Source organism: Argiope bruennichi, chromosome 2 (genome assembly GCF_947563725.1).
Source record: "Argiope bruennichi chromosome 2, qqArgBrue1.1, whole genome shotgun sequence".
Classification (NCBI taxonomy): domain Eukaryota; kingdom Metazoa; phylum Arthropoda; class Arachnida; order Araneae; family Araneidae; genus Argiope; species Argiope bruennichi.
This window is the reverse complement of record NC_079152.1, coordinates 138,454,348-138,526,436: the sequence shown is the minus strand read 5'-3', so window position 1 is coordinate 138,526,436 and position 72,089 is coordinate 138,454,348. Positions and strand designations below refer to the sequence as shown.

At 31.2% G+C, this 72,089-nt stretch overlaps 1 protein-coding gene across 1 annotated transcript; it reads left to right on the top strand.

The window, feature by feature from the left end:
- Positions 1 to 15,020: 15,020 nt before the first annotated feature.
- On the top strand, positions 15,021 to 66,229 carry LOC129960983 (retinal homeobox protein Rx3-like). Its single transcript, XM_056074769.1, has 3 exons — positions 15,021 to 16,179; positions 43,241 to 43,596; positions 65,101 to 66,229. Exons 1-3 carry the CDS (start codon positions 15,996 to 15,998, stop codon positions 65,737 to 65,739), a joined length of 1,179 nt encoding a protein of 392 aa, XP_055930744.1. The 5' UTR covers positions 15,021 to 15,995; the 3' UTR covers positions 65,740 to 66,229.
- The last annotated feature ends 5,860 nt before the right edge of the window (positions 66,230 to 72,089 follow it).

Genomic DNA, 72,089 nt, shown 5'->3' with positions numbered 1-72,089 from the left:
TCTACAATTTCACCCCGTCCCCCGCTCCACAAAAAACGCGCCCCTTCTGCAAGTGACATGTCAGACGCAAGTTACGCTAATTGCCCCCGTTTTCCTTCTTGCCGCTGTCTGCCGCACGAGTTGTCGTCAACCGATAAATCTCGACCCCCCCCCTCCTCCTCCGTCTCCGAAAATAATAGCAGTTGTTACCTCAGTCGGCAGGCAGCGATCGAAAACATTAATAAACTTCCGGATTTTTCTCCCGGATAAATTGAATCCGATTTTGCTTCCTTCTCTCTTCGTTTTGTTGCTTCGTTAGTAATTTGCACTTCATTTGCATCGCTCCCCTTCAAGAGCCAATTATTTTCCACTGGGTTTGCGGTTCTTTATGCGAGGTAATTAAGTTTCTTGAAAGCTAGGGGTTGTTTTTGTGCGAATTAAATTTTTTTCTTGTTCAGGTAATTTTATTTTTCAAAAACGACACACGCAGAGAAATGGAAGGGCTTTTGTTTTGAAAATACTCGATTCGCTAGAGGAGTTTTTGATTGAATCAAAAAATTGAGCCAAGTTTATTAACACTTTTTGTTTTGTGTGTTCGTTCATTCATTTTGGAAATGGAGCGGAGGAAAATAATGGGCGATAGATTATGACATTATTAATGAAAGTAATGGAAAATTATAGTCTGTATTTTCAATAGGCGGTTCAAGGTCACATTTTCTACCTCGTTATTGGTTGTCTGGTACCAGGGACGCGGTAGAAAATGTGACCTTGAACCGCTTACAGAAAATACACGGGCTATAGGTGAAGAAAACATTCAGATTCACTTGGAAAAGGTAGTATCTTTTAAAATTAGGTAAATAGATTGTGGTCAATAAATAATTTCTAAAGGTGACAGAATTTAAAACGTTGATGCTTATAAGCGAAAACGTTATCTTTATCTTTCATTTCCCAATTTCCTTTTTTATATCAGTTTATTTAAAGAAAGATCAAAGAGGGAGAACGAAATTCCTTTGTTAAGAAAACTTTATTCATTCATAGAACTTCATTACGGGCGGAAATAAATGAATAAACGATGTAACAAAACATATCAGCTGTCATTGAATCACGTTAGAATTTGAATAATCTTATGAGAGTAAGAAAAAGAAATAAAATTCAATTATATTAAAGTCCCTTTTTTTTAAATTTCACTTAGTGAAATTTATTTGTTCTAAAGTATAACGATAAATTAATTATATTTTTCAGAGCTAAGAAAGAAAGAAAGCTTGCCTCTCGCCTATTTATTAAATTCTATCGATATTTGAAAGATGTTACTTATTATCTCTTTCAAATATCGATATTAATTAGTAATAAAAAAGTATATATATATATATATATATATATATATATATATATATATATATATATATATATATAAATCCAACTCAATTTCTAATTAATTACCTATTTTTTTAATCTTAAATTACCACATATTACTTTGCTTTAGAATTTCTCTCATTTCTTGATGCAAATGCTACTTTTTTATTCAGTTATTTTTAACACACGCTCTAAGAAACTGCTCGAGCTTTATTTCTCACCCTCCGAGTGAAGGAATAAAAATCTCTAACGCCTTCAGCATTCCTTTCAGAGATCTCCTTTCTTAAATCGACACGTGCCAAAGAAATTCTTATAAAAATCTCTTAGTAAAAGCACTGTGGGAAGAATTTTCATATACTTTTCACTTGCATCCTGTTTTAAACATGCGCTTTTACTCAGTCCCGTGTACAAGCCATATGCCCTGAGGTGGAAAAATAAATTGAAGTTAGTTCCAAATTTTTCTTCTATACACACACATATGCACTCATTCGTGTATTAAGTTAATGTTATATGGAAATAAATATTTTTAAACTCAAAAAATTCCTAGATATTAAGCTTAAGTAAAAGTTTGGCAATGATCTTTATTTCCGAATCAGTGAAAGTTTATATCATTAAAATGCGTTTTTTAGTTTGGTTTGGGCTAGGGATTGCAATACCGGGATACCGAATACAGGTACTTTGAGCCATTTGTACACTTTTGTATTACCGGTATTCACAAGTTTAAATACCGTTTTTTCGGTATTTACCAGAAATTTTTTAAATTGTTTCTACTATAAGTTCAGGGATCTTCAACGTAGCAAAATAATATACGTTTTTGTTATTATGTCTCCCTAACGGGCGAAATGAGTTAGACCGTGAATACAAGTTGCATCATACAATCAAGAGAAGTGATAAAATATGTGAATCATCCAAGGAAGCGAGTCAGAACTATCTTATTACAGCTCCGAGCGATACTGCACACGCGCAGGATTCGTAGTCTGATATTCGCATCTGTGAGAACACGGTTGTAGTGGTGAAGAAAGGGCGTAATATTTCGATATTTTTTAAATTGGTGAGTTTGGTATTCACATTGTATTTACATACTTTAGGGTTCAAAATATTTTTCAGATTTATTAATATACATACTCATAAAAAATAACCCATAATAATTAATAATGAATAACTTTAAAGAGCATAAAAAATCAGGTGATAATACTTTGGTTTGGTTTCATTATTTATATGATGCAACGAATAGGATGGCACAATGTAAAAAATGTACAGGTGGACTCCATACACATTTAAAAACGAAACATGATACTAATTTGCCAAATAGAAAAGAATCTAATTGTGATGAAGATACAAATTTAAGCACAGTTTCTTAGCCCAAACCATCAGGAATTTTAGATTATTTTGAAAAAAAAAGAAAAAAAAAAGATGATTTGGATGAAATTATAAGTAAAATGACAGCATTAGATGGTTTGCCATTACGAGTGTTTTGCACTTCTACTGAATTAAGAAAATCACTATCCGCCAGAGGTTTTAAAATTCAACCAACATCAATAAACACTATAAAAAGAACTATTATGAACTACAGTAACGGTGTTCGTAATTCTTTGAAGCACGAGTTAATACAATTAAAAGTAAATGGTGAAAAATATAGTCTTACATTTGATGAATGGACAAGTGTAAGAAATAGTCGCTGTTTAAATATAAATATTCAGAAAAAAAAATTGGAATATAGGACTTGCACATGTCTCGGGAAGTATGCCAGCGGAAAAATTGTGGAAATGCTTAAATCTAAATTAGCGAAACATGGATTATCCCTGAAAGAAAATAATGTATCCATAACGAGTAGGGATTGCAATACCGGACCAAAATTTCATTACAGGTATTCGGTATTTTTTAAATCTTAATACCGGGATACCGGTTTTAATACCAGTATCACAAAAAATAATTTGTAACTTATAAATTATAACAGTATATAATCACAAAAAAGTAAAGAAACATCTTATTTATTTAAATTACAAAAAAAGTGTAAATATCACTATTCAGTCTGTGGTACTATTACAAATTTTTGAAATGTGATCTTAAAAAATATAGTGCATCAATTGTACTGCCATTAAGCTTGGAACGTAATTTTGTTTTGAAAATTAACAGCTGTCGAAAACGTTCTTTCGTCATTTGCGCTAGTTGGGGGTACTGTTAGTAATGCGCGATATACTTTTCCCAAGTATTTACCTCTAAATCCCTCATCTTCAAATAAATCAATTTCTCGTCGGATGGTTTTGGATATAGCTGATTTCTGTATTGTATTTTGGTTCGTTGAAATTTTTTTATTTATCGCTAATTCTAATTTTTGTTCAAAAGACAATTCCTTTTCACTATCGGCAGTAGTGACATCATAATCTTCGATAATTGAACAGAATTCTTCTGAATGTGGATAGGTTTGTGGGTAAAAATTTTAAGAAAATTTACTCTAAACTCAATCAGATTTGAGTTGGTTCTTTCTTTTCTTCTTTTTCATTTTCATTTTTAAAATTACTATAATTATGTAAATACCATAAGACATTTTCTATTTCGGTATGCCTTTCGGTTTTTCAAAGTAATATATAATTCTTCAGATAGTGATGTGTGCTGTTCTTTCAGTGACTGCAACATGAAATTTATTGTTGCATTAGCTGTTAATAAATTAGAATATCTCCGATATTATGCCTCAATAGTCAGTTTTATTGGAAGTAGAGCTGATATAGTTCTGGATATTCACTATCTGAAAAATTAATTTACAGGTTTAAGTCGATTATTGCTTTTGGGATTGGATTTCCCAGTTCCAAAAATCGTTCCATCATTAGGAGCAAACTGTTCCACCGTGTTTTAGAATCTAATATTAACATATATTCTGTTTTATTTTCAGTTAGTATATATTTAAGTAATATATCCTTTTTATAGGGGAACGTTTAAATATCTTAACAATTTTTCGAACAATAAATTATAGGAAGGAATTCTTGGAAGGTTAATATTTCATCCTCTTTAGCAATATCTTCTTCAACAATTACATTGTCAATATCACTCTCACTCTTACTCTTTTCAAAGTTGGAATCCGAAGTTTCTATATCCACAGTATTTGGATTCTTCTGTTCTTTATTTTTTTGGTATAATACATCTATTACTCCTAATTGAATTCCATGAGTATAGCACAATTGCTGATTTGCACCAATCAACTTTCCAACTTTTTTCATAATTGTTGCTCCATCAGTCGTTATGGATACAATATTTTCTTTTAGGTATAATTCATGTTTCGCTAATTTAGATTTAAGCAACTAATTAAGCCATTAATTAGTTAATTAATTTCGCCCGTTAGGGAGACATAAAAACAAAAACGTATACTATTTTGCTATGTTGGCGATCCCTGAACATAGAGTGGAGACAATTTTAAAAATTTCTAGTAAATACCGAAAAACCGGTATTTAAACTTGTGAATACCGGTATTACAAAATTGTACAAATGGCTCAAAATACCGGTATTCGGTATCCCGGTATACCGGTATTGTAATCCCTAATAACGACTGACGGCGCAAAAGTTATGAAAAAAGTTGGAAAGTTGATTAGTGCTAATCAGCAGTTGTGCTATGCTCATGGAATTCAATTAGGAGTAATAGATGTATTATACCAAAAAATAAAGAACAGAAGAATCCAATACTGTGGATAAGGAAACTTCGGATTCCAACTTTGGAGAGGGTGAGAATGATATTGACAATGAAGATAATGACAATGTAATTGTTGAAGAAGATATTGCTAATGAGGATGAAATATTAACCTTCCAAGAATTCCTTCCTATAATTTATTGTTCGAAAAATTGTTAAGATATTTAAACGTTCCCCTATAAAAAGGATATATTACTTAAATATATACTAATTGAAAATAAAACAGAATATATGCTAATATTAGATTCTAAAACACGTTGAAACAGTTTACTCCTAGTGATGGAACGATTTTTGAAACTGAGAAATCCAATCCAAGCAGCAATAATCGACTTAAACCTGCAATGAATGAATTTTTCGGATAGTGAATTTGGCTTAATATCAAGAACTGTATCAGCTGTACTTCCAATAAAAGTTGAGGCATTATGTCGGAGAGAATCTAATTTATTAACAGCTAATGCAACAATAAATTTCATGACGCAGTGTCTGAATGCCTTGGTCACTTATCCCCTTTTGTTATTCTAGTCTTCATTATGTATCTTGTTAACAAGCACACGGATGCAGATGTCTTTGCATTGTGTATCATACACATTTTGTTATAGATCTATAGATGTAAATATCGCGCATACAATTTAGTTCATCTAGTTCCTTCCATTTTGGAATCATGGAAGAATCACCGATGAAGTTGCAAAAAATTTTGTATCGTTTTCAGAGAGAGAGAGCTAAGTCGTGTAGATCCACCAAAATGTCCTGGTCGATTTGTTCTAAAAATCATTACTAAACATTCACTTTGTTTAGTTAACATACAGGCAAGCAAAAAAGATGAAGCAAGATATAGCATTTCCACAAATTCTTAGCCGTTGCTACCATATCATAAGAAAATAAGCATGCATTCTATTGAATGTAAAAAGAAGGGGACTGCAATAGCTTTCACAATAAACAACAGTGATATTAATCTTAATATAACTTTGCTATTTGTATTTCAATACAACATCGAAATCATCACTGAATACAAATAATTTCCTTCCTATGTTCATCATTATTAGTTTTAATCATAACTCATTATCAAACACCTGTTTGTAAAATACAGTACCAGAATTTACGATATTTCCAGAGCATATTTATGGAAGCCACAACGTGACATTGACTTTGAACTTCCGAGATGTCAAGCAAATTTTCTTGATTCTCTCTCTTGCTTAAATATCACCACCCAATGCAAATTCATTCCAACTTTTACTGATATTTTCAAATATTCACAGAATATTTTCTAAAAGCTGAAGTGCATTAATAGAAATTGAATAAGTGATATTCAAAAACAGTTTTCAGGACTAATGTCTTTCAAACGGTTTCCAATTAATTTCGAAGGTCAAATATTAAGTTATCAGAGATTTGAATTATTTATTCAGATAATAACAGAAATAAAGATTTGTTTAGTTGCATTTTTTGTTGCATTTGCCGATTTGCCGATTGCATTTTCTGTTTAAAATCTTGAAATGCTCACACTGGGGAGAAGCATTCATTAATAAAGAGTTCAAAAGAAAACTGATAGTTATAAACAATGCGAATAAAAATCGTTTAGAAGTTTTGTGTCATCTTTACGGATGAATTCGTTTTATGCTGTTCATATTTAAGTTATCAATTTAACTACACCCCTAATAAGTGTAAACATATGTGATAAATTATTTTGAAAAAACATTCAGTAGTTGAATTATTACATTTTATCCAATCAAAATAAATAGTTTTAATCCTTTCCTCCAACCGATAAATCCGTTTTCAAACTAAATTTATTCAAAAAAAAAAAAAAAACTTTCACCATTTTGGTAGCTTATAAATTTACCATAGCACTACCAAATGGAAATATCACTCAACTACTTTATCCTCCTTCAATACGAATTTTGACAAGAGAAAAAGAATGTTTATAGAGTTAGCTGTGAATTGGGACTTTAATTTGAAAAGATAGCATGCAATAGTCTTCAATAAAAGGATAATAAACTTACTGAGTTCTCTGGTTTACCTCCCGTGGAGAGAGTTCACCTTAACGATACAGAACAGATTGTTATCAAACAGACGCAGTTTCCTTTTCCATTTTTGAAAAAGTTTCTTCCAATCAGAAATAATAGCCGACGCTTTATTTTGTTCTTGCTTCAAAGATGACGAAAGTATATGATCAGATCAGCGAAATTCTCATCATGATGTCCTTCACTTTCTCTTCAAACATTTAAAAATGCGTCAATGGCAAGAGAAAGTGATCCGTTTTCTATTTCTTGTCTTAATCAAATGTTTCTTAACAAATAAATTGTTTTATTTATGTGAGTGAATTGTTTTATTTATGTGAGTGAATTGTTTTATTTATGTGAATTTTGCTTTACACAAATAGTTATTTATATGTGTGTAATAGGTTTCAAATTTGAAAAGAGAAATTTTATTTCAATTATTGGTGAATCTAATTTAAAGTGATCTCTCTAAAAATGTTATACTATATTTATTATTTTTAATAATAATAATAGTGATCAAATCAATATACATAAATAATGAAATGATTCTTTGGAAGTATATCCTTAATCGCGTACTCGGATTGAGTTCCATTACATCATCTTCTCGTCGTTCAGAAAAAAATAGTGATGAAGGAAACATATGTCTCCCTAATATCCTAATGCTTCAAAAAGTCATACGAAAAATACATTAATATCAACTTAATATAATATACGTTAATATCTACGTATATATAGAGATAGATAGATATAGATATAGATATACAAGAAAGCAAAGTTGTGGTCTTCCACTTCGATGCTGAAACCTCCGTGTTTCCTGTGATACTGAGACACCTGCACAGCAGCAGTCCAAGCGCCCATGTGTTCCCGCGTTCTCACCTTTGCGAGGGGGGAGGGGACGTCGCAGGTTGAATTTCCCCCGTCGACGTTTTCACGGTGTTTAAAATAACATCATTTGGGCCTGTCAGCTGTCGCCCTCCCGCCGCCAGCAAAATAGACAGAGATTATCTCTAAATAAATAGCTGAGTGGTTATCATGGGTCCAAGAAGAGCCGCTTTTGTTGAGTTAAAGGAAACGTGGTGTTTAGGAGGGGAGGGAAGAGGTGTCCCGCTCCTTCACATCTGTTGCGGCGGATCAGGGGACGTGCGCATGACATCGCCGCTGGAAGTCCCAGGTCTATTTTGGGGCTGCGAAAAAAAAAAAAAAAAAGAGGCACTGGGGATTTCTGGATGAAGTTCTGTTGTCAGAGACTAATTAGGCTTCAAATGTAGCTTATTTTGATACGGCGTGACGAGATGATCAGACGATGGCACTTGGCCATAAATGATTCATTGCTTTGCTGGAAATCTGCAAAATAATTTGAGTTGAGTTGGCTATAACCCAATGAACTGTGGGCTGACTGGGATAATTAGCTCCGTTTGGATCTTTGTGACATAAAGCCACAAATAATTTTTAAAAAAATCATTCGCATATAATATTTGAAGAGAATTTGCCTTTTGCAAGTAATATAGAGATAATATACCTATTGGACAAATTAAATATAAAATATAATTCATTAATTATTTTCTGTTTTTTTTTTTTTTTGGTCGACCATCCAACTACTATTGTGATTTTAAAAAAATATTAGGACTAATGTCCAGACAAAATTTTTAATAATATTTGATTGGACAGGTGTATAAGCTATGTTTATAATTTAAAGAACGAATGCATTTAAAAAAAAACCAGGAAAAATTATTAAAATTTCTTTTTTATGTTTTAAACTTTTCTGAAAGGAAATTACGTTTTACTTTAATCCATTTTGTCCAGAGAAAAAAAAGAAAACCAAAGCGGATCGAAGAAATTCAGATTATTTCATGCGATAGTCACGACAGTAAAAATAAAAAGTTTGAAATTGAAAGCAAACAAATATTGAGTTTCAACTTTTTTTTTATATATAAATTGGAAAATGATTCAAATTCTTCGGATTTGTCCCAATTTTAAACTTCACAAATTAATTAAAAGTTCATATAATCTTTTTTTTTATTTCAATGTATATTCCTTACTCTCGGGAGAAAACTGGGAATGAAAAAATTTTCTTTCCAAAACTTCGATATCTGACCACTTAGCATTTTCTGCGATTTATGACGCATTTTGGCTCTTCTAATTATGTTTCTTATTTTCTGAAATTTAAAATAAGCAGTTTTTCATAATATCATTTTAGTTGTGTTAACGACAAAACTAATGTATGTCCTAAAAGTTCTAAGCGATTAAAATATGTAGACAGAATTTTTCAAAGAATGAATGTTTTTCGTCCCTTAATTACACAGTTTAAATAAAATAAGTTCTTTCATAAAGATCATATTCTTTTTTATTTTTTTTCAATTTCGCCTCTAAATTTGAAAACAAGAAGAAAATATTTAGACTAGATCCATATTAATTACATGAAGTTCAAATTGTTTAAAATATGATAAGATAATAAAACTTCGCAGACTTAAATCCTTCTTACGTTTAATGAAATGAATGTTTACACAAATAAAATAATAAAAATGGATCATAACTTTTTAAAATATATTTTAACAATTTATTAATTACGTTTTACAGTCATAAAATTTTCCTACACATCTAATTTAAATACTTTTTAACAGATTATCGCAACGTTTACAAACTTTAAAATATTATTTCTGAAGTTCCACTTTTTGTTAACATTTAATCATTTTTAAAATTAACTGTTAATAAAATGAATAACTGGAAAAAGATGTAATTCCTTAAAGTGAAACTTGAAAAATTATACGAGGATTTTAACTGGATATTTTTCAAAGCAGTCTTAAGATTGTTTGTTTATTGAAGTATTGTCTTTCGATGAATATTGGCCAATGGAACATTTGCAGAAGAGGAAAAAGATGATCATGAGATATGTAAAAATTAGGAAAGTGGCCACCAGAACTTCCAGTTTTCATCAAATGGGAGTATCTTACTTGCATAATAAATTTTATTAGAATAAGATTTTTATATAAATTTTCCCCTAATCTGATAATTTTTCACATTCGGACATAGATTTAAATCCTTTAATTTATTTATTTCAACCAGTTCAATCTTAAATTAAAAGAATAAATTTTCGATTCTACCCTTCATAAAATATATATTTCTAATTTAAAATATGCGGTAGAAAAGTTTTATGGTTCTTTTTTAAATAACTTTATATAAACAAATACACATACATTAAAAGTTGAGTTCACTTCTTGTAAATCAAAGCTAATGAACACTCACAGATAAAAATCAAATCATAATCAAAATAACCAAATTTAAACTTAAATTTTAAACTGAAATGAAATGATTAAAAACTTGATTTAATAAAATATTTTCCTAAAAAGGCAGTTAACTGAAGTCAACCAAAGAAAAGAAGGGTTTATTTATTAGATATTGATATGCCTTAGCTTTTGAAAAATCAGAAATTGAGCTAATGTAAATATGTATCATTGCTGAATTTTATGTTAATATTTTTAAATTGATTACTAATTAGCTGAACAGCTACAGATGACAGAAAATATCAATAGCAGGGCTAAACTTAATTTGAATTCTTTTCCATGAAATAGAAAAACATTAAGCTATCTAATAATAATAATAATAACAACATAATCATCATCAACAACAACAACAATAATAATAAAAACGATTCAATGTTCATTCGGTTGCAGATGCGAAAGACCTTCATGTATTTTAGAAATCTTTTCAGTCAATTTAATTTTTATAAATATAAAAGCAAGATTCAACACATAATTTATGTGTCTATTTTTATATTAATTAAAAGCTATTGCAGTATAAGACAAAATGAATCCTTTTTTTTTAATTCTGTTTTTATCAAAATTTTTATTTCATTATTTTCCTTTTGAATGATTTAAATATGAAGTGAAAAAAAAAGACAATCATTATATTCTGTTCAAATAAACTACTTATTTCTTAATTTAAATATTTATAATTTATTCACATATTTAGACATCAAATATATAGACACTATATTTTTAATTAAATTATGTACTTTGGAAACATTCGGCAATCCATCTTAATCAATAACTTTGTTTCATCCCACTAGGATTCTAATTCAGAAATTGGCTTTTGCTCCCTCAGTAAGCAGAATTAAAAAAAAAATGGTTTAAAAAAGGATTTTGTTTTATAATTTTAGGTTTCAAAGGGCTTTTTTTTTAATTTTATAAAATTTACAATGTTTGCATTTGATAACAAGTTAATATGGAATTTTAAGCAGCGTAACACATTTTTGTGCTTCATCTAAGAATGTAACACATTTTTGTGCTTCATCTAAGAATGTTTTAACCAGGCACATTTTGGAAGCAATGCTACATTTAATAAATACACATAAACACAGTCACTTTTAAATCATTATCTGTCATATTTTAGTGCATAATCTGCGTTTCTAGTTTTTTTTTTTTTAATTTTGTTTTATTCATTCTATTTTAACACATTTTTGTGCTTCATCTAAGAATGTAACACATTTTTGTGCTTCATCTAAGAATGTTTTAACCAGGCACATTTTGGAAGCAATGCTACATTTAATAAATACACATAAACACAGTCACTTTTAAATCATTATCTGTCATATTTTAGGGCATAATCTGCGTTTCTAGTTTTTTTTTTTTAATTTTGTTTTATTCATTCTATTTTAACACATTTTTGTGCTTCATCTAAGAATGTAACACATTTTTGTGCTTCATCTAAGAATGTTTTAACCAGGCACATTTTGGAAGCAATGCTACATTTAATAAATACACATAAACACAGTCACTTTTAAATCATTATCTGTCATATTTTAGTGCATAATCTGCGTTTCTAGTTTTTTTTTTTTTTTTTTTTAATTTTGTTTTATTCATTCTATTTTAACACATTTTTGTGCTTCATCTAAGAATGTTTTAACCAGGCACATTTTGGAAGCAATGCTACATTTAATAAATACACATAAACACAGTCACTTTTAAATCATTATCTGTCATATTTTAGTGCATAATCTGCGTTTCTAGTTTTTTTTTTAAATTTTGTTTTATTCATTCTATTTTAATTTTTGGCAAAGACAAGCGCAAATCAATAGAGTTAGCATATTGCTATATTTACAGAAATAGTCATATATAAAAGGGGGAAAAAACTTTCAAATATACATCTGTTATAACGTATTCTTTACAATTCCTATCAAATAGCCCTTGCGTTGCTTCCAAACTTTCCTTTAATGTAACTAATTAAACTTGCATAGTAGAACCAGAATGGATGAAAATGAGTTCTTATTAGCACAGAGAAATCTTACTGCATCGTTTGTTCTTTTCCCCATATTATTTCGGTTTTATACTTTCGTTTTCATTCAATGAATAGACGGTCCCTTAAGCGGTACGCTCCCATTCACCTCAAAAGTTTTTGTGTCACTTTTTTTTTAAGTGTGATTTATCCATTAACGAATCTCGTTTTACTGAGATTGTATTATCGGATTTATTTTCCTTGAATTCAAGAGGGAATGCATCATGTCTCATCACGTACTTGCGTAAGAGTATATATATATATATATCACTAATACGTGTCACGACAGATATCTTTTAGTTCCGAGAAAAAGTGGTTATGTTACAAAAGCAAAATAAAATTAGCTTGTGAGAATTAGAAGGTAGGCTATGCCCAAAAATACCTGAAAGAAAGCTTAAAATAATAATAATAAATAAATAAATAAAATCATTCATTGAATTGAATAGACAATCTATATTTATTTTCCGTTAAGAAAAACTTCATAAAATGGGTTTAAATAAAAAAAAATTATACTACATGGGAGGCCCCATATCAGTGTGAAGTGATTTTTTTCCATGTGATTGTTTAATTCTTAAATCTTTTCAAAGGGTAAATAAAAAAATCATTAATTTCTTTAATTGGGAAGTAAAACATCCTAAAGTGTTCGTTTTAACAATATTATTAATATTATGCAAATATATAACGTCTATGCATATACGGAATTTATTTAATTAATTAAAGAAATAAATTTTGTCATTTAAAAATTTTTTCAGCTTTTTAAATTTTGTTAAACTTTTTAACAATGAAATAATTTATAAAATTTGAAAATTAATTTGAAATTCAAATAATCACTATTGGTTAACTGTTGCATTCTATTAAGCAATGAATTTCCTTTTCATTAAAAAGTTAACAAATTAAGTGTTAAAAAACTATGCTACCAAATGTCATTTTTCGCTGATTTTGACTAAGCAATTACCTCGCTCTTCTTTCGACTTGAAAATGCCACTGGTCACGTAAAGAAAGAGCAAAGAATTCAAGTCTGAAAATAAATTCAGATTGAAACAAAAAATTAAATGCATGATTTTCATGAAAATTTAGAGAATAAATCAAGCCTGCAGTCATCTCTGATAAATTCTTATAAAACGTATGTATAAAATTTATATTATATAATATAGGTATGAGTTTCGCATTTTGATGAAGTTGTTCTCATGTTGTTCATCCAATCGACTTTCTTTCTTTTGTGATAATCTATTTTGCTGCAATTTTTTGTAAAAAATAATCAGAACAAAAGCTGATATTAAGTGTTTGTTTCTTCTAAATGTAGAAATAATAAAGCGAAACATTAATCAATTTATTTTCTTGAATAAATTCTTGATATTAATAAAGCTAATAGCATTAATGGAAGGAAAAATATATCTAAAGAACTCGAACCCAATGCCTATTATAATTTTAAAATTTTAATTTGGAAAGTGAGATGATACCAACTGCGTTGAGAATAATAAAAGAGATTTTGTAATCCTTTTTCATTTATTCTTTTGAACTATTTCAGATCTGTAATATTTCAAAAAAAAAAAAAAAAATCCCCTGATTTATCTCATTTTTTCAAAGCAAGATTCTGAAAAGCTGACGAATTAAGCTACAGAATAACAAATAATTTTCAATTAATGCATTTGTTTTCCATACCGCGATCATATAAACATATTATAGTAATGCAAAATAAATTAATGATGCACTTCTCGCAGTTAAAACTAATAATATTATTCAGAAAAAAATTATAGAATCAGTCCTGTATTTCATTCTCATCATTTGCATACAATGCAATCCTACCTCATAATTTAAATGTTGTAATTAAACGTATAATTTAAATGTCTATCGGTCAAGATGAAATACTCACGTTCTGCCAGATCAAAATCGAAGTACATAAATATTCTGAAACTCAAGAGATCACATTCAGCTTGAAGATAAATTTTGATTCAAAATTGAACATAAAAGAAATGAGGAAAAAATCTCAGTAATCAAACAAATGGGATTAATGCAATAACAACTCAAAACAAATTAAAATAATTAAGTAATGAATCATTGTGTTAAAAGTACTTTCATTGAATTAATTTTAAACTTTATGTATTTTTTTTCTCTTCCCGTCATTAAATTTAATAACGAATCTCGGTAAACACATAATCCTAATTTTAGAGCGTTTAAACAGTTTGAAATTGAATTACATCTCACCGAAGTTCGAAAGAAAAAAGAAGATATCTAACGAAAAAATAAAGCAGAAAATTTGACATAATACAACAACCCAATCTTTTTCTCTCTTTGCTTTAAAACAATCGTAATTAATTTCTGCGCGAAAAGCACTCGAAGTAAATTAAAACTTTGACAATCAAAATGGATGTTTTTTTTTTCCCCCACCGTTTTCTCAGAATCCAAGAACCAAAGTCGCCAATTTCATTGCTCTGGAATTATCACAGCAATTTACTAAAAGAGAGAATATTCGCCAATTGACGCCAGGAAAAGCATAGCATCGCCAGATATGCTCCTCCCCCGTTACGAGCGGCAAGTGTAAGCAGCAGGAGGCGGTTCACGTATCAGCGAGCGAGTTGCAGAATTAGGCGGCAACCGAAGCGCACCTTTCATCCACCAATCAGAGACCGGCAACGACTTAAGCGTTTCTGGACAAACATTTCATTATCGGTACTCAAGGTTTCGTTTCGGGGGATAATTGCGTTAACCGAATAGTTTCCTTGTCCTGCTCTTTAGGAGGGGGTGTTTCCCAGCTGTCCGTCCACGCGTGAGAATCCGATCACCCCCTCCCTCGGCACCCTTCGCCGTTCTACGACTGAATCAGTTGTAAAACGTCTTTCAAACCATCAACAGTGGCATTCGTATTTCATCTCTGATATTTTCGGCTGGCGATTCAAAGGCGGCATAAAGGTTCGTGCAAATTTCCTTCCCAGATTCTGTATTAGACAGCTCTATTACAAATCGGCACTTGCAACATGAGGGAAGAAAAATAGCTCGTCTAGCAACATCGACAAATAGCTGAAAAATATTGGACGCAGATTTTATGAAGTTATTAAAGAATCTGAAGGACTGCACTTGTTTTTAAAAAAAATTCTCTCTTTATTTTTTACTATTTGATGACGAAAAACTTGTATTGATTTAAACTGCAGCAATTTTGCATCGAGAAAATACAATACAATTCTAAGGAAATTGTAGCTTGTTAATTGATGATAAATTCAAAAGACTGAGCATTTTCCAATGTCAACGCAAGAAAGTGCATCTAGGGACGACATTTAACTCTTGAATGAGACGAGAGTAAGTAATATAAGATGTGAGTAATATAATTTTGTATCCTCCTTATTGCAAAATGCGTGTAACATATAACTGAGCCTTCCAAACAGAACAACTTCCAACAGAAAAACAAGTGGAAATTTTCCAAAATTCTTTGAAGAAAAAAAAAGGATTTATAGAATAACCCCAATATAACAATAGAAAGCATCATCAAAAAATATTTTTTAAAAACAAAAGTATAGCAATAATTTTTGCACCAAGTTGAAATTTTTTGCTGGTTCAAAAATTTTTCCTTGTGAAATTTCCAAGTAAGCTAAAATTCGCAATAAAGCTCCTACACGTGGAATCTCGTGAACAAAGCAGCTTTACATATACATGCAAACTTGAACTAAAACTGATTTCTCGCAAATGTCTTCCGGCAGAACTGTGAACACTTCCTGATTTAGGCCAGAATGCAGGATTCGAGGCCCGCGCTTGATCGACAGTCCAACAGGTTCTCCCTGTACAGCATCGAGAGACTTCTGAACGTGAGTCGGGACGTTGTACGGCGCCCCAACATCGGTGATATCCAGGACGTCGTGGGGCCACGGAGCAAACCCGAGGGCGGCGCCATCGATTTCAGCGTCCACGCCAGAGGTAAGATAATCGAAGTCCCAGAGTAAGACAGGGCTTCCTTTCTCATTAATTCAGTTTACAGAAATGTACACTTATTTTGTTGAATGTCCTTTCATGTAGTTTTATAATCCAAATCCCTTAAGGTTTAAAAACGGAGTAAGGTAATATTTCGAAAAGTAAAATTATAAATGAAATAAATCGAATTTCTTAAAATATATCACATGAACAAAATGGATTTTATTTTATTTCCTTCATATTTTAGCAAGTCGTAGGGTTGCTGTTTCTTTTGTTTAAGAATTTTGTTGGCTTCCCTTTTTTTCGTTAGTCAGCAAATTAGAAAGCATCAGCTCTGCTCAAATTGTCCTAACAGTTATGTGAATGCATGGTCATGTGCAATTTTATCATCATAAACGTACACTTTCATAATTTATGTTAATATCTTTCTATTAATCACATTATTAGCATATTTGACGTTGCTTCCGCTTCTTGTGTATTCGACTCTTTTTTTCCTCTGTTTATTTTAATAGCTGAGTACTTTTAAAGAATAATTTCATTATTTCATTTTATTTCTTTATTTTGCCTCTAAAAGCAAAATATTCGCAATCATTTACTCAATAATTATAAATGAATTAAATAAAAAAAATTTCAAAATAAATGAAGCATTTTCATCAAAAGAAATAAAATAAATTAAACGTCATAGTTATTATAGTTGTTAGAACATTTTAGTTATTAATTAATTACTTAAAATGTCGTTAAGTTTTACCGTTGGCTAAAATATAGAATTGACAGTGCCCTTAATCATGTATTTTCATCTTTTTTAAATAAAAGCGTGACATGCATTGTGCGCTTTTTTATGACATCGTTGACTTGCTAATGAATGTTTAAATTGATGAAGAGGGAAAATTGTTTTTTGAAAACTTGATCTTTCTAAGTATGCGATAAATAATTATTTTAAGTTAATTTTCGAGGAACAATGGCAAACGATTCCCAGATTGGGAACATTTATCATTTTCTGGCTATGTTCTTCAATTTTCACAAAGATTGAATGTGCAGAATTATCTACAATTGAATCTCAGTACAGTTATAATCTTCATCTTAGTAATACCGCAAATCAATAAATTGCAAGCTTTTTTTTATTCATAAAATATTTCAAGATAATCAGATTTTTTTTTATCAACCTTTTCATCGATTCCATAGAATTCCCGAAATGATACCAAGAAAATCTGTTAAGTGATACAAAAAGAGAAAAACCATTATTAAAACTTATTGATTTCAGTGTTATAAGAATTTCTCTCCTGAATGCAATTATTAAAAAAATAATAAAAATGTTCTACAGATGAATTCATTAATTTGCATGCAAATACTTTTAAAGTCTTTGATCTTATGATCTTTATGTTTTTTATCTTTGAAGAAAGGGGGGGGACATTCTTTTATTTAGATTAAAACATCATTTCTTTGCTAAATATTCAAATCGGTATTAAAGAAGTTGCTGTTTAACCGAAATACACTTAACTACCCAGAGTATTTCTAGTCAGCGGGTGGCTTTGGAGTAAAACATGCACGTTAATCTATGCGCAAGCGTTATTTATACAAAAATGAAACAAACTCTATTTATTAATAAGATTCATTTCCTTGGGGATGAAACAAACTTCCATTAAGAGTAGATGCGATTACTTTTTGTATCATACAGTGATTTCACCCACAAAAAAAAAAAACTTTTTTTTTTTTTTTGCTTTGCATATATTTTATACTTCTAAAAACTGAATTCACCGACCTTTTTTTAAGTCGTTGATTGAAAAAAATAACGTTTCTATTACATGAATTATTAAAATTATTTTAAATGAACAATTCTGAGGTAAAAAAAGCAGCGTAATTTATTATTTAATTTTATAAATAGCGAATTCATTTCATGTATAAGCTTTATCTACCCTGCATTCAAAACAATTTAAAAAAATATTCTGAAAAATTGTGTACTTAAAATTTTTCTTTCAATGGAGCTGACTAAAATTGAGACTTCTCTACAAATTATTTGTTTTCGATATGTAATTGCATATTATAGATATCTTCAGTTTAATAAATTTATCAAGAAAATACAGGAGGAGAATTTGTTTTCCTGTATATTAATTTTAATGCCAAATTTTGTTCTAACATTTTATACTATCCATTTAAAATTATCAGTAACTATTTATACTTAATAATGTATTAAATATTAAAATTTGAAATTTCATTTTGATTTAATTATTCAAATTCTATACAGAGAACAATGATATATTTCAATTATTCAGAATCAGCATATTTCAATTGTTCTTTAAAATAACTAGATAGTGAAAAAAAAACTATATTTCATCTTTTATATATAAAATTAAATGGGCCGCTTTCATTTTCTAAATGATCCCAAAATAAAAGTTATAATTAGATAATAAAAGATAATAGTTCTCCTCAGATTCTTGATTTACTTTTCTTGTGTTTTCCCACTTTTCTGCCTTGCCCGGTCTGGATTTACTTTGTATTTTTGTCAATGAATGGCATTTTAAATATTTATAAGTTGCAGTTTAATATTGCTGTACAGTATCCGCCGTCCTTTGGGCATCGTGACGCTATTTTTATGTTTGTGAGTTTTACTGTTCCCGTTATAAAAGTTTTAATTCAATGTCTTGACTCCAGAATTGGATTGTGCACTGATTAATTTAAATACTTTATTTTTGTCAAATGAATGACAATGTGTACTCTTAATTACCACCCGTATTCTGGCGACGATTGTACGACATTTAGTACATGAATAATGTTTTTCTCCCGGGCGACCTTCAAGGATCATTGGGCAGAACAAGACCAAATCGACATTAAAATATAATCATTAGTAAATGAAAATATATATCTCCTGTTATTGTCCTTTTAAAGACCCGAAAGAAGATATTTTAATTAAATAAACATTTGTTTTTCAAAAAATTCTTAGTTTGGACACAAAATTGTTGAGCAAGAAGCAAAAACCAGAAATGTGGTCAAAGTAAAAATATAATTGTTTCAAGGTAGAAATTCAGAAATTTAAAGAAGGAAGGAAACTCTTTTTCCTGAAACTCCCTTATCTTCGAAAGAGCAATTAAAGTATAACTTATGTTTATATATACTCTATAGCTCACATGATCTATGAAATTAAGAGAAGACATTATTTTATTTCAAAAATAAAGGGAGGGAATGTCAAATTTTTTTATCCTGACTTTCATAAAAAGGCCATCTTCCTTTTCTTATTAGCACCTATTATCCATCCTGTAAGAAGCTATAACGAACATCTTCGTTTATCTGAGAAATGCTGGTCAAGGCAGACATTTATCTCTAGTTGTTTAAGAAGGCAGTTTATCGAAATTCGATTGGATTAAGATTTTTATTTTGACATCCGTGGGTATTTCGCATGTAGGATTGAGGGTGAGTAAAAGCATGCAATAAGACAAATCTCGTTGAAACTGTTTTATCTATCCAAGATTATATCTCCCACATTTCAATACATTCACGACCTTCCGAAATGTTTGTCTGTAATTTAAGAAAATGGTAGCAATTAAATTGCATTTTAAGTATATATATGAATTGCAAAATAACTTCATTTCTATAGGATTTGTCTCAATTTGGTTTCAAGGATTTATTAAGTCAAAGCAGTATAGTCATCGATGTTTCTAATTAAGCACAAACGTCATCCAATGAAGTTATTTTATAGAATAGAAATTAAAATGGATTTTCAATTCCAAAGTGAAATTCTTTCGATGCGAGTAAGTCACACACTTCTTTAACGCTCAACTGAAACTGTTTCCTGGTTTGAACTGTTTATGCAGCTGTGGTTTGAAAATAATAATGAACTTTGTACAATGCTGATTCATAGCTTATTTGAGGTTCTAGACATTTATTAATACCTGCTAATTTAATTTATCTCAGATATTCAGGTATTTATTTTTTAATGAAATTAACGTTTATTAAATGATTCAATTCAAGGTCAAACTGTTACGAAGTGTCAGAAGATTTCGAAATCATTTTCAACTTTAGCAAAGTTTTTGAACCTTATATCTAGCAATGTCTAAGACACTAACTAGCCTTCTTAGTGTTAAAAAGACTTAGAAAATCTGTGCATTCAACATTGTATCCTTAGGTCTCAAGTTATTTAGATTTGAATAATTAAATTAATGAACTGTAATTACATATGATAAAATCTTTAACATTTGTCTTGAAATGCAAGGAGAGGAATAAAAGAATATATGAATAGATTAATCATTTTTTAAAGATAAAACTCTTGAAATTAAAGAGAAATGTCAAAGACAAAATTTCTTAACTTGTTTCTCTTTCTCAGCCATTATATAAAGAAACATAATAACAATTTACGGCTGAAAAAATTTCGCCATCTCTAAATATATAGATATATTTGCATAAAGCGATAATTTATAAGCAGAATGTAATCTATTTAAATAGTTTATTTGCAAATTTTTATTAAATGTTTCAAGCCAATATATTCTTCTTAGATATTTTTTGTTTGCAAATATTAAGGGCGTTGAAAAAAGTTGCGAAAATATATGCCGAGCAATATTGCTCTGTACAATATCTTTTTTCGAAACCACTACATTTTTTTTTTCAGTGATAGGAATAATCATAAAAATATATTGAATATATCGAAAAAAAAAAAAAAAAAAAAGATGGCGTTTCATATCATCTGAAGATAATAATTATGAATGGAAAATTTCTCTCGTGAGTTAAAATATATAATATATTACATCGTAGAACAAGAAAATAAATAAAAAGAAAGAAATATGAAATGAAAATACCGAGAATTTATTTTCTTAATTTGGATAGTGTATAATTTGTACTAAATTACTTCTTTGCCCAAGATATGATTTGATTTATTGGAAAACGCACCAATTTCTAATTTCAGAATAGCTATTGAACACAATCTTTTAATTTTGAAAAAAAAATCACTCGTGTTTGAAGATATAAACTGATGCTTATTTAAGGGTTTTTTTTTTTCTCAAAGATTGTTTTTTGTCAACTCGTTATTTTTAAAAAATAATTTAATAGTATTCTAACTGATTTTTTTTATATTATTGATAACATCAATTTAATTTTGATTTGATTTATTAACCCAATTTTTTTATTTATTGATAATTACTTTTAAATTAAGTAACTAAGCGAATTATTAAATCTAAATCTAATTCATTTTATAGTAGATTAGAATTATTTTTCAATTATCATTGCAGCAAATATGCAGTAAGCATAAATGAAATGCAGTTATTTGTATTAGACTTGCAAATTGGCAAGAGAAACTTTGTCTTCAATTTCAAGCATAATAATCTGATAATGATAATAATTTGATATATTTTTTAAATAAAAATTTTCGTGTTATATTAAAATAAGTTTAGAGCCTAACAAAGAAAGTTAAAGTACCTGTTTCTTACCACACCCCATGTGCGCAGCTGCAAAACCAACTGTGAACATAGAAACGTCCTCAGGATGCATGAAATGTCAATTAGGAGAAGGGATTTTGGCTCAAGTGTAGCCCTTGACATATAACCAATATCTAAAAATAAATAAATAAAACTAATAAGCTCTTTTCGAAATTCGTTATATAGATGCAAAAGAGAGGTTAAAAAGCTGAATTACAATAAATATTTGAAGGCTATGTTTATAAAGTTATAAGGCAGTGTACAGCCATAAATTTTATGTTGATTATATTCTTATAAAACTTTAGTGAAAGAAAATGAAAGCATCACGTTTCGGAAAATTTCTAACAATTAACGAAACATATATTTTAGTTAGTTTAATTGTTCTTTTTAACTCTTCGACAATAAAGAGTTTTGTTAAAAATCAATTAAAATTTACTTATTGTTATTGCTTACTGTTAAAAGTTACTAATTTTCTATTGTACTTAGAATACGTTTGGAAAATTCATCCGTCTTTTTCTAGAAGATGATTAACTGAATTTTCTTTCAAGCAAAAGGAATTTTTTATCAAAAAAAGGGGGGAGGGGGACCCTTGAGTAAAAGCCTTATTTTGCAATTTAAAAACCACCTCTTAATGTTTCTACAAACTTGTGTTACTCTGAATAATAGAAAAGTGCATCTTTATCCGATATCATTTACAAACTGAAATTCCATCATCATTAAAATGACTTTTAACACATGTCACCCCAGAACTCGTGATATTTGGGGGGGGGGGGTAGCAATCACTTTACCCTTCGACTGAAAGCTTGCCGACTTCCTTATCTATGTTTTTTTTTTTATATGATTGTCTTATTTCCGTTTTCCTTATAGATTTGTCTTTAATGTATTCTATTTTCCCCCTTTCCTTGAAAAACGAATGTTTCAAATTCGTACAATAACTATGCGTATTGAAAAGAAAGGTTTTAGAGAGATAGTTTGAATAACGTATTTGTTCATTTGTCTTCAGGAATCTAATGTTTCAGTATTTCGAGGGGCCGTTCAAGATGGGAAAAAGGATTATTCCAAAAATATCACTTTTAGCGGAAAAGAAAGTTTTCATGATCATCCAAATTAGAAACAGTGCAAGTTATAAAAACTGCCATCTCAAAAAACGATCCAATCAACTGAATAATGACGGATCTTTATATCTCGATTTGAATTGAATTCATTTAGTATTAGTATTTTGTGAAAGGAAAAGTTCTATTAAGGATTTCAGAGACATAATCGTATATATATTTTTGTAACATATATGATCTTCAAATATTTCTTTAATTGAAGATGTAAAATACGATTGAGTAGAAATTTGGTTTATGTTGGTAATGAGTAGCCATTTGGTCGGTAATGAGTAGCCATTTGGCTTTGTCATTCTTAATGTGCATTACCTTTCCGTAAGCATTTTAGTTTCAGGGAATTTTTGAAAAACTGTTTTCAGCTATATTTTACGTGCTTGAAACGAACATGACTAGTTTTGACTATGAGCTCTTACATGTATGTATTACAGTAGTGTTATTTAATTTAACACATTCAATTAAGCTTTGAATGATTAAATATGATTCAATTGATTGAAAAGAGCCCACTAACACTTCTGTAAATTTAATATAGTTTTATTAAAAATGAGAACACACACACACACACATATATGTTATATTCCTAAAACTTCTCTTGCTTCACATTTTTGAATGAGCCTTTTGCGCAATTTGTAAATTCTCACAGTAATTTTCAATCAATCAGTCTTCTTTCATCTACCCTGGGGATTTGTTATTCATTTCTGTTAGGCCCTTGTGTAATCGTCATCTCATCCTCCACTAGTATCACCAAGATTTTCAGGAAACGGTCTGAAGAGCTGTATTTAGACCACGAGTGTCAAATTAAAAACATTGATCTTAGCAAATTTTGCAAAATTTTTTACTTAGTTGCAAAAAAATGTAGCAAATCCTTTAAAATTTAAGCAGATTTCTGAAATCAGGGGAATTAGATAAAAATAAACAAATTGTTATTTGATCCTTTCCCAAAACTTCTTTTCGTGACATTCCAGACGGATCTTTATTTGCACAATCTTTTTAGCAGATTCTATTAAAAATAAGAGACCACATCAGTATTTCATCTACCCTGGTGTTGATCTTCCAACGTCCGGATGAAATCGTTTGCCTTCGTTCGTTCATTGCTAGTACATCGCAGATTTTCAGGGAAGCGGTTGCTTTGAGAGTAATGACCTTGATCGCACTGTGACTAAGGTTTCTGAAGATTGCTGTTAACGAAATCAAAATAATTGTCAGTCTCACGATCCCTCCGACAGCAAGGGCAAGAACGTTTCCGCCTTGTCTTGTTTATGGAAGGAACGTCGAACGAGGATTGCTTATGACTTTGCGATAATTGAAATTTTATTTTTCCTACTTATTCCGGGCATTTCTTAGTTCTGTGTTCGTAGAGCAGATCAAATGCTTTCATGAAGCTGCTTCAAGAATATGTTGGGGCAAGCAGGGTGGCGTCCGCAAGGTTCACGAATGACATTTCCTTCTCCAACACTCACGTTCTCTAGAATGGCTTATTCTTTCTTATCCTATAATATTGTTTGTTTCTGCTCTCTCATAAACGCCAGAAGTAAGGTTATTTCTTTTGCTATGCTTGCTGATCAAGGGGATAGTAAACCATTTCTAAATTCACACAAATTACTCCGCCTGCCCCCCCCCCCTTCTTCAGTCTTTTCCACGAAAAAAGTTGTGATGTTGTATTCCCCCTTTTTTATTTTTCATTTATTTATTTTTGATTGTGGAGAAGAATTCCAAAAACTCTAAAATGTGAATGTTTCTAAGAATCTCGAGTTAGGACAACGGCAATCATAATACTTTCTCTATATGTTCTACGAAAGAAAAGAGAATAAGTAATTTTATATCTATAGATAAATGTTCCGAGGTGATTTTAAGTGCGAATGCATTTGAATAATTCTTTTTCAGAAATTGGATTCAGCCAATAAAGCAATGTGTGGCATTAAAGTATTTGGTATTCTTTAAGAAATTGCTCTACTTGAAGTTGCACCTTTTTATTCATTTATTTTTATACAGCGATTTCTTACAAATAGAATGACACAGAATATTATTGGGGTTTAAGAAATTTGGCAAGCATTCTTTGTCAGATATTTTAACTTTTCTAACAACTTAAAACTATTTAGAAAAAGAATCCTCCGAATTAAAAAAAATCACACACACACACACACACACACACACACACACACACACACACACACACACACACACACACACACACACACACACACACACACATATATATATATATATATATATATATATATATATATATACCAAGTAACAGTCCAACAGTACTGTTGGACTATACCAAGTAATAGTCCAACAGTACTGCCCCTTCGTGACCCGGAAAAAAGAATGAAAAAGATGAGACACTTTTTGTAAAAATTTTTTACCTACTTCTGGTATGTTCTTTCCTTTTTGTTTTAATAATTGGTTATGAGAGTTCTTATATAGTTTATTTTATGTTATTGTATTTTTGCTTAATTTGTGGTCGTATTCTTTTATAATTTTTTGTTCTGTTTCATTTCTATAAAAATGGTGTATCTCTTAGGTCTTAATTTCAGGGGATTTTCGGGTCACGAGTTGTCAATACTGTTGGACTAAGGTCTGATTCCTCACAGAAAAAAATCCCATTTTTTGAATCCTTGTCTGAGGGGGACTCTTGAGAAAGTCTTCAAGCCGAATTCTTATTTTATGTGGTTTAATTTTGGTTCTATTTTTTTTCCATTTTAATTTGGTTTTTATTACTAATTATTACTCTCTCTCACTCTCTCTCTCTATATATATATAATGAAAAAACTGTCATTGTAATAAAGAAAGATGAAAAAACTGTAACTGTAATTGTAAAACTGTACCTTATTGAAAAACCCCATTGGAGTTATCATCACTACCCCTTGCCTAAGCTCTCTGAAGTAATTGAAAGGCCATTTATGTTGTGTCGACAGCACAGAACTAGGCACCAAGTTTGTATTTTAATGTCATCTTCGGTCATGTAAAACCTGTACTGTAGGAGAAGCATCTCGTCATCGGAGAAAATGTAAATTGACTCAAGAGCCTTAATTTGCTCATTCTAGAAGTGAGAACCAAACCTAATACCGAAAAATTTTCATTCCTATAGTTGAGGTTTCCTCCATTGGATGCCTTATTCAGAAAAAAGATTGACATTGCACTGTAATGCACATGTGGAACCAAAAGGATAAACTGGGAATAAAAATATTCAGATAAAAAAACATGTAGACAGCAGAAAGAGAAAGTTCCTTTTAAAAACGGTTTATTTTTCTGATTTCTCGGTTAAAAATGATAGAAAGATTAGCTAGTTGATGGGTTTATATATTCCATGCCAAATCAACTACATAAGTGAAATTTTGAACTGATAAAAGTTCGGGATAATGTAGTCCCCAATGAAAGCAAATATTTCTTTCTTTTTCCATACAATTTTTAAGTTAATAACTTGTTTTATAAGGTTTTATATTTTTAAAATTTAACTACATTGAATTGCTAAAAGCAAAACTGATGAGGTGGGGGGGGGGCACAGTTTTCATGTTTGAAATTAGCATTTCAAATATAGTCAAAATTGTTTTAAAAATCTCTGGTAAGAAAACACTTTTTTTGTTGCCTATGTATTGTTATTAATTTTTATTGTATTTTTTTGTTTTATTTTAAAATGTATCAAGAAAGATATGAAATTGCATTGATTTAAGAGAGTGCTGAGTAATACTGTAAAGAAGATTGTATAATGAAAAAACAAAACAAAAACTATTTTCAATTTTGGAAAACACTGTATCAACGTCCAATTCTGTACATTCAGAAGACAGCATATATAATTGTAGGAGGAATTTTAAAATCTTTAATTATTGCTTTATTTCTAAAAATTGGTGAGAAAAATATCCATCAAATAAATAACTCAACACTTTTTAAATCGTTATAATAAACATTTTATTATTATAATCTAATTTTATTAAATTTCTTCAGCCATTCCGATTATTTCAAATTGAATTGAAGAAAATGTTTAGTTGATTTAATAATAATCTCTACTTTTTTAATATAAGAGAGATAATACAAGTTTCTTTGTGTCTTTACAAAACAATTTGTCACTGAGTTACCAAATGTAGCAGATATACTTTGGAGAATTGGGATTTGCCTCCAGTAGCGATTGCTTGATATTTAGATTCATTAAAAATTAATCTATATTTTAGCGTTTTCTCACAATAATTTCCAAAATATTAATGTTGAAAACTGAATTTTATGCCATTGACAATTCAAAGCCTTGTCTTTTTAACTATACAAATTTGATTGTCATATTAGCTCTCCCTAAATTTTGGAAATTTTTTTTGTCAGTCTTTTTTTTTTTTTTTTTTTTTTGCATGATTTTTAATGATGGATTTCTTTTTGAACTGTAATCCCGAACCATTTTCATTGCTTCTTCAATTATTTAATATCCGGGGTAGCTGATCCGGGATAGCCTGGTTGGTCGGGCGTTGGACTCGCATGCCTTAGGTTGTGAGTTCGAACGTCACCACCTGAAGACTCTCCGTGTGTGTGGTGGCTGGCGCACGTATAAATATGTCGTGGTCACAAAGTCCTCAATGTCGAGAGTAATACCACTGGGGGTATTGGTTAAAAGATGATCGTTCTCTTATTCAAGTCTAAATTACGATCTGTGGATGAGTGAAATGCATGAATGAAGTCCGCCCCGTAAAAAGGGTTGTGACGCGTGAGTGTGTATGTGCCATCTTCATATGAGCTAGAAGTCAGACTTCTGCCCTCGGGGGCTCAGGGGTCTTTATCCTTAGAAGCTACTGCTAAAAAACTTGGCTTAAAATAGTCACACGACAACAATAACATATTCAATGACGTGATTTAGTTACATTGTTTTAAGCTAAGAAAGAAGGATTCTTATTCATATTTGTGTAACTCCTATGGGAAATTACAATAAGTGATAGTTAGAAAATAGTTTATTTTGAAAATTATATTTTTAAACAGCCTTATGATATCATGGGACTTGACTCTACTAGTATAGTTCATGTGCACAATGAACAGAACAGACATTTTGTTTCAAACCACATCGCTCTTTTCTAACTTCTAAAAATGTCAGGAAAAAAAAAAAAAAAAAAAAACGATACGAATTTGGAGCGCGCCGACGCAGTTTCGATGGAATCGAACTACAAACGAAAGATTTTCTACCTCTGTATCTGCAAGTCTGTTTTATTTCTTGGTGCATAGTAACCATAAAACGTAAAATTAGAGACTTAAAAGAAGACATTATTTTAAAATCATAAATTCAATTTATATTCTTTACAATTAAGTTTTTAAATTTTTTGAAAAGCATAAAATTTTATAGAATTATTTACTATAAAAGACTGAAAATTAATATACCAATGAGAATAATCCCAAAACCACGAATACATGCTGCATTCTTCAATCATCACACAAAGTTGGTCTTATCTTTCATATTTAACTACTAGCCGCCTTTGGCGACCAGCCGGTTCGCCAATCTTAATGTTCGTTAAAATTTTCATAATTAAATATTTTATGCAATTCCTACTTTAATAGCTTCTTCATCAAAATATTTTTAAACTTCAAATTTTGATAGGCATATAATTCACTCATAATATTATAAACGCCTTCAGTCATAACGTAATATGTATCTCTCTCATTTTCTGTTGGCTCCCATAGAATTTATACTTTAAATTAAAGTGGAAAGGATTAATCTGCAATTAATATAATAATATTTTTTACTAAAACAAAGTATTTTTTTTTTTGTAATATGATTATTGAAAACAGTCACTGAGTGTTTAAACTTTATGGGCACTAAAAAATATCTTTCTTAATTTATGTAATATTTCAAAAATTTGTCAACAAAATTTTCTCAGATTCATCATGACCAGATTGATTAATTAACAATGTTTAATTTTAAATGCATCAAACACTAAAAAAAAAAAAACCCCAATCGTTTAAAATAATCGGTTGAAAACAGGTTAAAAAAAACTACTTAAAAGACGATGGTCTTAAAACTATAAGCATACACAAAAAATATATAACTAACATAAATACACTTTAATTACAAAAGCATGCAACTAATCTAAAAATAATTTAAATCGTCCGTTGATATTTGTTGTCATGTCAACAATCAGAACACAATGTGCATGCGTGAATTTACAAAGCTAGTTACGGTAACGCAAATGCGTGAGTTTTTCTAAGCCAGTTGGGGTAACGCTATGCAGATTAGACATTTTTATTTCCTTTATTCTGTTTTATTTTAATTCAAAAGTATTGCAGAATTAAATAAAAGATCGATTAATTAACAATGTTTAATTTTAAATGCACCAAACATTACGAAAATAAACAGAACCGATTGAAATAATCCGCCGAAAAATCTTAAGCCTAGCCTCATTACTGTCGGGGAAAAAAACTGAACCCTTACTCATTTCGTGGTAGGGAAAATGAATAATTTTTTGTCGAGAAAGTTAGCTTTTAATTAATAATTAAAATTCTAATTCAAAAAAAGGGACCCCAGGTGCACATGCCCGACCTCTAAGGTATACATGTACCAAATTTGGTAGCTGTAGGTCAAATGGTCTTTTCTGAGGAGCGCCAACACACACAAACACACACACATTGAACTTTATATATAAGTATAGATGTTTTTTTAAAGCAAGCGAAGAGGGGAAAATAACTATTCTAAAAAATTGGGTAAAGCAGGTGTTCTTATTAAATAAGTAATTTTTAAAAAAAATGAAACGAAAAAGGGGAAAAGTTATTCTTTAAAATTGTGTAAAGCAGATGTTCTGTATTAGAAACTTCTTTTCCCTTTGCAGCTGTGTTGCCATAGAAACCGGCGCACAGCTGTTTACACGTTTATGTTTATCTATTCAGATTTTGTAACATCTAATCAGAGTAACGGTGAATATCAGTGTGTCCGTGTTCGTCAATAAATGTTAATTTTTTTAATAACATGATTAACGAAAACAGAGTCACTGAGCATTTAAACCTTATGGGAACTAAAAAATATCTTTCTTAATTTATGTAATATCTCAAGAATTTGTCGACCAGCCGGTTCGCCAATTTTAATGTTCATTAAAATTTTTATATTTAAATATTTTATGCAATTCCTACTTTAATAGCTTCTTCATCAAGATATTTTAAAACTTCAAATTTTAATAGTCATATAATTCACTCATAATATTATAAAGGCCTTCAGTCATAACGTAATATGTATCTCTCTCATTTTCTGTTAGCACCCGTAGAATTTATGCTTTAAATTAAAGTGGAAAGAATTCATCTGCAATTAATATAATAATATTTTTTACTGAAACAAAGAATTTTTTTATAATCTGATTAATGAAAATAGAGTCACTCAGCGTTTAAACTTTATGGGCACTAAAGAATATCTTTTTCAATTTACGTATTATCTCAAGAATTTGTCAACAAAATTTTCTTAGATTCATCATGAACAGATCGATTCATTAACAATGTTTACTTTTAAATGCATCAAACACTAAGAAAATGAAACGAATCGTTTAAAATAGACGGTTTAAAACAGGTTTTAAAAAAACTACTTAAAAAACGATGCACTTAAAACTATAAGCATATACAAAAAATATATAACTAACATAAATACATTTTAATTACAAAAGCATGCAACGAACCTAAAAAAAATTTAAATCCAGTCCGCATCAGTTGATAATAATTCGTCAACACAATGTGGAATTCAGAACACAAAGCGCATGCGTGAATTTTCAACGCCAGTTACGTAACGCAAATACGTGTTTTTTTTTTCTACGCCAGTTGGGGTAACGCTATGCGAATTGGAAATTTTTAATTTCATTTATTCTGTTTTATTTTAATTCAAAAGTACTTCAGAATGAATCTGAAGGATCGATTAATTAACAATGTTTAATTTTAAATGCATCAAACATTAAGAAAATAAACAGAATCGTTTGAAATAATCCGCCGAAAAATACTAACCCTAGCCTCATTACTGTTGGGAGAAAAAAAACACGGAAGCCTTACTCGTTTGGCGGTGGCGAAAATGGAAGATTTTTTTTGGCGGAAAAGTTGGCGGTGGGGAAAATGGAAGATTTTTTTGGCGGGAAAGTTAGTTTTTAATTAATAATTAAAATTTCAAAAAAAGGGACCCCAGGTGCACATTCCCGACCTCTAAGGTATACATGTACCAAATTTGATAGCTGTATGTCAAATGACCTGGCCTGTAGAGCGCCAACACACACACACACACACACACACACATTGAGCTTTATTATAAGTATATAGATAATTAGAGTTCTTTATTTGCAATTTGATGAAGCACATGCATGAATATCGATATTTACAACTTTTTACTTGTCCTTATAACACATGTGGCAAGTAAATGATTCTATTTTCTCTGTTTAAGAAATTCGAAAATTTTCACTACATCTGAAAAACAGTGATTAGTCATAACCTAATTGGTAGCATAATATTTTTGTTTCATTATAATTTTATTTCAAATATATTTATCACATGGGAGAGAGAGAGAGAATTTCATTTAGAGAATTGGTGAGAATGACTTCCGGAAGTGCTTTATAATTTAAAAATTGTAATAAACCGAAGTTTCTGAGTTAGAGAAAATTATATCCCCAATCCCGTAATCATGCATCACTTACGAGAACGTTTAAAATTGAAAGCTATCAATCTTTCTTTCTTTTTTTCTTTTTTTGAAAACATTATAGCTTAACGGGAAAAAAAGTAAATAGAAAAAACGAACACCTTATCCTACCCTTCCATGTTACACAGAAGTTTGCATGTTGTTAACTTTTTTTTGAATATAGTGACTAGGAACGCAAGATATTATAAAGCATTAAATTTGAACGCTTCCAATATTTTATATCCAGGTAAAAGTGACAAAGAAATAAATTAAATGCACAGTTAGAGACAGATAAAATATTTGATCTATATTTCTTCAACAATCTTTAATGAAAACCTGTCAGCAGAAATCATTCTAATATTGTTGCTTATCATACACGAGGCCGATGGTATCGTTTGTCGTTCCTTTGTTTTTCTTTCATATAGATATAAGGTCTATTTATATGCATTTATTGAAAGACCCCTAAAAATAACTTTGAGGCAGAAGAAAGCATTCTTATTGTAACAAATCAGCAAAAAAAAAAAAAAAAAAAAAAAATGCTGCCTAGCCTGAAAGGGAAAGTAGATTCCGTTTGCTTTGCGATAAAAAGAAAACAAAATTTCGCACCTTCCTTTACTAACTTCTGAAGAACTGGAGCTACGATGCAAGTGAACGACAGTCATGGAGGCTTCCGACTTGCCATAAGCATAGTTAAGGAGGGTTTAAAGGAGATCAGAGCCTTTCCGTCTGAAATATCGTAGCATAATAATATTTAATACGTCTTCATATTTATTTTTAAAAATGTACTATTAATTATACTAACAATAACGAACACATTAAATTCATTTAATAATCCACAGATTTAATAGATTAATGGTAGTAAAATAAATAAATAATAATATAAATATGAGTTGCAATAAATATGATAATAAAAATAAAATATGAATAAAATAAATATATGAATATAAATAATATAATAATATGTATAAAATTATTATATTCAATAAAATAAAATCTTAAAATATAAATTGCAATTTTACAAAATTTACTTAAAATATTTTTTAAATTATAAAAATTACAAAAAAATTATGCAAAATTAAAATTTTCTTTGAAATTAAAATTTTTCCTCTATCAATTTCTATGTGATTTAAAAATAACGTATGTATAATAATATGTTACGGAACGGAGTAATAGAGTAAAAATGTCAACGCATTGAAAAATGTTTGATTAAAATTTCAACTGTAGTTTTGAAAAAATTATTTGCTTACTGTTTATATTTTAAAATAAAATAAATAAATAAATCTGCTATTGCAAATTGCAAATTATCATGTGAGAACATTGTTATTTTTACGTCATTATTTGTCTCAATTAATATACGTCAATAATCAGTTTAAGCCGGCCTGTAACAATTACTTGACAATCAGATTACGCACGCGTTAATGTTTAGAAAAACAGCGGGTTCTTTTTCATCTCAAAATCGGTCGAACTCTAAAGCTTTTCTTGCCAGCTAGAAAAAAGGAAAATTAAAGAAAAAAACCCATCTATATATTAATTTTCGATATCTCACCTCGCTGTTTCGCGTTCATTCCCTTTTCTTCTTTGTGCTTCTTCGGGTGCTAACTTCCTACGATTCTACACTTTATTGACCAGACAGAAGAATCGGGTACATGGCGGATATTCGCGCCAAGTTGTAACTTTTTATAAGCGATAAGTCGCCAAAAGTGACAGCTTTCATTTTCTAATAAACCTAAAAGCAAAAAATTAATGCTTCAAAAGCGATAAATCGCCAGTTCTCCGCCCGTGCATTTTGAGTGTTGAAAATCCCAAACCAAAACAACATCAAGTTCTCACTTGATTATGTATAAAAATACAACCAAATAATTTCAAATACGGTTAATAAAATATCGTAAAACAATACCATAAAAATGAAACAATTAATCTTTGCTATTCATTGCTGCCAAATCTGGGGAAAAGGTGTCATTTGTTCTGTACATTCTTTCAAAGAAAGGCAATGGATGAAGCATGTCACAATAAGGCAGTAATAGTCTCATCATTTTTTTCTCCCTTGGACACCATCAACGCAGAAGATCTGCCAAGAATAAGTCTTACAAGGAGAACTCATTTTGAACTGATTGATTGTTAAAAAGGAGAAAATAAATCAAATAATATTTCAAGAATTTTTTTAAAATTTATCTTTAGAATTCAGATTTTTATCTTTCTAAACATTATTGTGCTAGCAAATGTAGTGGTTATAGCATAGCAACGTGAAACGATCTACACACACACACACACACACACACACACACACACACACACACACACACACACACACACACACACACACACACACACACACACACACACACACACACACACAAATAGTCACGGTACGCTGTAAGATTGTGATTAAAAAATTTAGTCTTCATGCATGATCACAGATATAATACAATCTCCACAAATGTTAAATAAAGAAATTTAATTCTTACACGATTTTACAAAACCTGATGAAATTGAACGTGAAATATATATATATATATATATATATAACGGTATTTTTTTTTCTCTTTGTCTGATAGTTAATACATAATCAATTTAGATTCAGTGTTTTGAAGTGAAGCGGAGCAGTGGGTGGATAATGCGATTTTTAATTAATCAACAATGTTATGAAACATTACAGATATAAAAGTTTCTATTCACGAAATCTTCTCTTAATCTCGGTTATTCATCGGAAAAGAGTGTTGGATGCACGAAAATGTTAAATAGGGAGGTGAGAGAAAAGAGAAGACTTTATTTAAAATACTCTATAATTTATGAAACTTACTCTCAGCTTTCATAATAATTCATATATATATATATATATATATCCAACTGAAACAAAATGTAAGGGCAATGAATCAATCACGTAGATCTACAGGCATAAAACAAAATAACAGAAACACCTGGAAGAAGGAAAAATTTTTGAGTAGGGGATTGAGTATTTCTCTCGAATCACAGCTAATATTCAATAGGGTTCTGGTGAATGAAGGTCGTACGCGAAGTCCAAGCGAATATGCAGCCATTCCTTGTTTGGAGCACTCTTGAGTTCAGGTAGTGTGTGCAGAAAATCGAGCATAGATTTGGTTCACTGACGAACAACCACGTGAGATTTTTTGCTTAATAATTATGCTCATCTACTCGTATTTGTGCATAGCCATCCGTGCTCATAGGCACGTCATCATCTTAGTGAACTTTCTCCATTGACATAGGATAGAATTGATCCGCAAAAATATTGTGATAATGCTCAGTTATGATCACTATCTCAGGACTGTAAGTGATCTCAAGCTATTCTAAGATATCGCGTTCTAAAACATCACAAAGTTTCTTCCATGTTGCATGGTAGGAACCGGACAATCAGCAAGAAATGCTGTCGAAGTTCATCAGACGAATACACTTACGGTTTGCCTGAAACAATATAAATAGTGATTAGTCAAAAAGGCATTTGCTTTCCCCTTGCTATTGTGAGGGCTTTGGTTGTCTAGGCAATTCTGTCACTTTGCAACATTCCGCGACGACACTAACCGTTTTGGGATGGCCATATTGTCATTAAGAAATGACACTACGATGAACTGACAGTTAAAAAATTTACAGAAATGACAATATGACGATTAAGAAATTTCCCAGAACAGTTTTGACGGAGACGAGGCTCTGAATATAGGTGTTCATTTCAGAGGTTGTCTGTGGCACGTTTTCAGACTGCTGTCCTCTTCAACACAAATATTATCTGTCGGAAAACTTCGACTTTTCAACACTGCATCTTTTCCAGTCTGTTACAACCCTTGACACATAGTGGTCCTTGAAACATCGTCAAAATTAGCTGCTCTAAACTTTTGGACGTACCAATGAAGTGAGTTCCAATGGCAGATCGAATATAATGGCCTTTTGTTGGGAACATAATTTTCTCAGTCAAAGTGTTTGGCGATACCGTGATCTTGCTCATTTTGCTCTTATTTCATGCCTTTATGAACCTGAAGAAACATAATGACTGTTGAATCTGTTGGAAATTTGAATGGTCTTCGATAATATGTTGCGAGCTTTCTCAAAATATTCATGTTTACTTTAAGAGAATTTACAAACACAGCTATAAAGTATTAAGTCTTCTTGGTTTAAAATACGTGTGTTTCTTATCCTTCTCAAAATCATGAACTTTATTATTTCAATACTTATTCTTTTTTTTAAAATTTTATTTATTTATTTATTTTTGCATTCAGGTCAACATGTTACCAAAAAAAAGATATTGGATAAAAGTGATTCGAAGAGAATAAAATAAATTCGTCAGGAGAATACGAATTTGTCTTCAACGCAGTTAAAATATCATTTTTGTTTTAATTGCAATTGAAATAAACTACCTTTTTCTACTAGCCAAATTTGCGAGACCCAAGATTACATTATGTTTCTTCTTAGCTGAAACAAAACTGTCTTGTCTGAAGTACTAAATGTATCTTAAACACACCACAAAAAACTGGATTAAATGAAAATAATTTTGAATTTATTGGCATCGAATATACTGTGGCATCAGTTATGGTCAAAACAAGCTGTTCCACATATTGGAAATAGAATAAAATTAAGAATATTTTCGCTTCTGTTAAACATTACCTGTAAGGGTTCTAAGGCTATTGTATTGTGATGATCGAAGGCCACAATGAAGTTCTGCTACGGGATATGATTGATAATGGGCTAACATATATTAACGACTGATTATATTAACTACAAGCACACACACACGCGCATGCACATTATAATCTATCCTATAAGCAATAAAAATACTATCATAATAATTAATTATTGGGTGCGATAGTGAATATAAAATATATGAGTTTAATTTTGTTTATCTCCGCTCTATTCAATATAAATAATAAAAGGATTTCTTGATTTTCTTAAAAACATAATTCAAATTTGATACAGAAAAAAAAGTTAAATCGAACATCCGACGGTAAAAAAAAAATTATAATTTTTATGTACAATTTATACGGAACATCTAAAAACTAAGGTTAAAAATCACAAAATAAGCATTTTATATGGTAAAGAAAACAATTTAATTGAAATAATATTAAAACATAATAAAAAATGTCTGGAATGGAAAAATTTTAATGAGATGTTTATTTAAAAATATAATTTTAGTTTTCTGCTATACAAGAAATAAAATTCTTCACACGTTTTCTTACGTGGGGACCATCTCCCAATATCTATGATAGTGGGAGATAAAGTAATTATCTGACAGTAATTATTCAACACGACACTTCGATTTAATTCCATTATATCGAAGTGTCTATTATCAAAGAAAGACTGGATCATATATACCGATTCAAAAAGTTCAATTGAAGCAATTTTGAACTCATCCAGACAAAGCCATCCTTTGGTGCACAGTACAGTAAAACTATATTTTAAATTGCTGGATCGTAATTTTAATATTCTATTTTGTTGGATTCCCGGACACGTTGGTATCCTTGGGAACGATCAAGCTGATGTTGCCGCAAAAACAGCTCATTCAAATGAAGAAACCTTTGTTCCATTTCAAGACTTAGATCAAATTCTAAAGCAATGTTCACTTCGTATATGGCAGAGTACTTGGGACTCGCAACTTGATAATAAATTGCATTCCATCAAACCATTTATTTCTGGGTTTAAGAATGACTCTCTCAGCCGTAGAATGAGTGTTGTGTTAACCGTTTAACTGTTTTGCCCGAGTGCCATACGTGCATCGATTTATCGAATTTTGATAGCTGTAAGCAAAAAATAAACCATTCATAACGATTATAATTCACTATTAAAATTACTTCGAATACATAGATAAGTCAAGTATTCAATGGATTTCTATTTGAATCAAAATAAGAAAATATTCCCAAAATAGAAGGTGCCATCTTATTAGATAGTAAAGAAAATGAAACAGTTAAGTGGTTAACAAGGCTTCGCATAGGTCATACTCATTTTACTCACCAACATTTACTTCATTCAGTCACAGCTCCAATTTGTACAAAATGTAATACTATAATTTCAGTTCGGGATATACTATGTGAATGCCCTAAATACCGCTTTCTAAGAGCAAAATATTTCGGCAGTGATTATCCAAATTTGAAAGATATAATTGGCGAACCTTTCCATATTAATGTATTTTCATTTTTACTTGACATTAATTTCATGCATAATATCTAAAATTCTATTTTCACCTTGTTATTTTAACTTTACATCCCCTTACTGTAATGAGTATATATTTTGTATTTTAAGTTAACTCGAGTTTGGCACAGCTTGGCCAGTATTGGCCCTTGCGCCATAAAAAAAAAACAATCAAATCAAATCAACCATTATATCTATGATTTGTCTTTCGTTTTCTTCGAAGAGGAGGAGAACCAGTGTATTCCGCTAACAACATGCAGATCTACCAATTATGTTTATTGCCGCTTGTTTTCAAGGAAAGGGGGGGGGGATAAAATTTTCGAACATGCAACCATGATGATTAATTTTAGTATATTATTTAAATTTTATATAATATGTGAAATGCAATGAAATTTTAAATTAAGGATATTTTGCATTGTAGATCTAAAATCGACCGTTTTTTCCCCCTATCGTTGTTAATCAAACAGACAGTCACCAGACAGACATATACATAGACATTATATTGTACACAGAAGTACAGTCTAAAAGAATTGGAAATTTCAGTAAGGCACTCATGACTTTATCATTTTATCTGAATATTTCGAATCAGAGTTATTTTTTTTTATATTTGACCTTTAAAAACATTTTAAAACTCTTATAAGAAGCTCTAATGTATTTCAATGCGTTATCAAATTTCAAACGATCCTTTACGAGCTATTCATTATATATATAAGTAAAAATGTAAATGTTCGTTTGTTCAAAATCAGTATTCTCCAAAAGTTCTTCATTGATTGCTTTGAAATGTCGAAACAACATTGCATTTGAGTACGGGAGGGCTTCTATATGTTTATTACATAGATTTCACACATGTCACAGGTAAATGCATGTATTTTTAATTTTGATAGTGGAATGCAACAGACGGCGCCACCAAACGCAGCGCCCTCTGTTGGAAGTAGAAGCAGCACACGTTATACTAATTATTTTATGATTCCATTTCAGTATTTCCAATTGCATTATTAAATTAAATTTCCACAAAAATTATTTTGTGTGATATTTCATTGGAATTGAGCATTGTATTTTATCATAGCGTTCATTTTGTGCACTCAACAGAATGGCAAAAGAAATGACAAGCACTTATACAAATCTGGCTCAATAACAAAATCACTTCAAATGGAATCGATGATGTAACACGTGTTGAAATACCCGATGTTGACAGCGATATGGATTTGCATGAAGTTAAGAAGAAAAATATGATACATGTACCTTGCGAAAGCATTGAATCCAATTTCACCATATAGGATAGACGAGAAATGCTCTAAGCATAAGAATTCTACACAGTAACAGAAAATGGACATCCTTTATACAGAAGAGGATCAGCAGAAGATGGCAGTAAATTAACAACAGTAGAAATGCGAAACAGTTGTATCCAAGTAGAGAATCTGTGGGCTGTTCCATATTTGCCTTTTACTACGACTCAAACGTGGAAAGCGAGTTGCATGACAATCTAGCATATTCATGGAAACTACGATAGGCAGATTGTACCCCGGGCATCTCAAGCAACATGAATGCTTCTTTCTTCGCATGCTGTTAATAAATCTGCCCGCTTTAGCATCCTTTAAGTAATCGAGAATTGTCAATGGCACTACAATACCTGTTTCTGCAGTGCATGTATAGCTCTGAATTTACAGGAAAATGACCGACAGAGGGATGCAGGCGTTAATAATATGTGTCACACTTTACATCCAAATCAAATTTATGCATTGACTGGCCTGTCAATATATTAACCGCCTGCTATCTCTCGCTTCCTAGAGAGCTATTGGAGAAATATAAATAACACATGACTAAAGATATTTTCAGCCGCATATGCAAGGAAAATTTAAGTATCAACATAGATTTCATAGCAGAGATCTACAAAGAAGCAGTAATTTGCGGTTAGAAATTTGCTGACAAAGTTTTCTATGAAATGGTAATCCTATTACCGAATCGATCTGCAACTGCTTCACTCGATATAAAAATGCGTCGTGAACAAATACAACACGGGTGATCTTTTGTGGTACGTGTAATCAAATATTCCTAGGCAAATGCTTGATTTGTCTATAACGGAGATCTTCGGAACTGGAGAAATTAGATGTGCCAGGAGGAACTGGTAAAACATTTCTAACTAGAGCGATTCTGGTAACAGTTTCTTTCCAAAATGATATAGCCTTAGCTCTTGCTTCCAGTATATCTGCGACAATGCTACCAGTATGTTGAAAGGCCTACCAGTTGGAAGAACTGCTCATTCCGCTTTGAAATTGCCATTGAATATGTAATTCAGTGAAACTCCTATTTGCAACATTTTCGAAGCATTCGGCATGGAAAAAGTAATACAGAAATTAAAATTTAATGTTTGGGATAATGTAAAATGGCGCATAAAAATTCGCTCGAGGCTCTTGAATAATCATTGCAAGATCTGAGGTGAAACATCAGATCATTTGGAAAACATTAATATTACTCGCAGGAGATTTTAGGCTAACATTGCCTATAATTCCTTGATTGATATCAAAGGATGAAATAATTGCTGCCTGAAATACTCTACTTTGTGGCGATGCCTAAAGATGTTATGATTAACTACAAAATGTGCGTGGCCAGCTGCAAAACTATTGGTTAGCTGAAATATTCTTATTTCACCTGCCAGAAATTGGGAACGGAATGTTGTCGGTTGATCTGCTATCAGAAGGAAGTTCATTGCTTCATAACTTCTGCGTTTTAGTGACGTCAAAAGAAGAATTGGATGAAAAAGCATTTACCACTATTTAAACCAATTTCAAGAATCGTAATTCCCTGAGCGAACGAGCTATTCTTGTGGCCAGGAACAAGGACAGTTATGAGCTTAACAATATTATTTAGTTTAAGATTCAAATCGAGTCGCATACAAGTCCATCGGTACTATTGTGGAAGAAGATGAAGCGGTTAATTATCCAACAGGATTTTTGAACTCACTCGATCTGCCAGGGATGCCGTCGCAAGTGCTGCAATTGAAAATTGGCGTGACAATTATCAATCAAAGCTTTGCAATCTTACGAAGTTTGCAGTGAAAAAAAATTAATGAGCAACGTCATAGAAGTAACAATCTTGACAGGACTTTTCAGTGGTGAAGATGTCCCCATTCTTCGTATTCCTGTGATTCGATCAAAAAGAGATTATAATTCCCAATTCGTATGGCTTTTGTAATTACCATCAACAAAGCTCTCGGGTAATCTTTTGAATTATGCGATTTAGATCTGAGCATGGATTCTTCTCACATATGCAGTTATATATTGAGTTTTCTTGAGTCGGTAAACCAGACAATACTTATATGTGCACAGACAATGGAGCAACAAAAAATATTGCATACTCACAAGTATTGTAAAATTAATCATATTTGAAACATGCGCTTTCTGTTTTCTTTCTTTTCCCTTTAACCAGACTGATTAATCGAGTATAGGCAGTATGTACATAAAAGGCTTTGCCTTTTCTCCTCTCTACAATGGTGAACAGCGGCCAGAATTAATTATCATGTTTCTTATATATTTGGATTTCTTAGCTATAGAAAAAATAAGAACCCAATTCTTTTTCATTAATGGAGCTTGGTATTGGAAGTTATTAATCTTATGTGGTACGGGTTGTCATTCTTTCTGACTCATGGTGGAATTTTTATTTGCTCGTAGAGTCAAAGAAAGCTGTATAAGTTATTCAGAAGTAAAACTTTCAATAAGCATTATTTATGAAAACCTAATTTTTGAACAAACATATTTTTTTTTGAATTTTGGACCGACAGATCAAAATTTTTGTTATTTTTAGACTATTATCATAACGGATAATGAGGCCGCGGTGGCCTGGTGGTAAGGTCTCGGCTCTTGAGCCGTAAGGTTTCAGGTTCGAGATTCGATTCCATCGAAGAACCGTCGTGTACGAGGATCTGTTGCACGTTAAATCCGTCAGGGCCAAACGTGGTGTGGAGAGGGGGTGCCAGCTCAGGTGTCGTTCTCGTCATCTGACCGCGGTTCAAAATTACGAGGTTCGTCCCAAAATAGCCCTAGTATTGCTTTACAACGGGACGTTAATATAAATAAACTAAACTAAAAGGATAATGATGAGATTGTTAAGATTAGCAAAGAATGTGCTTTGAACGACAGATATAATCTTGATTTTTTTTTATCTGAAATATTTTCTCTCAGATAATTTTTTAAAAGCTATAATGAAAATATCATTATTTATATTTGTTCCTTAATGCCTGAGCAATATATAATATATCCTGTGAGTCTTGATTTGCAATCAAAATGCTGAAAGTCAAACAGCCTATTCTATGGAATGATGTATTTACTTTTGATGTTTCGAATGGATATAGAAAAAAGAAATCGGTGAGCATTTCCATAACAGTTAGTGATGTATATGGGTATATGCTAACAGAGCGTCAAACATGAAAATTATATTTAAGAAATATTATCTTGTTGCGAGGAAATTAGAAAACTTATTGATCATGGATTGTATATTAGAAATGTCCTGTGGTCAATCTGGAACAGGAAGAACTTTAGAATTGGGTTTCACTATCTATTTTTCTTTAAGAATGATAAGAAGGATCAAAATTATTAACTGTCTCTTTTCTTATTGTTGAATACTGGTGTTGGTTGAAGTTTTGAAAAACATGCATTTTTATACAGGTTGGCTTAATAATAAATAACGAATATAATAATAACTGGGAATGATATGAAGCAATATTGTATAGAAAAACATCCTGGAATTTTGAAAAACGATTTTCAGAGAAATTGTTGGCTAGAGTTTATTTTTAGTGAATAATGTTGAAATACTCAAAAAAGTTGACGCAAGAAGGGCAAAGAGCGTCTTTCATGCTTTTTTCATTTTTGAATCAATTTAGATATGTATTATATGTATCGGGAGTGTCCAAGTCACAAATTTCAATATTGCCATCATACGAATTATATATCGCATTTATAGTTTTTGCTTAAAACTTTATTGCAAAACTCTTCGAGAGTGAACTGATTTTCTTTCAGTCTGATACCACAGAGATTACTCATAATTTTTCAAAAGAGACTCAATCTTCATTTTATAGATTTTAAGAAACTGTATTAAAGCCTGTTTAGTTTGCCATGAAAAACTTCAATACGCTTGCATGGTAAATTGAAATCGCCATTAATAACACTTGCAACTAACTGCAATTCAACTGATTGTTGCTGCAGTTCGCTACAACTAATTGCAATTCTCAATAAACGCTTTCGCAATCCAAATTATTTGCATTATGCAAAAACGACTACTTTTGCAACATTTGCGGCTTCTCGAGCCAAATACACAAGACAATAATTAAAATTGCATGAAGAATTTGAAAATAATTACTTTAGCTATAACGGGATTTGTGACCATTTTTATAATATCCTCTTGCAAAAACTTCCATTATTACAGTATATCTTTTTTTGATGTTGCACTAGAATATAAAATATGAGTTAATTGAATTTCTAAGTCCGTCAATTTAAAAATTCTGATTTAAAAATTTAAACATCAAAAAATTAAGGGGATAATAATCAGTTCCAGTTGAACTGCACTCGTAATAATTTTTAGAAAACGTTTAAAAAATGAAATTTTAGAAAATTTTAAAAATAAAATAACAACAGAATATTCGAAAAAAAATTGGAATTGGAATATTCACGATAGTCTTATCACAACAATAAAATTTTTAAGTCGGTAATACGAAAAAAAAAAAAAAAATCAGTTGTCTAGCTACAAGAAGTGAAAGAATGAACGGAAATCGTAGACATCACAAGTAGCATAAAAATGGAATATCCTGAAATTGATTCAATTCTATCCGCTTGTTTCAGGAGACCCCACAGCAGCTCTTCGCGACACTCTTTCAAGGTTGGTCCATCGGCAAGACCGCAGCTCGCTCTCTGACCTCGGAGTGCTGCAGGAAGAAAGTCCCCCGGCCCCTTCTTCTGCAGAGCAGAGCGACTCGCAGACAAGAGGCCCGCTTCACCCACTCGAATCCACAGATGATGGAGATGGGACGAACGGGGGTGGTTCGGATAAGCCCAGGAAAATTCGTCGCAGTCGAACGACCTTCACCACTTACCAACTGCATCAATTGGAGAGAGCTTTCGAGAAAACCCAGTACCCGGATGTCTTCACCAGAGAGGAACTGGCCATGAGGCTGGACCTCAGTGAAGCTAGAGTGCAGGTATGTTGACATTCTCATATAAGATGGATTTCGTATAGTTATCAATAACTGCCATTTGCCTTATATGCTGATTCATTTTATAAATACAGGAAATCCCATTACTTGATTTTTCCCCCTTTTGATTTGTAGTTTAACATTATGTAGTAGTAGAAACATAATTTTATATTTTATCTGATTAATAATATCAAGATATTTAAATACAAGAAGTGCAGTTTGTTGTCAGTTTTTAAAATAGAAAATCAACATATTGTGATATTCACAAAATGTCCCGTGGAAATAATTTTAATCATCGATATATTTGACAGCACTTTTTAAAGAGTAAAATACTCTTTCTTGCATTTAGTACAAAATTCATAATTCATGTGCGTTGTTAATAAAATATATAGGTTCGAAGATTTGCTATCGTATTGCTTTTTTTACGACAAAAAGTTTCAATTGTTAGATTAAAGGTCATATTTTGAAATAATGAAAGCAATTTTAAAATGGACATTATAGATTTGAATTAAGATCGAGTGATGATAAACTGGCACCTTACTCTCCAAAGTTAAATGCCTTCTCCTGACTTAGTGTGGTAGTTTCTGTGTGGAATACTGCTCAGGTGTCTCCCATGTCATTTGATCACGATTCAAAATTACGAATCTTGTTCAAAAGCCTACCCATTATTGCTTCGAAATAGGAAGTAAATATAATTAAACTAAATTAAACCAAATTTGTGCACTAAATAAACGCAGAGACACTTGATTACTATCGAAAAATGTGGTGCACCCTAGAACCCATCAGTGTTGTCGATAAATTCTCTTACGACTTCGAAATAGAGAGAACTGAAATCCCTTGAAATAAACGATTACAATTAAAATGGCGAAAATACTATTTTATTGATAAAGGAAGAGCTCGGAGGCTGTAGAGTATTAAATGTAAACCCTCAGACATAGTTCACTCGAATCTCAAAGAAAAATAACGAAAAATGTTTGAAATACAGAAAGCAGGTTATTGAAAGCCTAATTTGTTCTCCTAACCAATTTTCGGTGGGCTTCCGCAACATTTTCCAACTTCCCGTTATTTGACGAGGTTATTCCATCCAGAATTTAAAGAATATTGGAAGATCCATTCTCATTTAATTTCTTGATGGGAAAAAAAAAAAAAAAAACCGTGGAAAAAATTCTACAGTGTTTTATATGAAAATCTCTAGTTTCTTAACCCTAAGTTTTACAGCTAAGAGTGGTTGGTTTCTGGAATTTAGTTTAACAAGAAATCGCCAGATGTTTCCAAATTAGACAAGATATTTGATTGTCAATTTTCACAACATTTTTCTTAATATTAAGAACCAGAAAGCGCTTGAACTCTTCTAAAATATTCCCTAGCAATGGCCCAAGTGTTTTCAGCATTATATTCTTACTGTTCAACATTATAGTCCATTCTTATGCAATCCTTAAATCATAAAAAAAAGTCAGACATTAATCTAATTTTTAAAATACCAAATTATGAATTAATTAAAAGAAGCTATGTTGCTTCACGTGATCATTACCAATTTCTTTCAGATTTTTGTTAAAAATCTATTACCAAAATTATGCATTTATTAAATGAAATAAGCGAGTGTCAATGCCTTTTCTCCATTTTTTTCCAACACTTCACTTTCGCCAGAAATGACTGCATCCCTTTTTATTTGTGTGGCATCATCGCCGAAAAGAAAAAGCGGAGCTGGCGCAAGAATCGAATGAGTCGTTTCTATTATCCCAATCAGCTCTCTGAATCCCTCGTCAACATTGGCACCTTAACATGAAATCCATTTTTTCTCCTCCTCCTTACCACTTCCTGCTCCTGAAACGGGAATCGCCGTCTTCGGATTGGCCGAGCACAGGGATCGGGAGGTGGGAAGACCAAGAGGAGGAGAAGGGCGTCGAAAATGCTATTATTTCTCAAATTGGATTGCGTTTTCCGGCTCAAGCGTAATTTCGTCAGAAAACACGGATGTCGGAGAAAATCCAAACAACCTCGTTTTATTGCGAATGAGTTAATGGATTGACAGTGCAAATTAGAGTGTATGTTTTTAACCTTCTCGCCTGCATCAATGTTGCAAGCACATTCATTTTTAATGAACTCCCTCATTAGGAAGCTAATGATGACAAAATTTGATATTCCACTTTTTTTATATGCATTGTTTTCAATTTATTTTGCGCAATAGAGGCGCAAATTTATTTTTTTAGTAAGATAATTCCAATGCATTTATTTAGTCATTAAGGACTTTATTAATAACTACGTAGAAAAATTAATTACTAAACATCTAAGTTTACATTATGTAGACCAGTTTTTATAATTTCAGTGTCAGTATCATTTCTATGTCACATAACAATGTTTTCCAGCATTGGGCATTAAATCAATTAAAGAATTTGTAAATTATCTAAAAGAAAATCGCGAACGTCTTATACACTTACTGATTCTTATTTACAAATTAGAAAACCAACCCAAATAACAATCATAGATATAAAATATATTTCCCTATTACCAAAGCAATATGCTAATTACTATCTGTTTATTACGAACTCGCCTCTAAAAAGAGAGCAGCTTCTTCATTTGAAACAATTATTTTTTTTTCTGGTTATCAAATTATTAAAATGGCCTGGATAATTTTAAAAAAAAAATTCGTTTTATTCTATGTGGAAGTCGGGTATCATAAGCGTAGCGAAAACTGAGACTTGATTGGAACGATTTTTAGCTTATGTATTGCTTCCAATGCTTCTTGGATTGTGAAATGAACAACTGTCAGCAGAGAGTTTTGAAAATGTTCAGACTTATTAGTTTGTTAAAGAAGTAAAATGTTCATTATCCAATATCGATATTAAGACTTCTGCGTGGTCATCTCAGCTATTTAGAATTTTTGGAATGTAATGAAGTATTGAGAAAAAGATACCAATGAAAGCTGTGACAGATCGCAGATGATTGCTGCAACCCGAAAGAGAAATTTCCTCAGCATATAAAAGGAAAACAAATAAGGAGTGGCTTCTTACGAATTAAATGATCTATTAACTATCGATTAATTTATTCCAATTTTATTTTTTAATATATCTATTAATTGTTCTAATTTAATTTTTTATCGTATTGAACTTAATTCAACATCATCATGTATTTTTTAAAGCATTATTATTATTGATCTATTTTTATTTGTTATTTATTCCCTTTGTTCATGCATTATTTTAAATTTTATTCCTTAGATTAGGTTTTTATTCTTTAGGTTATTTTACACGGCTCCTATATTGATTCACTGTATACTCCTTGGAATTAAGTTGGTTTATTGCGTTGATTTCATTTTTAGTTTTCATTTATAATTGAAATAATTGTAATGCGATTTGATTGTTGCATATAATTAGAACTCAAATTTAATTTTCTTATCAAGTTACAATCTAAATAGAATTCTTTGAAAACAAAGATAAATTTGGAGGTAGTACCAAGAAATTTCCATAAACTCAATGGGACATCTTTGGCAACAAAATCAGTTTTCAGTACGGATCAAGGAACAATGTTATCAAACCTGTTGATAATTTTTACCCATAAATTATTTGAGCTCTGATTTGGCTGGTAATTGTGATGATGCTGCATCATCAAGCGCTCAGATCTCTGTAAGCAAGGAAGGGGATGCTCGAAGTCGAATTATAATAATATCGAAAAGCAAGTTGAAAAATGTTATCATTGCAAGCTAAATTGTAGAAAACAATAAAAAATAAATGCGTGAATATTCATTCAGTAGCTGCCCAGAGATAATCGAATCAAGAAATTATGAGTACTCTGAAAGATTTGTTACATGTCTTAGAGTGCTGCGATATCTGCAGAGAAACGTATGACAAGATTCTCATCACTGTTTACGGAAGTATCAAACACCAAAACTTTCAGATGATCTGGGAAAAAAATAAATGTAAGCTAATTCTATGAATCGTGTACAATTATGAATAGAATTATTAATCTTATAGTCCATTTTAACCAAAGTACCGATTTTAGAGTTATTGAATGTGGTAGTTGAATTGAAAAATAAAGATATAAGACACATCTATGAGCATATATAAAATCAACCTGTAAGAAGCAGATTTTGTATAAAATATAAGAATATGAAAATATTCAATTGTATGGATTAGATTGCATTAAACATTCCTATTATAATACAACTTTCTCATTCGTATAGTTGTTTTCTTCTTATTCCAACGGTATAAAAGCACTCGATGAGTTATCCTCAGTCTGTGAAATAGGAAGTGACGAATAGAAAAGGGACAAAAATAATCAGAAAAAAAATTCATCAAAAGAAAAAATTAAAAAAAAAAATGCAAAACAAATAAAATATTCGTTTAAATTATTCATTAAATAAATTTCTTTAATATACCACATTTTTGAAATGGACTAAAAAAATTCTAGTTCCATCTAGATTTCCGTGAACATTTGTAGTTGCGAATTTTAAAAATTAACAATGATGAATATTAAATAAATAGAAAAATGGAAATAAGGAATGGCATGCGATCGCGCAATTAAAATTGTAATTGCACATCAGAATTTTGTTTCATTCGGTCGAAACAAAAATGGCTTTCAAAATTGGCTAGCATAGGACGTTTATGTGGGGGATATTGAAAATAAAAATTTGACCATTCGTGACTTTGCGAAAGTCTCAAAATTTTATGCCGGGGAGCGGGTGAAGGACACACTATTGAGGAGTATATGAGAAAGTTCATGGGAGATTATCCGCCCCCACTGTGTTATGAAAAAAAGTAATCCTTTCTTTCAGGTATGCTTGTTCCTAATGCGTACCATTTTTTTCTTATTTGCAATCTTTTCTAAGTTTTCTCTCTCTCTCTCTCTGTCTTTTTTTTTACAGTTTCATGCGTACAATTAGGGAAATACGAGTATTTCCTTAAATTTCTACTAAATAATAATTATTTTCCATTTTTCATTCCAAAGCATTTAAATCTCTAAAAGAAACAATGTGTAAGCAGATTTAGCGATCATTTTGCCATTTTTCATTCATATATTAAAATATTTAACATTCTACGACCAAACGGGATCTCCGTACCGAAAATCCAGACTCAGCACGAAATGCAATATTTTGTGTAATATAGGCATCAAAACTTCCCATCCAATTCTAACAACCTACCCTTCTTTCAGTGATGAATAATTGCCATAGTCAACATTTCATCCCTATTCTAGTATTTTTTGTCACTTTATTTATATGAAGAACACTGAGAATTAATAAAATTCTATGTCTGCATAATATACAGAGTGCGTTTTAACTGATTACAGATGCAAATCCGTGAATTGTATCAGTTTATACTTATATTTGTGTAAACAATGAAATCGTTAATATGGTAAGAATGTTAAGATATGTTAAGAATTTATATGTTTTTCATCAAATAACATTGAGCATTCATAAAAGAAAAGAAAAATTATTGCTAAACAGGAGACTCAAAGTTTTTGATTATGAATTACAAGTATACTGATAAGTTTTGTTAGAAGTCATTTTAATATGAGAAATAAAGACTTTTTTACTTTCTTGCATACGAAGTATTGTAATCGTCGAAGAATTCGAACGATATTTCAACAACTGAAACATCACTGAGTCCGATAAACACATTTGGAGATTTACGACTGTCTGTCTATAAACATGATAACTTAAATACACTTTGAATCAGACGGATGGAATTGCTACCGAATTCCTAGATTTCTATCAAATTTTGAAGGAAATGCATTCAGAGGAAAGTAACGTGTGATTGGCTGTTCGAGGGAACTTGGTAACTACAAAACACAAAAAAGTTGGCAGATAAAATTTGGTACTCAGATTTAACATCTAAAATATAGATTCTCATCAAACTTTGCTATCATTCCGGCTAGCAGTTGACCATCTGTCGGCCCGTACTTTCTAATGCATGTAAGCACGATTATTCATAAGCGCAATGTCTTTCTTCAATGAAATTTTGTATATTAGCCTGTGATTAAACCGTAATTTTGCATCAAATTTGGTGTTAATCATCAGCTAAAAGGTACTCAAAATATATATACTCGTGATTGATTTATTAAAAAAGCTAGATTCACGCCAAAGATTTGTATTTTGTTAACGATCATTCATCAGGGCCATGCAAGGCATTCGTGACCTTACCCAATACCCACAATTTTAGGTGGTGGGAGGGAAATATAAAATTTGATTGCAAGTATTTGTTGGAGAGAACTTTCAAGAGAAAATATTCTCCTACAAATAATTACAAGCAAACTACAAATAATTAAAATTACAAAAAATTACAAGCAAAGAAGATGACAGAATGAATCAGGAAATCATCCTCAAGGAATGAAGAAATCATCCAGAAATTCGAAATGGAGATTTTGACGAATTACCACGTTTCAGAACTCTCCAAATTTCAAAAACACATTTTTGAATTTATATCTGTCTGCAAAAACTTTTTTTTAGCTAAACGGGTGATGTTGGGTGCATGGTATTTTGTTGATTTCTATTAAATTTTAAATGAAATCCATTATGTGAAAGACTGCCTATCTGACTGTCTGACACAATAATTATAAAATGAAAACAGTTAGTTAAACGAAAATTACTCAGACTTAAAAATGTAATATATAAAATTTGGAATCAAATCTGTGAAGGGGTTGATTGTCTATGGGTCTGATTCTTTGCAATAAACGCAATAATTAAAAAACTTATAGTAACAACTTATACGTAAACAACTTATGCAGATAAAATTTGATTCATAGTTTTAGTATAAAAAATATAAATCTTTGTAAAATTTTGGACCACGTATGTTAAAGAGTTGACAGTCTGTTGGCCTATACTTTCACAACCTTGTAAATACGATAACTCAAAACATAAGGACAATGAAATTTAGTAGTTTCTCTTGCGATTACAATTGCAGTTCTGTGTCAAATTTCGGTTTCAACCGGTTGGAAAAGAAGAACGTCAAAAATACATATTTGGTTTTCAAGTACTAATGTGTTAATCACAGTCTAATGATTAAATGTTCAAAAAAATTGCGAAAGGTCGTTCGCTATCAGATTCTTCCTTAACTATTGTTCGCCAGTGGTATGCTGTTAATAATACACAATCACATTTGAAGAGAATATGTGGGAAATTTCTTGTAGATTACTTCTTTAATTTAATATGAGACATCTCTATTGTCTTTAGAAACTTCATATCTCTTGCAATCTTAATCAGTTGATACCTTATTATTTTTTTCAAATGTACAAAGATTCTGTTAAGGCTAATTTTAGCAGGAGAGATTCAAAATTAACAGAATGTAAGTGAATGTTTTATCTTTAATTCCCTCCGAGATTTTATATTCATCGCAAGCTCCTCTGTGAAAGCCTTTTAATTTCAGACAGAAGAGATAGTCTGTGCTCAGATGATACATCTCAAATCTGTTCACTGTTAAATTTTGCTATTCATAGCATAACTTGAAGAAAGGGGAAAAAAATGATACGATGACTTCACAGTACATTTTAAGACAATTTATTGCTTAATATAAAGCACAGTGACATCCAACAAATGGATATACCATCTCTGGAAATGGTTCCATTCATGTTACTTTTGAAAGTAAAAGTGTTGCGGCAGTACAAAAAAAGTATTTTACGTTTTGTTGTGAATAAAGTCAAATATAAGAGTATTAACAAAAACAAAAATTGAATAGTATTGGAAAAGCGAGCGTTTGTACGTGGCCAACATATATTTTAATTTCTCATTACTGTTTTCTAACAAAAAGAATTAGGCTTGAACGACGTTTTTCAAGAGTGGTTTTGATGTTTTGGATTGTATGTGCAAATTCTTAAATTTAATTATTGATTTTTTGTATTGACATCCTGATTTTTTAAAGCTTATGTGATAGATAAGGAATTCTATCACTTGAATTTTCATTGAGATGAAAAGAATATTATAGTTGAATTGATACACAGCCCTTCAATCTTACATATTACCAGCTTACTATCTGACTTTCCAATTCAAATTTAACATGCACCAGCCACATGTAAGTTGCAGTTCCTTTGTGAAATTTACTCATATTTTCTAATGAAACACGATGAGATTTTCTTAACATTTTAATGCAGCACTTAATGCATGTAAAATTTCACAGTATCGATTTACTTTCATACGAGAATTGGAACTTTAATAGTGGAACACTACTTTATACATGTCATAAAACGGAATCAATTCATTTCACGTATAATACACATGAGTTACATATCTACCTTACTTCAGAGTTAAGGGACTCCCCCATCATACGCATGCGCCCTGACAGAAAGTACAGAGCCTCATGATAGTTGGCGGTATGATGTTGTGTTGTCACGATGCTTTCGAAAGATGAACAACTGAATTGAATAAAGATTGAAAGTGCCAGAGGTCGTACACCACAAAAACGTGATCAAGATCTTCAAGAATCTTTTGGAGAATCGACTTTAGCTTACTGAACAGTGGGACGGTTGGTAAAAGCCTTCAACCAAGATGTAGCAGACATGCGCCGTCCAGGGCACCCTCATTTTGATGAAGAAGTTCATTCTCTTGTTGCATTACTGGATAGTGATCGACATCATAAAATTCGAGGCAAGCTTGCATGACAGGTTAGTGCATACGATTGTGCTGTCCATTCTGAAGGAAAGCCTGGGCATGAGAAAAATTGCACTACGATGAGTTAGTTCTACATCATTTGGCAGAAATACAGAAATGGCTATGTTACGACGCTGCTCGTAACTCCTCCGAGCTCTATGAGCGTGAAGGAGAGACTTTCTTAAGCTAGATGAAACATTTGCCTTAAAAAATCGTACGTGCCACAAATGAAAGCTTATCAAATGAACGGTGTCATTATGAGCCTTCAGAAAAGTCGAAAATTTGTCAGAACCTTTACAATGTGAAAGCTATGGTGATTTTCGTGAACGAATGTGATGGTCTTATCCAAATGCATATGATCCCCAGCTGACCATCATTGCTTATTTTTGGGACACAATCTGCAACTAACTTTGGGAAAGATGCGGCGATACTTTCGGCAGAACCCTCCCATCCTTTTGCATGGCATTTTCCAGCCAGTGGTCTGTGACTGATGGGGCTACAGGTTATGGTTGATTTGTTCGATGAATGGGGTTGGAAAATGCCGTACCACCCTCCAAACTACCTTTAAGCCCTTGTGGTTTTGACTTGATTCCTGAGATGTAGGGATCACTTCAAGGCAATCTTTTTAGAAACTGTTCCAGAGATTCTTCAGTCAGTAGACAGCTCTTACCAGGTAAAAGAGAGCTGCTAAAAGTATTCTACGATTTCCATATTACTGGTCACTGCATTGAAGGACAGCAAAACTTGATAACGTGCATCTCTTTTGTATCAGTTGTAAATAACTAATTATGACTATTAAAGCTCCAATCTTCATATTAATAAAGAATATGTATCATAATAAGGTTGCTTCACGGCAGAAAAGATAAAGAAAAGCCGACAGAAACGTTTTCTTTTACTTAAGAAGTTAAAAGAATGAGTTGAACAATTTTGATTACTTTTTGTTTTTCTACTCATTTCACAATTTTCAAGGCATTTTTATTTGACTCTCTAAAACAAATTCAAATTGGAGATGCTTTTGAATTTGTCTTTGCTCCTTAATCAAGCAATATCAATTCGACAACGCGAAATCTCAATATTTTTTCTAAATTATCAAATTCTAATGAATGCAATAGTGATATATTACTTACTGGGGCAAAAACTCTTTATAAATATTATTATAAGCGCACAGATTTTAGATTTAAAAAAAACTTGTCATGTTGTGCTCTGCAAATAAACATAATTAAAAAAAATATTCAAAGATGAATCGCTTTACCATTCTATCATTTCATAAGTTTAGTATGAGCATGTTTGTCTCTCTCAAGCATAATAAGTGATAAACAAACATAGATCATGATATATGCTTGTTGTAAGCATAATATTGTAATGAACTTTCAGAATCTTTCTTGGGAATTCTTAAGCTGATGTTTGAAGGCTATTAAATTTAGTGTTTTTTAGGAGGAATTATCAATAATTCAAAAAGTTTTAAATTTCTCTTTTGCTATTTTAAGATAATTCTCTGATTGAATTGAGTAAAATAAGGCTAAATAAATTAACAAGAGAAAAACTTGTCAGAAAATTACATAAAAGAAATTATAAACTTGTGACTACATTCATATTCGAAGAGCAAAAAAGATATCTTAATATAAATAAAAATCATTGTGGCTATATTTATATACACTGGTGTAAGAAATTAAGAGAATTTTCATATTTGATCTACGATCTCCAGAACTACTGAACAGATTTTAATAAAATTTGGTGTGAACATAGGTTCATATAATGCAAACAAAATAAACATTCAACAGTTATAATAGACACAGATGTTTGTGCGTAACACTCACGGAAGTCTGAAGGTCTGAAACAGTGGTTGCAGAATACACAAAAGAAATGGGTTAATAGAGGGTATGGTCCCCTCTTACAGCTATACACGCCTTGCAACGTGATGTCATACTGGAAATAAGGCAGTTTATCAGTGCATGTGGCAATTGGTCCCACTCATTCACCAATGATGTTTCCAGTTCCTGGATGGTTCTCGGAGGGGGGTTTCGAGTTGCAATTTCTCTCCCCAGAGCGTCCCAGAATGCTCTATAGGGTTACGGTCTGGAGACCTGGCTGACCAATTCATCCGGCGAATATCCTCACTCTCAAGAAATTCGTCGACCAGAAGAGCTCTATGTGGCCTCGGTTTATCGTCCATTAAGATGAACTTGGGGCTCACTGCACCCCGGAAAAGGCGAACACAGGGCTCCAAGACCTTATCCCTATACTTCACACCAGTCACAGAGCCTCTGTCAAAGACGTGGAGAGGTGTGCGGCTATCTAACATGATGCCTGCCCAGAGCATTACACTGCCACCGACATAACTGTCGATTTCGCGGACATCGGAGTGTAGCTAGCGGGTCCCTGGCTCTCTCCATATGAAAGTACGGCGAGAATCGGTGTTTAGGCTAAAACAGGACTCGTCGGTGAACAGAACGGTTGTCCATTGCTCCATACTCCAATAACTATGTTGCCTGCATCATGCTAATCGGACTCTCCTGTTCGTAGACCTGAGCGGGACGCAAGCAGCCTGTCTTCTGGCAAACAATCCGCTTTCATTCAGTCTCTTGAAACAAGTCACCCTTGATACACAGATTCCTGTGGCTGCATATAGGTCCCGAGAGAGCTGAGAAGCTGTAGCCCCTTTGTTACGCCTCGCTAAAATGGACAAATGGCGATCTTTTCTGGCCGTCGTGGCTCTTTGACGACCTTGCCCAGGCTTTCTCCCGATGGATCCAGTATCCTGGAACTGTTTCCATAGGTTACACACGACGCTGGGCGTTAAATGAAACTCTCTGCATATCTGGACTTGCGATTGGCCTGCATCTAACCTGCCCATAATTCGCCACCTCATTCCATCATCTAAACGTTGGTGGTTACTCATTTTTACTGTTCCGACGTGAATTTCACCGATTGCTACAAGATAACACCAAGGAATTCGCCTATGTGGGCTAGCGAACGAAATTCATCTTACCCTCCACGCGCTTATAAAGCCTGTTTTTCTGCTGTCTCCACCTACACACACGTATACAATTAGGTATTAGCCGTACAACATTTGCATTTTTATCTAGATGCAGTGGTTTTTCTTTTAGTTCAGTTCTTTTCCTTCAATTCGATAAAATATGCAAATTTTCTTAATTTCTTAAACCAGTGTATATATATAACGTTTTGCCGATGTTATCTTGTGAATAGGATAACTAGAGTAATTTTGTTTGCATTTTAACTGGTTTGGAATATGATGTAAAAAAATGTAAAAATCTCGAATGAGTTTGTACATTTACTATCTAGCACAAAGAAGGTAGAAATGGTCAGGAGATGAAATTTTCACTTGGCTATAGCTTCCTTTATATTAAAGATATAAAAATAAATTAAATCATCCAAATTAGAGCCTCATTAAGACAGACAACTTTTGTATTTAAAAATCTTCAATGGCTGCAATCGCTTCGAAGTTAGAAATTGATTTTTCAAGGCCTAATTTTTATCCAGTTATCAGTTTGAAAAAATGAAATAAAACTTCTGTTTTCTTTTATTTATATAGTTTGCAATTGCTTAAATGTGCATGGAGTAAATATTAAAAGCTGGAATAAAACTAATTAAATAAAAATAAAGAAAGAGAAAGATTTAATGGCAACATTATGCAAAAAAAAAGATCAGTTTAAAAATTTCCAGAAGCTACATGTTTTTTAGTTTATACATATTTTGAAAATGAATCTTGCTAGTCCAGAGCTTTTGATAATTTGATCGTCCTTTGGTTTGATGCCCACCGAGAATGTACTGCATTAGAAAATAGTAATAATGAAAGATAATAGTGATAGCTTTAATCCAGTAGGGGTACTTTCCTTAAACGACTAACAGCAATTAATCGTCTCTGACTATGTTAGCCAATGACATATGGTAAAACCTAAAATTTACCAATTCCATGCAGTTAATACAAAAAAGTATAAGAATATTGAAATAAAATAAAAAACTGCTGATAAATTTTCATTTGCTCTGAATAATAGTAATAATTGAAAGATTTAAATGCGCATAAAATAAGATTTTTGTTCCAATATTAGTTAAAAAAAGCAGATTTTTTTTTTTTTTTTTTTTTTTTGTCCAGTATAAATGGAAAATCAAACGATAAATTCATACCTTATACCATAAAAGTTAATGTTTGCATTTAATTGAAAGAAAAATATTTTCAAACGATTGTTCATTTCTTCAGATAGGTTTGAAATTTCTGATCCAAGAAACTGTTTTTCTTAAGCGCTTTCTTCAAGTATTTTGATATTTATAAACTCTGAATCTGGCATTCGGAGATGACAGCCTTTTCTGCTAGAAATCCCAGATTTTCGATTTCAATAATAATAATATGTTTCAAATGCATAGATAAACTTTCCATTCTTGTCGTCTAATACAAACTTTTGGTATTTATTAAAAACTTAAAAGATTTTCAATGAAATAAACTTTGCAACAAGCCTAAATTTGTATATTATTTTCATAATATTTGTAATTTAATCTAATCTATTTTACAATAAATATTACATTGTTCGATACCAATATAAGCTACAATATAATACATATAAAACTATATGTTGCTACAATATATAATATTTCTTTTTTACTTTTTCTTATACGAGGTATAGAGAAGCTATTGTAATTGTCAAAAAAAAAAAAAAAAAAAAAATTCAAATTCGAGATTTTGTTGAAATTTTTCGTTTCTGAAATCCTTGAGTCCAAAAAACATATTTTTGGCATTACTGCTGTCTGTCAGTGACAAAGACGTCTGTCAAAAACGTCTTGAGGGAAACAAATGAAATCACGCTTTCACCCATTTTCTATCAAATGTTGAGCAAAATCTGTTCAGACGAAATCTGTTTGAGAACAAGTAGACTCAATAATTACAAAACCCAGAAATATATGTAAATAAAAATAAGCATACAGGTTTAACTACTAAAATAGATATTCGTATCAAATCGGGAGCCAAGTCTGTCAAGCGGTGGACCATCTTTCGGTCGTACTTTCTCATGCATGCAAACGCGGTAATTCATGAGCGCAATGACTTAAATCAATGAAATTCATTGTCTCGTGACTACCATTGTATTTCCGGTCAAATTTTGGTGTGGATCTGTCTATAAAAAAGTGTCCAAAATACGTATTCTCCAAATCGATTCAGTAAAAAAAAGTAGATTCATGCCAAATATCTGTATTTTGTAGCTGCTTTGTTGGTGAACGCCATTCAAGATATTCGCATTCTTATCCAGTGCCCAAATTTTATGCGGGGAGAGGGGGAGGGCGGAGAACCAGTTGGAGGGTGTGCGGAAGTGTTTTGGAAAGACCCGTTGATTTTTGTCGAAGCATTGAAAGGAATTTGAAAACAGTAACTTAGATGAAGAGAATTGCGAGAGGAATTTTAAAATTTTCTCTTCGCTTTAATAAAATTTTTGACATTGTATTGGGTTGGCAACTAAGTAATTGTGGATTTCACTCACAGATGGCTTCAGTTGAATTTTTATTTTTGCAGACGTAGTACAAATGTAAAAAACATTTTGTTATTTGATAGTTAGCAATTCAGCTGTCAATCAGTAAAAAAAGCTTTTTGATCGGTTGTGTAGTTTTCGTTTGGCGTTCGTTGAAAAATGGAAAATCAAAAGGAACATTTTCGTCATATTTTGCTTTTTTATTTCCGCAAAGGGAAAAACACATCGCAAGCTCATAAAAAGTTATGTGCTGTTTATGGTGACGGAGCCTTAAAAGAACGGCAGTGTCAAAATTGGTTTGCGGGGAGAGGGGGACTTTCGGGAAATTTCGTTCTGGTGACTTTTCACTCAAAGATGAAAAACGCTCTGATCGTCCAGTTGAAGTTGATGACGACCTAATCAAAGCAATAATCGATTCGGATCGTCACAGTACATCACGTGAGATTGCAGAGAAGCTTCATGTATCACATACATGCATCGAAAATCACTTAAAACAACTTGGCTATGTTCAAAAACTCGATACATGGATTCCTCACGAACTGAAAGAAGCGCATTTAACGCAACGCATTAACAGCTGCGATTTGCTAAAGAAACGTAATGAAAATGATCCATTTTTAAAACGACTGATAACTGGCGATGAAAAATGGGTTGTTTACAACAATATCAAGCGGAAAAGATCGTGGAGCAGGCCAGGTGAACCAACTCAAACAACATCAAAAGCTGATATTCATCAAAAGAAGGTTTTGTTGTCAGTTTGGTGGGATTACAAAGGAATTGTCTACTTTGAACTCTTACCACCCAACCGAACGATCCATTCTGATGTCTACATTGAACAACTAACGAAATTAAACAATGCAGTTGAAGAAAAGCGGCCCGAATTGACAAATCGAAAAGGTGTTGTATTCCATCATGACAATGAAGGCCACACACATCTTTGGTCACTCGGCAAAAATTATTGGAGCTTGGTTGGGATGTTTTGCCACATCCACCATATAGTCCTGACCTTGCACCATCTGATTACTTTTTGTTTCGATCTTTACAAAACTCCTTGAATGGTAAAAATTTCAATAATGATGATGATGTCAAATCGTACCTGATTCAGTGTTTTGCTAATAAAAACCAGAAGTTTTATGAACGTAGGATTATGATGCTGCCTGAAAGATGTCAATAGGTCATTGATCAAAATGGGCAATACATTACAGAATAAAGTTATTTAGTTCCATGAAAACATTGTCTTTGATTTTCTAAAAAATCCGCAATTACTTAGTTGCCAACCCAATATTTTATTGGTATCAAAGTAGAGATGAAAGCATGCTTAAAAGAAAGTTTTAGTGATTCGGCTAAATGAAAACGCAATCTTTCTTTTACATCAATATTTTAAATAAAAATTTGCAGTGTTGATATAACAAATATTAATTTCTGTAGAAAATGAGTTATAGGTCATTTTAATTCAATTGCTTTCCTAATTTTAATTCAAAGGTGACGATAAGGATTTTAGATAAAAAGATTTTGTATATTATGATATTTCATAGAAAAATAAATTTTAAAGTTAAAAGGATTATACATAAAAGAATTTTAATCCAAGCAATACCCGGATATCAAATTTCAAACAGCGTTGTAATTAGACCATCAATAGAGTAATTGACCATCAATAGACCAGCATTAGAGTGATAAAGCAAACGTTTCCTGTATGTCTAACATTTTGCGGTGTGATGTGAAGTCCTCGTTCTCTCTACAGGATTGGCAATAGATTCAGAATCAAGATCACGCCGTATTGAAGTGCATAAATTATGGATGAATTAACTCCACATTATCTTTCATAAAGAATAACAGCCACTTTCTTCATTGCATGCTATTTGACCTCTTTAGTTTTTCTAGTTAAGCTTTTTGTTTTAATTTTCTGAAAATATATTTATTATCATATTTACAATTTGCATAGTGTTTTTACTACTGTATCAAACAAATACTTATTGTGTAATACAATAGAATATTAGTTTATAGCGTTTTATTTATTTATTTTTGTTTGTTTTGTTTCTGTTTGCTTCAAAATTCGTTTTTATCCAAAATTAAATATCGCTATTCCTATAAATTAGACTAATTTATTCGAGACAAAGTTTTTACTGCGAAGAGATATTTTAATGAACACATATTAAATATTCATACTTAAAGGAATAATATTTAATAGATTCTACTTTAATCTGAAAAGGCATTTATAGTAAAAATCAATAAACTCGTTAAAAATTTCAATAAACATTTTTTTTATCTTAAACCTTTTTTAATTGGCATATGTTGAATTGAATTACTAAAATCAATAAACTTTTACGAAAATAAGAATTAAAACATGCATATATTGAATTTCTCAAACAAATGATTTCAAAGAATGCGTCAAAAACAGTTTAGTGTGTCTTCAGCAATTTTCATCCCTTAAAAATAACAAAACAGTAGTAGTTTTTATAACTGTGCACTCAATTTTTCTTTCAGATCTTGTACATTTCGTTCAGCGATATAATTTTTTCATGAATTAAAAATTAAAAATATCAAGCACCATCATTCATTTACCAAGCAATTATTCAACATTTTAAATATGCAAAAAAAGAACACAAGAACGCTTCTTCCATACTGAAAATTACTTATGTTAGTAAAAAAAAAAGAGTTAATTTAAAAATACTAATTATATCTACAGCACGAATGTATTACAAAGTATTATTGACTGAGGTGATTGTCCATTAGGTTATTTAATCTAAAAATAAAAGTAAAGCCAAAATGTAATTTTTGAGTATAAGTGTGTGATAAACTATTTTTTAAAAAACGTAAGAGTATAGCCCTTATATCAGATTCATTCATATTTGGCTTTTACAATCCTTTCTTTTAAATTCATTCTTCATCGACTGTACTTCGAATTCTAGAAAAAAGCTCTTCTCATGTTGGCTATTTGTAAATCAGCTATGCTTCTATCAAATAAAAGGAAATTTGGATGACTTTGATTTCACAACAAGGTTTGATTGTTGGATTTGTTATGGGTTGCAATCTTAGTTTAAATTACATACTGATACTTTTTAATGACATGACGGTAAAAGATTATTTAGCTTTTTTACATTTATAATTATTTTCTATATTTTACTTTTTTTTTTTTTTTTTTACCAAAGTGTGTTTCAGTTGTCAAATATTATACAGTAATTAACATTTTAGTGAAGATTTAGAATAAAATACATTTAATCATAAAATATTTTAAGATGTGTTTTTATTATTATATTTCTTAACCGCAGACTGTGTACATTGTCTTTCAAACTTATTGCCAAGTGAAATTTCCCATACGGAATAAAAACAAAATGAATTGATTTAATGAGAAAATGGCTGCTAACTTTTAAACATATTGAAACAATGCATTGACATGGGAAGTAAAAAAAAAGAATGTGTGAAATGCATATCCCTTGGACATACAGAAATATATTTAAAACCAATCAATAATTTTTATTTATATAAATATGAACGAAATCTATTTAAATAAAAGCACTTTAAAAGAAAACAATATCTAGAGAATTTTATCATTGGAAGAAACTCGCCCTTTCAAAATAGCATTAGTTTCATTTTAAATTTACGGATCAAAAGTACTTTCTTTATGAACATTAGGAACAACTTCATTAACAATGAATAGAAATGAAAGAATTCAATAAGAAATGGGGGAAAAAATATTTTATGATTTAGTAAGTATAAGGAGAGAGAGGAAAAAAAAAAAATGGAATTGTGAATATCTCAAGTTTAATTACGAGTGAGAATAAAAGGATGTGCAACGAAACCCTTGCCAGAGGTACGAAGGGAAAGAGAAGAAGGAAAAAAAGAAAAAGCGTGTAATCGGAGATTTTCAATAAACATCAGCCATTCTACTGAAGCTTTCGTACTTAAATGAGCCTCCTGACGGGGTCTTCCTCCGCCTCCCGGGCGTCTCACAAAGAAGCCTTGAAAGCGATTCCCCGCAATCAGAACCTCATTCAAATCTCGTGAAAACGGAAGGAGGGATTTTTCATCCTCTCGCGCACCTCGGAAGCAATTCCAGTCGTTTCACTTCATCAAATCAACTAATTGTCGTCAATTACGCCTGATTCAAAAGCCGGAAAGCGGTCCGCAAGTGGATGCACTTCCCTGTCCATACCCCTTCGAATTTAATCACCCTCCATTGTCCTGGAGTGGACAAATTATTGACCGGGAAATTGCGTGCCTCTTCTCCCCCATGAGAGGAAAATGCGCCCATTAATGGAGTGATTATGGTCTTTTTTAGGGATTAGATCATGGACGAATGCTGCCGGGACCGGTTCCCGAGCGCCGGTTACCCGAAAAGGCGAGCTATTATTTCAAGATATCCCCCCCCCCCCCGATTTGAATATCGCTGCTCGGAGAGAAGATGCTTTGAAGAGGGAAGACATGCTTAAATGAGAAATGTCGGTTTTTTTAAAAAGAAATATTTTTACCCTTTTGTGAATTGAAATTCTTTTTCCGGAAAATGGATCGCGTTGAGTATTAAAAAAAGTTGTTGAAATTTTTTTTTTTTTAACTGTAAGGAAATTGCATTCGGATCTCTGTTTAAGTGTTGTAAAATAATTTTTTAAGGGATTATGTTAGAGGATGAATTATTATCAAGGGAAAGTGTCTATCTTATGTGGAAATATTCAAAAGATTTATTAATGATGTCTCTGTTTTAAAGTAGTCATTTGTCATAAACCGTGTTTAAAATTTATTTAGTAGCTATATTATTAAAATGAATCAGTTTCAACAGCATCATTCTTGATAATACACCGATTTTTAATATGAAAACCAAATGGCTAAATTATGAAAAATAATTTCGTACTAATCACTTGTTCCCATACGTTACTGATTTTTAAAATTATTATACAATTAAAATGCAATATACATATATATATATATATATATATATATATATATATATATATATATATATATATATATATATATATATATATATATATATATATATATATATATATATATATATATATATATATATATATATATTTAAAAATTCATCTTATTTGATATGAAGTGGATTTAATTTAATCAGTCTGCTAAAAATTACTGCAATATAGCATGCAACTTAAAATTGTGCAAACTACGATTTAAAGCGGAAGGGAGAATCGTACTTCTGAGTTGATGATAAAAAAAACCATTTTTTCTTAAATCTTAATTTTAACAGTGGCAAAAGTATGAGATTGAATGTTCATCGTAGCATTAAAGACATTGTTACATATTGTGCATTGAAGTAAACTGAAAAGATTAATTAAAAAGGAAGAGAAATTATACGGGAATGAAACTGATGTCATTATAAAGATAAAATTTTGTGTCTTAAGATTAAAAAAAAAAAAAAAAAAAAAAAAAAACGCACACTATTTTTGTGAGACAATAAGTGAGATTTTCGAAGATACGAATGTCAGTTTCTATAAACAGACCATAGCAATCATCCATCTGGTAGCGAATGAGCTTATTTTCGCATTCATATAAACTTTCTGTTTAATACTTTTCTCTCTTATCTTGATTTGGAGTTTTTAGTGACACGGCAAGATATCTTCGAAACATTTCTAATATTTACAATTCCATAAATTAGCTAAGCGAGGGACTGAAATGTAAATTTAAAAATGTTAAAAAAATGTGCAAGTTTAAAAATTTTAAAGAAGCATTATCATGCATAAGAAAATGCTCACAAATATATGGAGTGAATGCTTTTGATCATTATTTTGTTGATGCCAGGTCCAGATTGAATGAATATGAATTCAAGCAACAATGTTTGTTTTATTTTGAGAAATTATCCAAATAATTTTCCAATTTTATTATATTTCTTTACAATCCCATTACAGAATACCTTTTTCACTTTAGCGACTTTTTTAAATATCTCAACTATACTACGCTGAAAAAGATTGTAGATTATTCAGAAAACGATTCATATAGGGCTTACTGAATTTATATTTAGTTCTTTACCGTTTCCGTAAAGCATTTCTTCGTGTTTTGTGGGCTGAGGATTTAAAATAGTAACGATTGAGTCACTTCAAAATTGTTAAATAGTGTAAATAGATCTTTTTTTATATTTTTAAAGGATGTATATTATTTATTTGCTATGTGACATAGTATGCTTTGTGCCAGCTAACAGCATAGACATATAAATGAAGCTTCTATAAAACTGATTCCTTTAGGAACATGTAGGCTAAAAAGGTGAGAATCCTGTAAAGCTATAACTTACTAATCAAATGTAGCATGCTGCTCTTATTTTCTTGAACACTGATCGTAAATTTTAATTTTAAGATATTTCAAGTTGAAAGAAATTTACAGTCATTTCTTTTACATGAATAAAAATCTTTCTTACTGTCTCGTATACCAAGTATGGCAATCGTCAAAAAATACGAACTCGCGATTTTGACGGATCTTCACATTTTTGTTCGTAAAAAACATTTTACAAAACGCAAAATATCCGTCTGTCTGTAACAAATAGGATAACTAAAAAGCTACATTGAGCTACATGGATGAAATTTGGTATACGGATTTTGCATTAGACTTGTAGATATCTACCAAATTTTGAAAAAAAAAAAAAAAAAACTCCTTCAGAGGAAATCCATCTGTCTTACTGTTCGAATATAAGTTAGCAAAATAACTACAAAGCGGAAATAAATAAAATTTCGGTACACGGATTTTACATCATAAATATAGATAGTTGCCAAATTTTGAGTGAAATCCAGCAAAGAATTAACCATCTGTCGATCTATACTTTCAGAAACATGAGCGTGATAACTCAAAAACGCAATGACTTAAATTTTCAAATTCGGTTTGATTTTACGACTTTAAATATAGTTTGACATCAAATTTTTGTGTCAGTGGGTTTGGAAAAACGCGTCTGCAACCCAAATTCGATTTTTGATACTTTTAACCGCACGTAAGGGATTAAATACCAATACACTCGCCAAGGACCACACAATAGATTGAGTAAAAAAATGCTAAATTCACTACAAAGGTTAATATTTCGTAACTGTTCTACATCAATGGCATGCAATGCGTTCATTGGGATAATATCGTTATTAGAGAATATGCGAGAAAGATTTGGGAAATCATTCTTGCTGGTTTTTATTATCATTTTTGCAGTACTCTCTTCCGTTTGAAAGTATATTTAGAATACAGGGATGAAAAATCTTAAGATAATTAAACATGTTTACGCTCTCCTAGGGATAGTAATGATGTATTCAGTTTTAATTTCTAATCCCCCCCACCGTAATGAGACGGGGATGTGCCAGGACCGTTGATGATCGTTAGGTAATCACCCATAGTCCTCACGCTGCTGTCTCAGGTCTAATTCATTCATTTTCCTGGGAATTCCATGGTAATATTTGTAGTACTTTCACCGCAGTAGAACCTTAGAGCACATTTTTTATTACTTGTTCACATATTGAAAGTCATTTATTTTCGTTTCAGGTTTGGTTCCAGAACCGAAGAGCCAAATGGCGGAAGCGAGAGAAAGCAATGGGGCGGGATAGCCCTAATTTACCATCCGGTGTCGATCTCCTCATGGGTCCACGAACAGATCTTCCACCACTTTATCCTAACTCTGGACCTCACCTACATAGCGGTATGCACATGCCACCTGCCGATCACCATCTGTGGCCCCTTCCTACAAGTCTTCAGAATCCACTGGGCCTGTCACACATTCTGAACTTCAATAATAACGCCAATCCTGGCTTAGGACCTCCCGGTTTCTTAGGACATCATCACGCACCTTCGTGGCCGAAAGCTGTGACACCTCTCAGTTCAGCTCTGTTATCCGTTTACATGCTGAGTTCAGCTGCAGCGGCTTCTGCGTCGACGTCATCTTCAACCACTGCACCATCTGTTACCAGTTTTGCCCATCATCACGGTCTATCCACAGCTAAGTCCTCGTTTCTTGGCCAACCGCATCTTCAACCAGCATTCCTAGGCATGGACAGTGGCTCATTAATGAAAGGCATAGATCCGGGACGATCGAGTTTGGACATTTTGCGTTTAAAAGCCAAAGAACATGCTTTAGATAGGTCTAACTCCCCTTCTTCAGTTTCAAGACCTGCGTCATCTTCATGAACTGCTGTCTTCAAAAAATGGAACTCAATTAGCGTATTGTTTACTGTAACAAACATTTTTTTTTTTTTTTTAGTTTACTGCAAAATATTCTATTCTTCAAAAACTATTCTTCGAATAATATCAAGAGCAAAACGAAAATATGTTTATTGCGAATATACTTAACAAAAAAAAAAAATGTTCACGAATTCCTTTTGTAATAAGTATTGGATGATATGGTTTGTATCCTGATACATTACGCTAATTTGATGTTAAATTATGATTTGGAGTCATTTTTTCTTTATGGAATTGTGTTGTATATAAAGTAGCTGTAATCTGGAGAGTCCATAAATCTCTGACAACTAGAACAAAAAGTTGTGCTGTGAAAACATTCTTGTTTGTGAGGAAGTTACAAATAAACCTTTTCTTTTTTTTTCTGTGACCACATATCTTCCCAAATTTTGAAGAGATGTAGCGATAATCTTGTACACTCGATAAAAGATTTACAAGTGAATTTCTCTGTCTTTTGATTAATTTTTTTAAACCTTTTGTTGAAAAGTGAATAGAGTTAGGCTACCTTGTCTGTTATTTAAAATTTTATCAAGTCATTCTATGATAATGCTCCCTAAGTTCTGTTAAAAAATTCTGTCTTGAAACTTTTCTGTATGAGGATGGGGACACTTAATATAGATATTTACAAGCTTATATTGATAAGAAATACCTTTAAAGTATATTGCTAATTTTGTATCAGAAAAATATTTTAAACTTCTGTTCATTTTTAGATTTGAAATCAAAACAAAAATTAAAAAACTACCAAAATTTTTTTAAAAAAAATAACAAAAAAAAATTACATAAATATCGTTTTTGCAGAGGGACCTTAATTATGAAAACAAGAATCATTTGTAAAGTAAAGAAGAAAAAATGTGTGAAAGTAGTGTTTAGATCTCCATAAGGATCCTTTCTGCAAGCTATTTCTAGAACCTGACTCTGAAATTCTTCTTTAATTGCTGTGGGAATTTGTTCTTTTTTTACCCATTCGAATAGCCATATTAAATTTAAGTTTCTACAAGGTTCACACATTTTTCACCTTTTATTTTACGGTATTTCTTAGAAGAGAAAATAGATCCTCAATTCAGTAATTACTAAAACAGCAGCTGAATAACATGCGCTGACAACAGGTTATCGGTTCATGAATATTCTCTGAAATGAATTTCTTTGTTAACTGAAAGTTACCAGATATTGATGAAAACTCAATTTCAAATGCTAAGCCACAAAAACTGATGCTTCCAAACTTTTTATTATATAATAATAAGATATAATAATAGTTTTTGTAATATAATAATTATTTATAATATAAGTTGTCAATATGAAATAGGATATATTCAAAGAGCAAATTGCTAGGCATTACGTATTGCATAAAAATTGTTTGCTTATATGATTCCGATTTCAAATTCACAGGAAAACACACATTAAATCAGTTAGAAAAAATGTATCAACTCATTACTTAGAATTTCTCCCAAATGATTAATGTCGATGTTCGATATTTAATGAGTTGCTTAGTTTAAGATGTTCGTCGCAAGTAAGGATGCGTCTAAAATTCGTTTATAATCATAACAGGCTTGATTTTGAAGGGAACGGCAACATGATTTTTGTGACTGTGATGCAATTGATTTCGACTTTTATTCAAAGGTTACAATAATCAATTTTGTTGTTGTTCAGGAAATACGTGTGAAGACTTTTATTTATTGAGTGACATACAACCAACCAGGTAGTTAATATTTTTATCAAATCGTTATAAGTTCAATCTTCTTTAAAAAATTCTAAAGAGTTCATATTATTGTTTGAGTTAAAAATTTTAGATTCACGTCATCAAAAGTATCGCAAGCAAATATCTCTATGCATTTGGATAGTTTCGGAATTTGTCATCAGAATTTGATGAGAGGGCTTCTTTCGTCACCTCCGCCGTGAGCGACTGATTTTCTCTCAACTTCGCTACTAAGCCTCGCTCACAAATTCCTAGCTCAATATACTGAAGTGGCATATCATTTACAATACATAATTTCGAGAGAAAAAGCTTTTATACTATAACTAATTGTCAGTAATACAAAATAACTAAAAGTCAGTAATACCAAAGGCTTACTATAATTATAAAATAAGCGTTTAAAACTGAAATTTATTTATCACTAGCCGCCTTTGGCAACTAGCTTCTCCGTTCATTTTATAGGCATTTTAGACTGCTAAAGTATTATTAAGTAATGCCCTTTTTTAAAAGAAATAGTTCCGTAATTTGGTAACACTATAAAAACATGAATTGCATTATTACTACAAGACTGTATATACTGTAAAATTAAAGCGAAATAAAAATCTCTCATATATTGAGTCAATTCCGAAGAAAGCAATTATTTTTTATTTCAGTTTTAATATTGACAAAAACAAGTGACTGCATGTTTTGTTGGATAAGCGTACATATCATTATAACATTATTTCAGATTGTGTATCAAATTAAATTTAAAAACTTTATTGGAAATATATTATATAAAAGTTTAACTGATATCATTTATAAAAAAGTAATTTTTTTAAGTGTTAATGTATTGCAAATCAGATTTGTGAGACAATACTTTTAGAAGATATGAGCAGCCATTTCATTGCGATGATCTAAATGCAGAAATTAAACACGTTCACTGTCACGACTCGCGCCTGATATTCAGAGTATCTTTTCTTTGTTTTCCTTTCGTTAAAATAGAGATGAGGTCATCTAACTAGAAGACAGGTCTGTACAATTAGATAGCATATGTGAAATACTGAGGGTTAACGAGGCAATCAACGCGATAAGCCTGTCTTCGCGCTCGATTAAAATTTTTATTTCACACTTATTTCTGCAATCTTGATTTTTTTACATTCCTTTTACACTTAAGCGAAATGCTGAATTAAGTGTACTTGTAAAAACGTTTAATAAAACAATCTGAAACGGTGTTTATTTATAGCTGAATTGTTTCCATTCGACAATAGATAATAAGAAAGATTTCGGTAAAATGCACTTTAGTGTTTTATATATATTGTTCTGCTCGAAACACAGGTTACTGGGATTTCTACTTTTCTGAGAATTTTGTATAATTCTTCAGGATCGTTATGACTAAAACATTGAAAAGTCGAATGTCATTTCTTCACATTTATTTAGTAGTCTCTTCGTAGTCTCTCTCCAAACTCAAGTTCAAACCTGATTATTTGTCGTTAGGTCTATACAATGCCACGTCAACGCCATTAAAAATATAGTGAGCATGCATAACATTTAACGCACACACTCACACACATATATAGATTAGCACTATTTTTAAAATTTCTGGCAACATCAAATAAATATCGAAAATAGCAAAGCATCGTCAGAGTGAATATCGTGTTAATTTTTTTACAAAATGCCGTCGATGTGGAAAAAAAAACGTTTCATGGTTTTATGAAATCATATGTGTCATAATCGTGTCTATTAAGAGAGTTTAAACTTTGTTGTGGGAGTAGTATTCCAGATGTTGAGCCGAAAGGGAATCTGCCCATTGGAGCTTTGCAATTCTTCGATTTCTGGAAGAAAATTTTTCTGGGAAATCTACTGGAAAAGATATCATGAGTTTCAAGTTCATCTGATTTTATTTCTCGTGGTTTCCTCTTTTGAGTTTGTATCAATGAAAGAGTCTTAAAAAATAACGTGAAAGATGTTGAAACAAAGAAAAATGGGATACCAAGGATGTGCCTAGCATTCTAGAACTCAGATTGGACTTTATGTGTAATTAATGCTGCTTTCACATTCTCCGTTCTACATTAGAGGAATGTATTGATTCTTATTGAGGTAATTGCTTTATCACGAACTTAATTTTAGTTTTTAAATATTATATAATAGGTAAGCATAGTTACTTTCTCAACTAAAACTCTATACTAGATTTTGTACTCACTTTGTATGTTGCTATTGCAATCCTGAAAAAAAAGTTAAAATGAAATCTATGATCAAAAATTTCAAGTTATCATGTGAGAACATTATTACTTTTAAGTCATTATTTGTCTTAATTCATTTAACTCATTAACCAGTTTAAACCGGTTTGAAACAATCACGAGACTTCTCTACATCCCTCTCTCTCTTTATATATATAGAGAGAGAATTTTCTTAAAATTTCATTTTTAGTTTTTCTAGCTGGCAAACAAAGTTTTGGATCGATTTTGAGATGAAATAACAGCTATGATGTCATAGTTCTACGCCAACCTTTTAAAAACGCATCTGCAGTCAAAGAAGTATACATAATATTAATAATGCAATACTGGTAAAAACAGGTCAACCTTTTAAAAACGCATCTGCTTTCAAAGAAGCATGCATAATAATAATGCAACACTGGTAAAAGCAGGTAAAAAAATATATGCGATTAAAAGATGATGATGAAAATTGCCAACTAGGCTTTATTTATTGCCTACGTGATTTTGAGCTTCAAAATCCCCTAACCAAAACAACATCACATTCTCACATGATAAAAACTATCAATAGATATCATCTCTAAGTCCAAATTGGATTATTCTCTTATAAATGAAATGCTAATTGCTTTTTTAAAATCCTATTTAAATTTAGACTCATTCATTTCCTTCACATTTTCAATATGGTTAAGAGTATGTAATATATCTTTTTTTAGCAGTTAATTTCATGTGAAGGAAAAGAGTTTTATAAATTACTCAAATGCATACTGAGTCAATAATACCCGGCCTTGATGACAAACTTGAATATCGTTCGGCGACTTTGGAAACAAAAATGGAGAATCCGAAACATGCGAGAATCCATTATAATTCGAGATCCAGCGTGTGTTCTAGAACATTTGATGCCTTGCCATGGGAGCAAAGATGAGCAGAAGAGGAAAAATCGAATCGAGAGAAGCGAGTAATCGAGTGAATTCTCTTTTTGTAGTGCAAATACCGTTTTTTGTATGTTTAATGTTTTCGTGTAAAATAAAGAGTCGTCACCCGTTTCTGACCAACTGGACTTTTCACCTTGCACAGGGATTTTTTCATAACAATATTATGATATATTTTAGCTCATTAAATCGAATGTGATCAAATTCTTAGCGTTTTCAGCGAATGAAGAATTTATATTTAGATAAGTTCCCTTGATTGGAATAAATTTGAATATAAATTACAAATAAATGCCTATTTCACAAAATAGTTCGCCATCAGAAATGTAGCATGATTTAACAGTGAAAAATCAACCACATTTCTTAGCTTGAATAAAGTCGGTATGTACTCAAGAGAAAATGGGCGTCATGTAAACAAAGCCATATTTAGGGCCTGAGTATGTAAGTTACCTGTTTATGTAACTCAGATTTCAGTTTTTTAATTTTTTAGATACTTTTACATAGTTATGCCACAGAACCATTTAGTTCCTTGAATAATTTGGTATATCTTTTTTTTATTTCTTATTTATTATATTAATTTATGTGAATAAAATTTGTTGATAATTATTAATTAAAAACCCTCATGAAAATGCTTTCCTTTTATAGTTCAAGGAGACTAATTGAGTGATATTTTTGTACGTTTACTCTTACTATATAAGTGGTTAATCGAAAAAATTGAATCGCAATATGCAAATGAGAACCTGATATTTTTTTTCTTTGGGGGTGGGGAATGTTGAGTTCAATATTCTGAATATTAGTGAAGTGTGCGCAATGATATTGCCAGCTGATATACATTGAATAACAGAATACTTTTAGAGTAATATTACATATCTCAATTATTTTTACTAGATTTTAGAAAAGTAGAAACGGCCATGTTTTAAGATGCATATTTTAAATGTGGACAATAAATAAAACAAGGAGAAGTAACAATAAGTGAAGAAAAGGATTAGGAAAAGCTTAAATTCTTGGATGCATAGTAGGTTAATAATTTAAATTTGTTTAATGTAATGATCCATAAACAAATTGAAAAGTGTTGAATACATCAAAGTTAACAATGAATTTATCAGTAATTCTTTAATATTTGTTGATTTAATTGCGCTTTACAATGCCAGTCTTTTTCTATAAAATCAATTATTGTTATTGCTGCTCTGAGAAAGAATACATTTTGCTGTATTTCTACATTTGATGCTCCATATCCAAGTTTTAAATAATTATACTTCCAAATGATAAGTAACTTCTCCGAGCTTGAGATAATACAAAAGTAAAAGAGATAGGCAGATTTCAGTATCTACTTTGCTTATGAAAAGAAGTATGGCAACTTCTAATAAAAGTTTAAAAACTAAAATGTTGAACTTCAGATGAATAATTAGTGATTAAGGAATAACTTAAACTCCTAAATATATAAATAATAATCAATATCTAAATTAATTTAAATAATGAATAAAATTTAAAAAAATT

What these genes read in the sequence shown, in the direction of transcription:
- LOC129960983 (XM_056074769.1), top strand. Translation starts at nt 15,996, where the DNA reads ATGCAGGATTCGAGGCCCGCGCTTGATCGACAGTCCAACAGGTTCTCC. An exon ending in TTTCAGCGTCCACGCCAGAG is followed by an intron (nt 16,180 to 43,240) that starts GTAAGATAATCG and finishes CGCTTGTTTCAG; the next exon opens with GAGACCCCACAGCAGCTCTT. An exon ending in TCAGTGAAGCTAGAGTGCAG is followed by an intron (nt 43,597 to 65,100) that starts GTATGTTGACAT and finishes TTTTCGTTTCAG; the next exon opens with GTTTGGTTCCAGAACCGAAG.